Source organism: Aquarana catesbeiana, linkage group LG08, assembly GCF_042186555.1.
Source record: "Aquarana catesbeiana isolate 2022-GZ linkage group LG08, ASM4218655v1, whole genome shotgun sequence".
Taxonomy (NCBI): domain Eukaryota; kingdom Metazoa; phylum Chordata; class Amphibia; order Anura; family Ranidae; genus Aquarana; species Aquarana catesbeiana.
Genome location: NC_133331.1, coordinates 283,505,171 through 283,577,259, shown reverse-complemented (window position 1 = coordinate 283,577,259; position 72,089 = coordinate 283,505,171). Strand labels below are relative to the sequence as shown.

Genomic DNA, 72,089 nt, shown 5'->3' with positions numbered 1-72,089 from the left:
TCAGCCCCTGTTTAACAGGGGCGTGTAATTACAATTTTTGATGTAATACTTTGCAGCAGGGCTCGTTCCTGCATTCCAACTAGAGTGTCTGTGAGGGGTTGCAGTGTTGTGGCACCAGCACCAGTGCCTAAGGCCCATTTTTTCTGCCCCTGTTTAACAGGGGCATGTAATTACAATATTTGATGCAATACTTTGCAGCAGGGCTCGTTCCTGCGTTCCAACTAGAGTGTCTGTGAGGGGTTGCAGTGTTGTGGCACCAGCACCAGTGCCTAAGGCCCATTTTTTCTGCCCCTGTTTAACAGGGGCGTGTAATTACAATTTTTGATGCAATACTTTGCAGCAGGGCTCGTTCCTGCATTCCAACTAGAGTGTCTGTGAGGGGTTGCAGTGTTGTGGCACCAGCACCAGTGCCTAAGGCCCAATTTTTCAGCCCTTGTTTAACAGGGGCGTGTAATTACAATTTTTGATGCAATACTTTGCAGCAGGGCTCGTTCCTGCATTCCAACTAGAGTGTCTGTGAGGGGTTGCAGTGTTGTGGCACCAGCACCAGTGCCTAAGGCCTAATTTTTCAGCTCCTGTTCAACAGGGGCATGTAATTACAATTCTTGATCTAATATTTCACAGCAGGGCCCTGTGAGGGCTTACAGTGTTGTGGCCACAGCAACACCTAAGGCCCAAATTTCTGCTGAGTATATAGGGCAGGACCCTACTTTCAAACAACTAACTTACAAACGACTCCTACTTGCAAACGGAAGGAGACAACAGGAAGTGAGATGAAATCTACCCCTAGGAAGGGAAATTCTCTCCTGTAAGAGTTAATATGGGAAAAACATTTCTCCTTTCCACTGATGCTTTCCAATCCATTGGGACAAAAAGTGAGGTGAAATTTTCTGAAGAGGAGGAAAGACAGCAAAACAAATGTCACAGGGGTGATAACCCTTCCCTATGTTTTCCAAAAAGCTTAAAAAAGATTTTTTGGCTGGAGCTAAACACGTTAAAAATGTACCCGTTCAAAATTACAAAGATATTCTACTTAACAACAAACCTACAGTCCCTGTCTTGTTTGCACCGCCTGTATACTGCTGTTCAGAGTATATAGGGCCTGGTGGCCCCACACCTTTCCTTATTTTAATTTGGGTGTGGGGTTCCCCTTAATATCCATACAAGACCCAAAGGGCCTGGTAATGGGCTGGGGGGTACCCATGCCGTTTGTCTCACTGATTTTCATCCATATTGCCAGGACCCGACATTACATTAAACCCGCAAGCAGTTTTAAATGAGATTTTTTCCTTTAAAAATGACATTTGGTGCAGGGACTGTTCTAAACACGGGAAACACGCGTCACTTTACAGGCATACTATAGACACCCCTCAGGTACGATATTTAAAGGAATATTTCACTTTTTTTTTTTTTACTTTAAGCATCATTAAAATCTCTGCTCCCGAAAAAACTGACGTTTTTAAAAGTTTTTTTTGCATCGATACATGTCCCCTGGGGTAGGACCCGGGTCCCCAAACCCTTTTTAGGACAATACCATGCAAATTAGTTTTTAAAATGAGCACTTTTGATTTCGAACGTTCGAGTCCCATAGACGTCAGTGGGGTTCTAACGTTCGTGCGAACTTTTGGTCCGTTCGCAGGTTCTGGTGCGAACCGAACCGGGGGGTGTTCGGCTCATCCCTAATCTCCACTAGGGATGAGCTAAACATCTCCTGTTTAGGTCACAGCAGAACATGTGAACAGGCAAAAAATTTGGCAGAACACACGAACACCGTTAAAGTCCATGGGACACGAACATGAATAATCAAAAGTGCTAATTTTAAAGGCTTATATGCCAGTTATTGCCATAAAAAGTGTTTGGGGACCTGGGTCCTGCCCCAGGGGACATGTATCAATGCAATTTTTTTTTTTTCAAAATGCCTGTTTTTTTGGGAGCAGTGATTTTTTTAATGCTTAAAGTGAAACAATAAAAAATGAAATATTCCTTTAAATATTGTGCCTGGGGGGTGTCTATAGTATGCCTGTAAAGTGGCGCATTTTTCCCATGTTTAGAACAGTACCACATCAAAATGACATTTCTAAAGGAAAAATTGTCATCTAAAACTGATCGCGGCTGTAATGAATTGTCGGGTCTCGGCAATATAGATAAAACCCATTGAAAAAAAGAGCATGGGATCCCCCCAGTCCATTACCAGGCCCTTTTGGGTTTGGTATGAATATTAAGGGGAACCCCGAACCAAAATTTAAAAAAAAATTGCGTGGGGGTCCCCCTAAAATCCACACTAGGCCCTTCGGGTCTGATAGGGAAATTAAGGGGAACCCTGAATGAATGAATGAATGATTTGTAGAGCGCTGCAAATACGAACTGAATCGCCTCAAGGCGCTAAGTGCGTTCTCTGTTGTCAGCTTCTTAGAAAAGGAAGGTCTTTTGTTTTTTCCTGAAGGCCTGATGGTTTTCTTCCATGCAGATGTGGGTTGGAAGAGCGTTCCATAGTCGAGGTCCTTGGACTGCGAATCTTCGTTCTCCCTTTGCTTTGTAGCGGTATTTGGGAATGATGAGGAGGTTTTGGTTAGCTGATCGAAGACTGCGATTAGGTGTGTATTGTTTTATTTTCTCCCGGAGATATAGCGGAGCGTTTCCTTGTATGCATTTGTGGATGAGGCAGAGGGTCTTGAATGTGATCTGATTCTTTATGGTTAGCCAGTGTAGGCACTTTAGGGATGGGGAAATAGATTTCCAGGGTTTTTTTCCTGTTAACAGTCTTGCCGCCGTGATTTGGATGGGTTGCAAGCGTGCAAGTAGATATTGGGGTAGTCCTACGTAGAGCGAATTTGCGCAGTCGAGTCGGGAATTGATGATTGTTCCCACAACTGCCGCTTTGTCCTCTTCTGGGATGAAGGGGATGAGTCTACGTAGCAGGCGGCCGTTTTTTCAGGAGCAGTGATTTTAATAATGCTTAAAGTAAAACAATAAAAGTGTAATATCCCTTTAAATTTCGTAGCTGGGCGGTGTCTATAGTATGCCTGTAAAGGGGCGCATGTTTCCCGTGTTTAGAACAGTCTGACAGCAAAATGACATTTCGAAGGAAAAAAGCCATTTAAAACTACTCGCGGCTATTGCATTGCCGGTCCGACAATACACATAGAAGTTCATTGATAAAAATGGCATGGGAATTCCCCACAGGGGAACCCCGAACCAAAAAAAAAAACGGTGTGGGGTCCCCCCAAAAATCCATACCAGACCCTTATCCTAGCATGCAACCTGGCAGGCCGCAGGAAAAGAGGGGGGATGAGAGAGCGCCCCCCCTCCTGAACCATACCAGGCCGTATGCCCTCAACATGAGGAGGGTGCTTTGGGGTAGCCCCTCAAAGCACCTTGTCCCCATGTTGATGGGGACAAGGGCCTCATCCCCACAACCCTTGCCCGATGGTTGTGGGGGTCTGTAGGCAGGGGACTTATCAGAATCTGGAAGCCCCCTTTAACAAGGGAACCCCCAGATCCCACCAAGAGATGTGTCTTCGCTGTGACAGCTCTTATATAACTGAGGGCGGGGCCATAGGGAAGCCCCCATGGTGTCAGAGGGGGCAGGTTCAATTGGTTACATCACCAGGTGGCCCTGCCCTAAGTTATAGAAGAGCTGTCACAGTGAAGACTCACGGGAGCCTCCCATGGAGGAGGATCGGTTGCACTTTTTTCTTTTTCGGTCCATTGGCGGCATGATAGAAGAAGATGAATGGACATTGTGGGACTTTTTATTTAAATAAAGGACTTGTCCCAAGCCTACTCTTGTCTTTTTTACCATTTTGACACTTTTTTGTACTTGTACCCTGTTACCAATTCACATGGGGGGGCAGGATCTGGGGGTCCCCTTATTAAAGGGGGCTTCCATATTCTGATAAGCCCCCTGCCCACAGACCCCCACAACCACGGCCAAGGGTTGTGGGGATGAGGCCCTTGTCCCCATCAACATGGTGACAAGGTGCTTTGGGGGGCTACCCCAAAGCACCCTCCCCATGTTGAGGGCATGTGGCCAGGTACGGTTCAGGAGAGGGGCACTCTCTCGTCCCCCCTCTTTTCCTGCAACCTGCCAGGTTGCATGCTCAGATAAGGGTCTGGTGTGGATTTTGTGGTGACCCTTACACCATTTTTTTTTAAATGTTGGCACAGGGTTCCCCTTAAAATCCATACCAGACCTGAAGGGTCTGGTATGGATTTTGGGGGAGACCCCTATGCCATTTTTTTTTAATTTGGCGCAGGGTTCCCCTTAATTTCCATATCAGACCCAAAGGGCCTGGTATAGATTTTAGGGGCCCCCACCCAAATTAAAAAAAAAAATTTGGTTTGGGGTTCCCCTTAATATTCATACCAGACCCAAAGGGCCTGATAATGGACTGGGAGGATCCCATGCTCTTTTTTTCAATGATTTTTATTTATATTTTGCCGAGACCCGACAATTCATTAAAGCCGCAATCAGTTTTAAATGACAATTTTTCCTTTAGAAATGTTTTTTTGCTGTGGTACTGGCACACCCCAGGCACAATATTTAAAGGAATATTTCATTTTTATTGTTTCACTTTAAGCATTAAAAGAATCACTGCTCCCGAAAAAATGGCCATTTTCCATGGCCATGTCCCCTGAGGCAGGGCTCGGGTCCCCAAACACTTTTTATGACAATAACTTGCATATAAGCCTTTAAAATTAGCACTTTTGATTTTTCATGTTAGTGTCCCATAGACTTTATTGATGTTCCGGCAGCTTTCGAATTTGCAGCAAACACCGCATATTGTTCACTGTTCGGCGCACGGGCAAACACCCGATGTTCATGTCGAACTCACATTTGACTCGAACATCGGGCTCACCCCTAATTCCCATACATGTGGAATGTGTTGTGGCGATCAGGCATGCTATGTGGATTTTTTTTGGCAGGGGTGGGGTTCCTTGCCTCAGCTCCGGAACAGACAACCAGTTTGGAGTTCTATCTTCCTCGATGCTAACCAAGCACAGTGCTTTAGCCGACCTGTGTGTATAGACCCCTTTCTCCCCATAAGGTCTTTTCTCCCCTTAGGGGTAGAATATATTAAACAATACTACATATTCATTTGTATTTACAGTTTATCTCTGTACCCAACTCCTGATGAATGGCATATAGCCATGAAACGCGTTGAGTTTCCATGGGGTACTCAGTCAAGTTTGGCTCATTACCTATTCACTAGACCATATATACTTTTTATTAGGGATGAGCTTCGTGTTCGAGTCGAACCCATGTTCGACTCGAACATCGGCTGTTCGCCCGTTCGCCGAATTGCGAACGATATGGGCCATTCGTGCCAAATTCGTGTGGCGCGTCACGGCCCATAATTCACTGCGGCATGGCAGTGCATTGCTTGCTGATGATTGGCCAAGCATGCACTATGACCCGCATGCTTGGCCAATCACAGCGCCACCTGAACAGAGAGCCATAATTGGCCAAAGCCAAGGAGGCTTTGGCCAATTATGGCTCAGGGGATTTAGTACACGCCCCACACTATATAAGGCCGCCTGCACGGCGGCCCTGTGTAGTGTGTGTTCCGGCGTTCATTGAGAGAGAGAGAGAGACAGACAGTGTCATTTGATTTGAGTTAGATAGATTAGGCAGAACAGTCAGTCAGTTAGCTGCACTTACAGTGTATTGTGTATATATATGCATCCCAGGTGTTGCATATATATATATACACTGTATTCAGTTTAGCTAGATCTGTTCCTGTTATCTTCTAGACTATTTACATTTAGTGCAGTGCGTCCTGCTCACAGTGTTCAGCTAGATCCGTTCCTGTTATCTTCCTACTGACAGGCAGGCTTGTCTGGTTACAGTATATAAAGCTACCTGAAGAAAATTACTGGTGTTCTATTTGATCCTATTAGTACCACGGTTAGGCAGCTAGACTATTTACATTTAGTACAGTGCGTCCTGCTCACAGTGTTCAGCTAGATCCGTTCCTGTTATCTTCCTACTGACAGGCAGGCTTGTCTGGTTACAGTATATAAAGCTACCTGAAGAAAATTACTGGTGTTCTATTTGATCCTATTAGTACCACGGTCAGGCAGCTAGACTATTTACATTTAGTACAGTGCGTCCTGCTCACAGTGTTCAGCTAGATCCGTTCCTGTTATCTTCCTACTGACAGGCAGGCTTGTCTGGTTACAGTATATAAAGCTACCTGAAGAAAATTACTGGTGCTCTATTTGATCCTATTAGTACCACGGTCAGGCAGCTAGACTATTTACATTTAGTACAGTGCGTCCTGCTCACAGTGTTCAGCTAGATCCGTTCCTGTTATCTTCCTACTGACAGGCAGGCTTGTCTGGTTACAGTATATAAAGCTACCTGAAGAAAATTACTGGTGTTCTATTTGATCCTATTAGTACCACGGTCAGGCAGCTAGACTATTTACATTTAGTACAGTGTGTCCTGCTCACAGTGTTCAGCTAGATCCGTTCCTGTTATCTTCCTACTGACAGGCAGGCTTGTCTGGTTACAGTATATAAAGCTACCTAAAGAAAATTACTGGTGTTCTATTTGATCCTATTAGTACCACGGTCAGGCAGCTAGACTATTTACATTTAGTACAGTGCGTCCTGCTCACAGTGTTCAGCTAGATCCGTTCCTGTTATCTTCCTACTGACAGGCAGGTTTGTCTGGTTACAGTATATAAAGCTACCTGAAGAAAATTACTGGTGTTCTATTTGATCCTATTAGTACCACGGTCAGGCACCTAGACTATTTACATTTAGTACAGTGCGTCCTGCTCACAGTGTTCAGCTAGATCCGTTCCTGTTATCTTCCTACTGACAGGCAGGCTTGTCTGGTTACAGTATATAAAGCTACCTGAAGAAAATTACTGGTGTTCTATTTGATCCTATTAGTACCACGGTCAGGCAGCTAGACTATTTACATTTAGTACAGTGCGTCCTGCTCACAGTGTTCAGCTAGATCCGTTCCTGTTATCTTCCTACTGACAGGCAGGCTTGTCTGGTTACAGTATATAAAGCTACCTGAAGAAAATTACTGGTGTTCTATTTGATCCTATTAGTACCACGGTCAGGCAGCTAGACTATTTACATTTAGTACAGTGCGTCCTGCTCACAGTGTTCAGCTAGATCCGTTCCTGTTATCTTCCTACTGACAGGCAGGCTTGTCTGGTTACAGTATATAAAGCTACCTGAAGAAAATTACTGGTGTTCTATCCCAGCTTAGTGCAGCTACAGGCCATTAGTATGTCTGGAAGGCCAAGAAGGAGAGGCAGACAGTCACAAGCCAATAAGAGAGGGCAAGCAGGCTCTGTGTCTAGTGCTGGTCGTGGAGACGGTGCATCCTCATCAGCACGTGGCCATGGGACACGCTGGGCCTTTTTTTCGGCAGCTGGCCGTGTTGAGCCGCAACATGCGGAAGACTTGGTCGAGTGGATGACCAAGCCGTCCTCATCCTCCTCATCCTCTCTCACCCATGCCCAGGGTGCTTTGTCTGGCAAAGCAGCGGCCTCTTCCCTCAGCTCAATGTCATCAGTGACTCCTTCCCTAGCTCCACCATGTCCTCATGAGGATTCCCTCGAACTGTTTGACCACAGTGTTGGGTACATGCTCCAGGAGGATGCCCAGCTCTGATGATGATACTGAGCTCGATGAAGGCAGTAACATGAGCACGGACAGAGGGGGTGCCCAAGAAGGACAGCAATCTGGCAGTCATGCTCCCCCTGCTGCAGCATACTGCCAGGTTTGCTCCAGTGATGAGGAGGGAGGGGATGATGAGGTCACTGACTCAATGTGCGTGCCTGATAGGAGAGAGGAGGAGGAGGAGGAGGCGGCACATCACCAATGAGGCAGGATGCCCTCCAGGGGCCAGCCTAAGGGCAGCACATTGACTGCATCACACCCCAAAGCTCCACATGTGCAGGGCGCTGCAGTCTCTGCGCATTATTCAAAAAGTTCTTTGGTGTGGGCTTTTTTTGAGACGAGTGCATCAGATCGCACCGCTGCTATTTGCAACATATGTCTCAAGCGTATCTCACGTGGCCAAAACATCTCCCGCTTGGGTACCACATGCTTGACCAGACATATGTTGACCTGCCATGCAGTTCGTTGGCAAGCGTATCTAAAAGACCCACACCAAAGAACAAAGAGGATCTCTCCTTGCTCCTCATCAGCTGAGATTTCCAACCCCACTAGACCTCCAGTCCTCTCTGAGACCTGCAGTGAGAGGAATGAAGGTGTAGAATTAGGTGTGTCACAGCCAAGTACTTGTGGGCAATCTGCTTTTGGTACACCGACGTCAGATTGTACCAGGCAAATTTCCCTGCCCCAGCTGCTGCACCGCCGAAAGAAGTTTGCTCCCAGCCATCCACATGCCCAGCGGTTGAATGCTAGCTTGGCAAAATTGCTAGCACTTCAACTGCTGCCTTTTCAGTTGGTAGACTCTGCCCCCTTCCGTGAGTTTGTGGAATGTGCGGTTCCTCAGTGGCAGGTACCCAAACGCCACTTTTTCTCACGGAAGGCGATTCCGGCTCTCTACCGGCATGTGGAAGGCAATGTCCATGCCTCGCTGGACAGGGCGGTCAGCGGTAAGGTGCATATTACCGCTGACTCATGGTCCAGCAGGCATGGACAGGGACGTTACCTAAGTTTCACAGCACATTGGTTGACTCTGCTGGCAGCTGGGAAGGATGCAGGACAAGGTGCAGTAGTGTTGGAGGTTGTTCCGCCACCACGCCTCCAAAATGCTGATTGTGACACACCTCTCTCCTCCACCCCCTCCTCTTCTTCTTCCTCCATGGCCTCTTCCTCGGAACCAGCGGTGCTCCGTAGTCGTTCAAGGGGCTACGCAAGTACGCAGGCCAAAAGATGCCATGCGGTGCTTGAGCTGGTGTGCTTGGGGGACAGGAGCCACACTGGGGCAGAGGTTCTGTCAGCTCTGCAGGGGCAGGTTCAGAGGGGGGAGGGGTAGGACGGAGCTGTCATCTAACGTCCCATACATAGGGCGTTAGATGTTATAGCGTGTGGTGTGGTCAGTGATTAGACGCAAGCCACGTCCGTGGGTGGGTCTAAAGTGATCTCTATAAGGCCTCTTTCACACGGACGATCCGTTCAGGTCCGCCTGTCATTTTTTTAGGCGGACCTGAATGATCGCTCCATAGACCTCTATGAAGCGTCGGATGTCCGCTGACATCTGACCCGCTCCGATCCAAAAAAGTGTGACGAAGGAAAAACCTACTTTTTCATCTGTCTGCGGATCGGATCGGGTGAAGACGGACTCTATGGTCCATCGTCATCCGATACCCCATCGGGGAGGCCAGCGCTCTGACAGGTCTGTCGCTGCACAGTGTGCAGAGACGGACCTGTCATCTGCCTGCTCAGTGGGGATCGACGGAACAATCCCCCGCTGAGCAGAGAGGGCTCCGTACATGGATACGTCCATGTGAAAGAGCCCTTAGGCTGTTCAGGTATAAGGAGAAGGGTTTTGCAAAAAAACATGCAGGTGCATAGATGAATGAAATTAATTTAACTAAGATTAAAGGGGTTAGAACCCTTGTGTTTTTTCACCTTAATGCATCCTATGCATTAAAGTGAAAAAACTTCTGACAGTGAACGGCTCCCCAGCCCCCCTGTTTTACTCACATGAGCCCGTTCGTTCCCTTGGTGGAGATACGCTCTTCCTCTCTGCCCAGGCTTCTTGGCTCTTGATTGGATAGATTGATAGCAGCACAGCCATTGGCTCCCGCTACTGTCAATCCAATGATGTGGGCACCAGGGGGTGGGGCCAAGTCCAGCATTCTGTGTCTATGCACGCAAATTCTTGACTCGGGAGCGTGCCCGCAAGGTAACCCCCTGAGAGAGCGCTTCTCCCAGGGGGTTTACCGATGCGAGGAGGATCTGTGAGCACCGCCGGGGGACCCCAGAAGACAAGGTTTGGGGCCACGCTGTACAAAACAAACTGCACAGTGGAGGTTAGATATGTTTGTTATTTAAAAAGCAAATAAACGAAGATTTACAATCACTTTAACAACCCAAAGGAGAAAACCCAACATGGTACTTCTAAAAAAGCAAACAAGAGATAGTCTTGTGAAACATAAAGAAAGAAAACAGGAAGCTCTGACCTAAGTGTAATATTAAGATGTACAATTTATACACAAGATGTACAATTTATCACAGAAGCAAGGTGTATCATATGCTCATCTGGTGCTTGAGGGAGCCTATCCCGTCCATCTCACGGGCATTGCGCTGCTTGTGGGAACTGCAGGTGTAGATGTTGTTTGGTGTTGTTGGAATGGCGTTGTCCTCTGTTTATTTTGTCTGTTGTGACGGTTCATTTACTCTTTTTTGTGAAACATGAAGGATGGCTTCCCAGAGAAGTCAGTGGGTGTTATTGTGACATCATTATGAATGCGCTGTGCAGGACGATTGTTGTAACCAAGATGACGATTGAGACCAGAAGTATTGGCCATTGCCATTTTTGATGGAGAACATAAGTTCAAATTGAGTCAGAGTGTTGAGATTGACTGTATATGATGAGAGTACTGGAGATTCTGCTTGCTTCTAGTTACATGTAGTAGATTTTCCTAGCTGCGACCATGCAGTGAATGATGAAAGGAAGATGATGTTTTGGCCAACACTCATAGTTTAGTAGGAGGATTGCCATTGCTGAGTTGAAAAACACTGACTCAGAACGGGTAGATTGTAGGACACTTCCTCCAAGTGTGCAACAAAGATCCCTTCTTGTCACAGTTTCCCTAACAAAGTGGGGAATAAGAAGGAAACAATTTGTTTACAAACGATTTTTATTATTGTAAAAGGTCATAGGTTAGCACAAATGTGTAACCAAGACACAGGTACATCCGATATATCAAGTACTTAATATGAGGTGAATGGTACATATAAGAAGAACATAGAAATACAATACAGGGGGTCCCCGGGTTACAAACAAGATAGGGACTGTAGGTTTGTTCTTAAGTTGAATCTGTTTGTAAGTCGGAACAGGTACATTTTTTAAGTGTAGCTCCAGCCAAAAAATCTATTTTTAAGTTTTGTAGATAGCATAGAGAAGGGTTATCACCCCTGTAACATTTGTTTTGCTGTCTGTGCCCCTGTTCAGAAGATTTCACCTCACTTTCTGTCCCAATGACAATTGGATTTTGAAAATTTGGGGTTATTAGGGAACTAAGGATAGGTGATAAAGCATCAGTGGAGACACCTTTTTCCCATATTAACTCTTACAGGAGTGAATTTCCCTTCCTAGGGGTAGATTTCCTCTCACTTCCTGTTGTCTCCCTCCGTTTGTAAGTAGGACTAGTTTGTAAGTCGGATGTTTGTAAGTAGGGGACCCCCTGTATAAGAACAATTATAGTGTGATCTAGGTATGTATATTTCCTATCAGGTTATATAATTTAAAAAACACTGTTTTGTTTTATAATGATATGCATTATTAGGCTATACAAGGTGATATTTAAGGAAATTGTTTGTTCCAAGGGGAGCATTTTTTTTTTTTGAAAATGTGCATGGTGTCAAAGAGTGTATGGTGGATACGTTCTGAGAGTTTTATTTGATCCATTCTACTCAATACCTGGGACCAAGGGAGTGTTGATGAATGCCAATTAAAAACTATCATCCAGTGGATTGAGTTAAACAGTGTATGTATTAGTCTAATATGCTGTATGGGTACATTTTGGTATAGGTACAAACAATAAACACATCTTAGGGGTGAGGGGAATTTTTTGCCTATAATATGTTCAATCTTAGTAGCTGCGTGTAGCCGTATGGGTTTCAAAATGTTGCAGTTCCAGAATGTGTGTAAGATGGTACCTTGATCTGGGCATCCTCTAAAACACGTGGAAGATACTGATGGATAAAATGAGTTTATTTTGTACGGGGTTAGGTATCATCTGGTGTGTAACTTCATGGCTGTTTCACTCTTTAACATTGAGCAAGTACATTTCAATAGGTTTTGGATCATAGTGGTCCATTCTAGTAGTGTAAAAGATTGATCCAAGTCAATTTCCCATTGAAGCATTGGTTTTGACTTTTCTGAAAGAGAAAATTAATTTAAACAGCGGTAAATACGAGAGATCAATCCCCTATCTCTCGGTGAGGAGATGCAGATTTGTTCAAACTGGGAATAAGGGGGATGTAATGTTAGAAGTATTTTTGGTAGAATTTTTCAATTTGAGTATAATGGAGTCATTCTGAAACTGGTATATTGTATAGTTCACATAACTTTGAAAAAGGGCGAAATTTATTATTTAGGGATACGGATTTCAGGGTAGTGAGGTTATGTAGTTTACATATTGCTATTTCTAAAGGCCAGTGAGAAGCGGGGGTCTCTTATAAAGGATGCTAGGGTGGGTGGAAGAAATCAGGTCAAATCAAGTCAAATTTATCTTTATATCTGTGCCACAATTGATGAATGAACCCCCACCATATTTAAAGGAAAGATCTCTCTGGGTTGAATTGACTTGGACCATAAAATACCTTGAAGATGGAATGGTATAATTGACTTTTCTTCAAAATGTAACTAAGACACTTGATTTGAAGGAGCAAACCGTTGAGCTAACTGTGTAACTCTTGCAGCTAGATAATAACACCATAAGTTAGGAAGGCTTAAACCACCATTTGAATGAGATTTATGCATAAGAGAGTAACCAAATCTCGTTTTTTTTGTTGAGCCATATAAATTTGTTAATTTCTCTTTGAAGGGAGTCTAAAGTGCTTTTAGGGATCAGTATGGGTAAAGCTCTAAAATAAAATAGTAGTTTAGGTAAAATCACAATTTTGGTAGCTGTTATTCTCCTCAAAAATGAGATGTGATAATTAGACCATAGTTTTAGTAGTGTTTTGATATTTGTGAATAGGGATGAGCTTCGAGTTCGAGTCAAACTCATGTTCGACTCGAACATTGGCTGTTCGCAAGTTCGGCGAACAGCGAACAATTTGGGGTGTTCGCAGCAAATTCGAATGCCGCGGAACACCCTTTAAAAGTCTATGGGAGAAATCAAAAGTGCTAATTTTAAAGGCTTGTTTGCAAGTTATTGTCATAAAAAGTGTTTGGGGACCTGGGTCCTGTCCCAGGGGACACGGATCAATGCAAAAGAAAGTTTTAAAAATGGCTGTTTTTCAGGAGCAGTGATTTTAATAATGCTTAAAGTCAAACAATAAAAGTGTAATATCCCTTTACATTTCGTAGCTGGGGGGTGTCTATAGTATGCCTGTAAAGGGGCGCATGTTTCCCGTGTTTAGAACAGTCTGACAGCAAAATGACATTTCGAAGGAAAAAAGCCATTTAAAACTACTCGCGGCTATTGCATTGCTGGTCCGACAATACACATAGAAGTTCATTGATAAAAATGGCATGGGAATTCCCCACAGGAAATTAAAAAAAAAAAATGATGTGGGGCTCCCCCTAAATTCCATACCAGGCCCGTCAGGTCTGGTATGGATGTTAAGGGGAACCCCTGCCAAAATTTAAAAAAAAATGATGTGGGGGTCCCCCTAAATTCCATACCAGACCCTTCAGGTCTGGTATGGATTTTAAGGGGAACCCCGCACCAAAAAAAAAACAGCGTGGGGTCCCCCCAAAAATCCATACCAGACCCTTATCCGAGCATGCAACCTGGCAGGCCGCAGGAAAGGAGGGGGGGACAAGAGAGCGCCCCCCCTCCTGAACCGTACCAGGCCACATGCCCTCAACATTGGGAGGGTGCTTTGGGGTAGCCCCCCAAAACACCTTGTCCCCATGTTGATGAGGACAAGGGCCTCATCCCCACAACCCTGGCTGGTGGTTGTGGGGGTCTGTGGGCGGGGGGCTTATCGGAATCTGGAAGCCCCCTTTAACAAGGGGACCCCCAGATCCCCCCCGTGTGAAATGGTAAGGGGGTACAAAAGTACCCCTACCATTTCACTAAAAAACTGTCAAAAATGTTAAAAATGACAAGAGACAATTTTTGACAATTCCTTTATTTAAATGCTTCTTCTTTTTTCTTTCTTCTATCTTCCTTCATCTTCTTCTTCTTCTTCTGGTTCTTCTGGCTCTTCTGGTTCTTCCTCCAGTGTTCTCATCCAGCATCTCCTCCGCGGCGTCTTCTATCTTCTCCTCGGGCCTCTCCGCACCCATTGCATGGGGGGAGGCTCCCACTCTTCTCTTCATCTTCTTCTCTTCTTTATCTTCTTCTTCATCTTCTTCTCTTCTTCTCTTCTTCATTTTCTTCTCCGTGCCGCTCCGCATCCATGCTGGCATGGAGGGAGGCTCCCGCTGTGTGACGACGTCTCCTCATCTGACGGTTCTAAAATAATGGGGGGCGGGGCCACCCGGTGACCCACGCCCCCCTCTGACGCACGGGATATGACGGGACTTCCCTGTGGCATTCCCCGTGACGTCAAAGGGAAGTCCCGTCAAGTCACCGTGCGTCAGAGGGGGGCGGGGTCACCGGGTGGCCCCGCCCCCAGTTATTTAAGAACCATCAGACGAGGAGATGCCGTCACACAGCGGGAGCCTCCCTCCATGCCAGCATGGATGCGGAGCGGCCCGTAGAAGAAAATTAAGAAGAGAAGAAGAGAAGAAAAAAAAGAAGATGAAGAAGAAGATGAAGAAGAGAAGAAGATGAAGAGAAGAGCGGGAGCCTCCCCCCATGCCATGGGTGGGGATGGGGCCTGAGGAGAAGAAGATAGAAGACGCCGCGGAGGAGATGCTGGATGAGAACGCCGGAGGAAGAACCAGAAGAGCCAGAAGAACCAGAAGAAGAAGATGAAGAAAGATAGAAGAAAGAAGAAAGAAGAAGCATTTAAATAAAGGAATTGTCAAAAACTGTCTCTTGTCATTTTTAACACTTTTGACAGTTTTTTAGTGAAATGGTAGGGGTGTACCCCCTTACCATTTCACACGGGGGGGGCGGGATCTGGGGGTCCCCTTGTTAAAGGGGGCTTCCAGATTCCGTTAAGCCCCCCTCCCGCAGACCCCCACAACCACCGGCCAGGGTTGTGGGGATGAGGCCCTTGTCCTCATCAACATGGGGACAAGGTGTTTTGGGGGGCTACCCCAAAGCACCCTCCCAATGTTGAGGGCATGTGGCCTGGTACGGTTCAGGAGGGGGAGCGCTCTCTCCTCCCCCCCTCTTTTCCTGTGGCCTGCCAGGTTGCATGCTAGGATAAGGGTCTGGTATGGATTTTTGGGGGGACCCCACACCGTTTTTTTTTTTGGTTCGGGGTTCCCCTGTGGGGAATTCCCATGCCATTTTTATCAATGAACTTCTATGTGTATTGTCGGACCGGCAATGCAATAGCCGCGAGTAGTTTTAAATGGCTTTTTTCCTTCGAAATGTCATTTTGCTGTCAGACTGTTCTAAACACGGGAAACATGCGCCCCTTTACAGGCATACTATAGACACCGCCCAGCTACGAAATTTAAAGGGATATTACACTTTTATTGTTTTACTTTAAGCATTATTAAAATCACTGCTCCTGAAAAAACGGCCGTTTTTAAAACTTTTTTTTGCATTGATCCATGTCCCCTGGGGCAGGACCCAGGTCCCCAAACACTTTTTATGACAATAACTTGCATATAAGCCTTTAAAATTAGCACTTTTGATTATTCATGTTCGTGTCCCATAGACTTTAGCAGTGTTCGCGTGTTCGAACAAACTTTTTTCCTGTTCGCATGTTCTGGTGCGAACCGAACAGGGGGGTGTTCGGCTCATCCCTATTTGTGAATAGTGATGGGTAATTGGTTTGAAAAAGAGTTTTATAAAATGGGGTGATGAGGATGCCCAAATATTTAAAAGCTTGTGAGGTCCAGGTGAAAGAAAATCTCTCCTGCAAAGATGCTGCTAACAATGGTGGAATATTTATAGGCATTGCAGTACATTAGGATAAATTAACCCCTAGGCCGGCGAGATCTACGATAAGGTTTGAAAGGGATATTAAGGGGTCTGAAAGGAACAGCAAAACGTCATCAGCGTATAGGCTTAGTTAGAAGTCTTTAAGGCCTTTAATATTAACACTATTTCAAATGGCACATGCGAGGGGTTCTATGGCCAGGACAAAAAGGAGAGGGGAAAGGGGGCACCCCTGTCTAGTTCCTCTACCCAATGCAAAGAACTCTGAGTTTTCTCCTGGAAGTCTAATTCTAGTTTGAGGATTTGGATATAAAGCTCTAAAACCATGCATGAATTCATTGCAAAGACCCTATTTGGGGAGCAGTAGTTCCAGGTACGACCAACTCACAATATCAAAAGCCTTGTGGATATCAAGGCTGAGAATAACTACTGGGTTTGCATGTAAATGAGCATCCTGTATTATATTTGTGACAAGCCTTAAATTGTCTATAATCTGTCTGGCGGGAATAAAACCTATTTGGTCTGGGTGGATTAATTAGGTGATGACCGCCGCCATTCTGTTTCGCCAGCAAACAGCCAAAAATTTTGAGATCATTATTTATTACTGATATTGGGCGAAAGTTCTGTGGGGAGGTGTGATCTTTATGGGGCCTGGGTAATAAACACATATTGGCTAGAAGCATTTATTTTGGGAATGTATTGCCTTGTAAAATGGAATTGTATAATTTGGATAAATGAGGGGCCAGAATATGGGAAAATTCTTTATAATATAAGGTAGAATACCCGTCTGGACCAGGTGCTGTGGAGTTTTTTAGGGACTTGATAATCTTGGTTATTTCAATAGGGGTACATGGTGCACCTAGTTTTTTCAATTTGCTGGACAGACAGAGTGGGAAGCAAAATGTCACCAAGCCAATCCAGAGAAGACTGCCTTGGTGAAGATTGAGGGCCGACAGTAAATTCTTGTAGACGTCAGAGAAAATCTCCATAACTTCTTTAGGGTGAGAGACTACATTTCTGTTGGAATTGCGTAATTTATAGACATGTGGGAGGTTTGAAGATTGTTTTAGCTTTCTAGCAAACATGGTAGAGGCAGAGTTGCTATATAGTAGGAATTTTGCTTTGGACCATCTCAAGGCCTTTTCTGTGTCTGTAGACAACAATGTGTCAAGAGCTCTTCTTTTATCTTGGATTTGCTTATATAAATCTGGAGATGGGGACTGGAAATGTTTGTAATATATTTTGTTGAATTCTTTAGTTATGATATTAATATCAATTAATTTTGATTTATTTTTGGCTGAGGCGTAATTAATTAGGTGACCTCTCATAACTGCCTTATGTGCTGTCCATAAAGTGGTAGTAGGTATGTCAGGAGTTATATTATGAGTAATCTGCTAATTGTGTTGAAAGTTGTTGAGTAATAGTGGAGTCTGTTAATAGAGAGTCATTAATACGCCATTTATATGGAGTAGGGGCCATGCCTATGTGAGATGTAGTGAAAGAAACAATGTGATGGTCAGACCAAGGGCATATATGGATGTCAGCTTTAGATGAGTTAGCTAAAAGGATTGGATTTCCAAAATTATAGTCTAATCTTGCATAGCTTTCATGTGGATGAGAATAAAAAGTATAAGCCCTTATGCCAACATTATGAGCTCTCCAGGTATCTATTAATTGAAGGTTGTGTAGGGAACGGGAAAGAGATTTAGGGAATGCCTTTGACGATGGGACAATTCTACTTATATCAAGTACAGAATTTGCTGCCAAATTAAAGTCTCCTCGTACTATTAGTTGGGGGGAATGATATCTGTCAAGAATATTTAAAAAACATTGAAAAATGTAGCTTGTGTCTCATTTGGGGCATAAATTGAGGCAATAGTGATTTGGCGACCTTTGAGGATGCCTTTCAGGATCAGGAATCTACTCTCTGGGTCCTTGTATATGTTGGTATTTCCGTGACTAGTGATCACCTTTCTGAAGATGGCAGTACCAAAAGTCTTGGATATATAGTCTGTACAATAATGCTGGTTATAAGATTTGTCAAAATATTGCAGGTGGTTATTGGTGGCGAAGTGGGTTTTCTGCAGTAAAATAATATCTGCACCTAATCTTTTATAGTTACAGAATGCTTTTTTACGTTTACAAGGTGAATTAAAACCTTGAACATTGTGTGATAATACATTGTAGAACTCATAGGTAAAGATTGATCTGATATGATAGTAAGCGATATTTCCTATAGTAGGGATTACTAAAACTAGAATTATATAGCCAAAGTGTTTACTTATATTGTTCTTAAACTCGCAAAATATGGAGATTAGCGTATCTATCCAGTAGAACAACAGTAATGAAAACCTTAAAGAAAATATCAATATTGCATTGCATATGATTAAGCATATACTGTATAACACCTTAAGGAAAAAAAAATATTTTTGTTAGACCTTTTCAAAAATTTGTAAAAATAGACTAACTTAATAAAACTCTTAGAAATAATATATAAAAGCTGGGAGTCAGGGTGAGCTGAGCTGAGAGGAGTACTCTGTATTTTAGCTGCGAGTTTTTATAAATCTTAGCTAAGCTGGCATCTAAATCAGCTTTTGTGAGCTGAGAGGAGTACTTACTGTTATTTTGTGTGGAAGCAAACTCCTGTGGAGGGTCGTATTCTGATTCAGGAGACTGTACAGGCTGTGGAGAACCGGCGCATTTTTGAGACATTTTCTTCTGCTCCTTATTGCGCAGCAGATAAGTGATCAAAGAATGTTGGTGTGAATGGCGACGGTACGCCTTCTTGCCAGACGGCATGCACTAGTGTGTCCTGTAGAGATGGCGATGGAAATTGGGGTGATTTGTGATGGTTTCTTCCTGAGGTTTGCATTATATCTCCGCTGGTTTGATGGAACGCCTACATAGAGCTGTTGATCTGCATCTCGCTGCACATGAGCCCCCTTTTAATTAGGAACGTGGCCTTAGCTCATCTTGTCGGCAGCGGGTGTAAGAATAGACAGCCCCGGTGATTCGAAAGAAGGGAGATGGGCACACGAGAGCCTGGAGAGCCAAGAGGGGGCAGTGACACAGCTGCCAGGTGAAGCAATATGGCCACCACTTCCCATGCACAGGCCGGAGCCATGGACTATCCTTCAAGTGGCTGGAGGAGCGCTGTGCTAATGGCCCCAGATGGCTCCCTGGTAGCCTGGTGAACTCAAGGGTCTGTGGAGAGAGCTAGGCAGGGCTGCTGCCTACGGGGGCATTCAGAGAAAAGGAGGAGCCATGATTACCAGCGGAGAACCCGAGAAGGTGAGGACTGGGGATGCTCTGTGCAAAACCATTGCACAGAGCAGGTAAGTATAACATGTTTGTTATTTAAAACAAAATTACCTTTAATATAACTTTCCATTCCTCAGATTAGAGAAAAGTAAATTATTTTGGACCTTGTTGCTGGGTTATTTCTTCTCTTTTGAAATGACAACCACCAACCATTACTTGTGTGGTGTCGGGCTGGCAGCCCATTGAAGCAGCTCAGCAGACTGTTTCTTCATGAAGCTTGTTGCTCTATTCCCTGCAATGACAACCAAAGCCTGGGAGGTGAGGCCCCCACTTACAGTGCCTTAAAAAAGTATTCACGCCCCTTCAAATTTTCCACATTTTTCATGTTACAACCAAAAATGTAAATGTATTTTTTTGGCATTTTATGTGATAGACCAACACAAGGTGGCACATAATTGTGAAGTGGAAGGAAAATGATAAATGGTTTTCAAAGTTTTTTACAAATAAATATGTAAAACCACCTTTCACTGCAATTACAGCTGCAAATCTTTTTGTGGATGTCTCTACCAGCTTTGCACATCTAGAGAGTGACATTTTTGCCCATTCTTCTTTGCAAAATAGCCCTGATTACATGTGTAGATGTCTCCTATGAGGAGATGCCGCTGATTGGCTCCCCTCGCCGCACACTCTGTCAGTGTGAAGCAAGGAAAGCCGATCACCGGAATCTCTATGTTTACATGTGACCGGCTGTGATTGGACACCGCCGATCACATGGTTAAAGAGCCGCGGATGCGGCTCTTTACAGAGATCGGGGTTGCGCTCTCTGTCTAGCAAAATGGCGCGAGCGCGATCGCCACGCTGCACACCACCGCAGGCGTGCAAGAGCAGCCGTTCTGGGACGCCGTCATGTGACGGCATCCCAGAACAAGAGACGCACTGCCCCGCTGTCATTTGATGGTGGGCGGGCGGCAACTAGTTAAAGAAGAATGTCATTACAATAGTAAGGGACTGCTTAGCAACCAATAACTGTTGGGACAATAAATACTTTTTTGAGAAATATATAATGTTCAATATAGTGTATATAGTTCAGGAGTCTATAAGACACAGTGCAGAGGTCAGGGGTGTTCATTGTAAAGAGTGCAAGTGTGGAGTATGTATCATGCTGCAGTCAGTGCCGGTTTTAGGAATAAATAAACACTAGTGCAGCACTAAAAAAATATTGTTTTTTAAAAACTGAAAACATTATAAATCACTGGTTCAGGGGTATAATTCCCAATACCATAAATTTTAACGCGAGTCAAACCACATACATGTGAAATGTACTGGATGATCAAAGTATACAAGTGATAGAATACAGCAAAAAGGATTCAGAAAGTTCATAAGTGTAAAAAAGTGAATCAAACCAAAATATATGTGAAATGTCCTGAATAATCAAAATATACAGTACAAGTGATATGGTATAGCCAAAATAAGTCAAAGAGTTCATAAGTATAAAAATCAAGAAAATCCAGTGTGCAGTAATCTGTCATGAAACTTGGTAATTCCAGGAAAAGTATTTTTCCCATTAGTTTTGTTACCTGTCAACACAAATACCGCTTTAAGCAATTATTTGGAGAAATAAAAACAGTTTATTATGTGTCAGACTGAAATCACATGCGGTCTTAAGAAAGGCACGACTTCACATAGAAATAATAGGTGAGAAAAATAAATATCACCGGCATGATTTTATAGAAGATCTGTGCTAAGAAATATGGGGGCTGCTGTTGCTGACCTCCTTCTGAAAATACTGTCTGCTTATGTGCAGGACAGAGGATTGTCTGACTTCTGAAGGGAAAAAATATGAGTGCTCTACAGGAAGTACAGTGCCTGTGACCAAAGAAATGTATATCAGGACTATCTTTAAGTAGTTGGAATGTCTATTAAAGGTTTGAGAAGAGCTATAGCATTGTGAAGATCTGGATACTTCTCCTCATCATTTGATATTAGTTATTGAATTGTTAAATTAAAGCGCTAAGTAAATATATGTGAATTTAAAAAAAACTAAAAACACTGTGCCCCTTCCCCCAAGTGTTGTGCGCACCTGATTGTCTTTTGCGCACACACACAGCCACCCCCCACACTTATACACACACAGCTCTGCCTCACATCTCTATATGTGTAGCTCCCCCACACCTATACACCCCCAGCACCCACACCTATACACCCCCAGCACCCCCACACCTATACACCCCCAGCACCCCCACACCTGTACACACCCGCACCCCCATACCAGTTCATTCTCTGTACCCCACAAATATTCACACTCAGTCCCCACACCTGTACACAATCACCCACACACACACACACACACACACACACACCTGTACACAATCACCCCCCCCCCACACACACACACCTGTACACACTCAGCACCTCACAACTGTACACACACAGCTCTGCCCCATACCTGTATATGCACAGCCCCCCCTACACACAGACACGTACACACCCATACACACTCAGCCCCCCCACATCTATACACCCGCAGCCCTCCCACACCTGTACACACTCTGCACCCCCATACCAGTTCATTCTCTGTTCCCCACTGATAGGGTTGAAATAATGACTTAGAGTTCCAATTAAATTGTTTGTGCTTTTTCTCTTCTGTGTACGTATCAATTGTTCTACTTAAATTGTTTGTGCTTTTTCTCTTCTGTGTACGTATCAATCTGTATCTAGATGGAATTTGGAACTGCTGAATAATCATTACGTGTTCACTGATAAGAAACTCTTTGTACCTTAACCTCATTTGGTAATGCCGATAAGATTACTGCTTGTAGAGCTGCCTATAAAAGGCCTTTGAAAGAAGTAAAGGGCGCAGTCCTCTTTTGCTCCGGACTGTGACACAGACATATCTGACTCCGTGTCATCATTCTTATAGAAGCAATAATTTGACAAAGCAATATAAACTTAAAGCAACTTGTTTAAGAGTTGCCCCTAACATTTTGGCGCCCGAACAGGGACTCACCAAGTTGCTACAAGAGGTGGCTGAGCTACGCTGACGGAACGAAAGGACAGGCATTCCGGGAACCACAGATCGAAAACCTGCGCAGGTAAGAAAAAGCTTTATTTTTCTTATATTCTGTGCTCCCCTGATTTGTGCCTATCCGTTCTGTCAGTTATGGTTCTCCTGGTTTTAAAACACCAGCCTCTGTAGTGGTGAGTCTAGAATTACTGCATATTTTAGTTTATATTGCTGGAATTATTTGTTGTCTGTCTGTCTTGTTGAGCAAGTGAATGAGCTTTGTCAAGGATGGTATGAGTTAGAAGGGGATTGCCGAACTAAGCAACAGAATGCGCCCTTACCTCACACAAGTGAACTTGGGGGGTCTGACGCTTATGCTTAACCTCACATCTAACTCATAAACCATAGACGAGTTGAAAGTATAAGCCCTGTCTGCTCCATAAAGCAGGGATAAGAGTGTATGAGAGGGATCCCAGATACGGGGGGGAATAAGGTCTCCACAAAGTCCAGAGATCTCGTCGGATACCTGGCCACTTAAAGGAATGCTTGTATATGTTGTAGCCGCATTCTTGTATATGTTGTAGCCGCATTCTGGTTTGTTATTGGGCTAGCATATAAAGTAATTATTTGTTATTGGGCTAGCATATAAAGTAATTCGGTTTCAGAAATCTCATCTAGGAGAGGTTTTTAGTATTCTGGCACCCTAGGAGGAAGGCAACGAGGAACTAGTGTAACTTGGTTAAGTGTTTTATATTGTACACTAAGTATCCCACACGCTACCTAGGCAGGACTGTCAGAATGGGCCAGCAGAATACAAAACCCCGTCAGGGAATTGTGGCACATTATACGGTGCCACAGATAATTAAAAACATCTGTGGGAAAGATGAAGCGCGGGACTTAACGGATGTCCTTCGTAAATTTAAGGTGAAAGGAGCAGCGGGTTTAGACCCGGATGTATGGAGTGAAATAAAAAGGGACAGACTAGGAGAGGTGTTAGAGAAGCAATGGATGCGTCAGGTTCAATGCTTAATTAAGGTTTCAAATAGAGCAAAAGAAGAGGGGTGGAAATATAATCCAGACTGTGATGGTTGGGATATGAAAGATAGAAGAACAAAAAATGTTGAAACCTTAAATAATATTACTTCAACCATTCCACCCCCATACACTGATATAGAGAAAAATTCACATAAGTCAGGGTTATATCCTGTACTTGAGGGTAGAAGATGGGTTTGCCAGATTTGTGGATCACAAAATCCCAAGTGGGCACAAGAATGTGTGCATTGTGGAGCACAAAAACCTCACCCGGAACCAGTAGCCCCAGTACATATTAGTACACGAATCATAACAATACCCAATCCTGAACACGGGCATCCAGACCATCCAAATGCACAGACCACGGTTACTCGTAACATGGCCATACATACCTGGAAACCATGGTCGGCGGACACACTTATGGCTCTAATTCAGAACGCCCCAGATCCAGTAGCCAAGCCGGCTGCTTTTAGTAGATTTGTGACCCAGTTAATACATACACATAGAGCGGCTTGGCAGGACGGGGAAGATTTGTGTAGACATAAAATGACTTTGACTATGTTCAATCAGTTTATGACAGAGATAGGTCCGCATAGACTTCCAGAAGTAGCCGATGAACACGGCAATCTGACAGACGGACATGTTAGGCATATAGGCTCAAAGGCCCCTTTTCTTGCTTTGTTAAACACTTTTTGTCAAGCAAAACAGCAAGAGAGAGGCTCCACGTCACCCATGAAACAACTGCCAGGACAGATGGTATCAGACTTTTACTTATCAATGGAAAGTATGATGGCAGACGAGAGAATGGATTTAGAACTACCAATTACAATTCGAACTTTCAATAGACAGTTTATGGAAGGGCTAATTCCACAGATAAGTGAGAAAATGAAAGCTTGTACCCCAGAGTGGAGGGCCATTAGGAATAGAGGGACGTTGTTGCAAAAGGCACAAGGGATAGAAGCAGACTTAGCAGAAAACAAAAATCGAAAACACACGACAATCAATACGGTTGTGGATCCCCAAGAACCAAGCAGAGGTTCCTATCGCAAACCCCTTACTTGTTACTACTGTAACAAGACTGGCCACATCAGACGCAACTGCAGAAAGAGAATAAGAGATGAAGGAAAGGAAGGTGTTGATTACCCAGTTAGTCAGAGGAGGAACTGGCCCAGGGATAACAATAATGGTGAAGTCAGACGACAGGGGGATGGTCCACGGGCATGACTCGCCCCGGTTTTAGAAAGATCCAAAACTAAAATGCTTAAGACTACTATAACGGTTGGTAATAAGAAAATTTCTTGTTTAGTCGACACAGGAGCTTCACGCTCATTACTTTCCGATTCTGAACTACTCCCTGAGCAAGAATCACCTGACACTTTATTAATAACTGGGTATGATGGCATTTTAGCCGACGCCCCGCTGACAAAACCTCTAAAAGTTAAAATAGGGAACCACATGTTCCTTTCCCGTTTTCTGGTATCTAGAGGAGCCCCCACTAATTTGCTAGGAGCTGACATTTTACAGAAAATAGGAGCTAACATTACCTATCACCCAGATGGCACTGTCACCTTAGCTATAGGGGATAATCAAGAACACATGGAGATGTGTAACCTGATACAATATCTGGAGGAGGAATCGGAACTGTCCGGTCCATCTCCTCCGGATTTGGATCAGATCTTGTCATCCCTTCCGGAAGAACTATGGGAGAAACATCCAGCAGATGTTGGACTTTTGCCCATACCTCCAGTTACCCTACAGCTGATTCCAGGAGCAGTGCTTCCCCAACAAAAACAGTATCCACTCAGTGCACCCCAAGAGGCGGCTATAGAAATGCAAGTCCAATCCTTATTAAAAAGTGGAGCTCTAAAAGAGGTAAAATCACCGGCGAATACTCCTTTGTACCCGGTTAAAAAGAAAACAGTAGTCGGTAGTCCAGTTAAGTACAGAATGGTTCAAGACCTCAGAGCGGTCAATAAACTACTAGCCCCGATGACGCCTTTAGTACCCAATCCACATACGTTACTGTCACAAATACCTTCGACCAGCATGTATTTTACAGTTATAGATTTAGCGAACGCTTTCTTTTCTGTCCCACTTGCGGAAGAATGCCAACCTTGGTTTGCATTTTCCCTCAAAAATCGACAACTAACCTGGACACGCCTACCGCAGGGTATGGCGCATTCACCTACCTTATATTCACAAGCATTGCAAACGGTGTTGGGAGAATGGGTACCACCAGATTCTTGTGTATTGCTACAATATGTGGATGATTTATTATTATGCTGCCCGGACAAGGAAACTTGTTTGGCTACCACCCTTAATTTGTTGCGCTTCTTGGCAGAAAAGGGTTGCAAAGTTAATAAGAACAAATTGCAAGTGTGCCAGGAAAAAGTTATCTTTTTGGGACATTGTATATCACAGGGTACAAGGCATCTCACTGAGGAAAGGGTTCAAGTGATAAAGGGAATGTTACCCCCACGGAATTTCAAACAATTGCGTATGTTTTTAGGTATTGTGTCATATTGTAGACAATGGATACCACATGCTAGCGCTTTGATGCAGCCATTATACGATTGTTTGAAAATTGTACCGTATGTGCTTACAGAAGTAGCATATGAGTCGTTTGTCACTTTGAAAAAGCTATTAATTTCTGCCCCGGCTATTGGTATTCCAGATTACACTAAGAAATTTAATCTATATGTTGCCGAGATCACTGGACACGCCACAGGTGTTTTGACACAGGCACATGGAAAACAAAGACCCGTCGCTTACTTTTCAGCAGCACTAGATCCAGTTTTCAGAGGTTCACCGTCCTGTGTACGGGCGGTAGCTGCAGTGTCAATCATCATTGATAAATCATCAGAGATTGTCCTAGACAATCCAGTTGTAGTACACACCACACATGACATACATGCAATCTTGTCTCAAGTTCAGCCCAAAAACATTTCAATGGCCAGACAACTGAGGTTACAGTGTACTTTACTCTTACCTCCAAATGTCACTTTTCAGCGCTGTACAACTTTAAATTTGGCCACCTTTTTGCCTCTTCAGTCACCAGATTTGGCAAGGGGGAATAATAGTGCTAATAAAGAAGGAGATGAGGAAACTGACACCCTTCTGTTTAAAGAGATAGATCAGCACGATTGTTTTCAGCTCATGGAACAGGAGACAATGGGATTCCCACATGTTACAGATACACCGATTTTAAATGCTGAGCACACTTTGTACATAGATGGCAGTAGGTTTGCTGATGACAAGGGTAAATATCACACAGGGTATGCTGTAGTAACTGATACACAGGTGATTGAAGCACAGCTCTTACCAGCCCACATGTCAGCACAGGAAGCAGAATTAAAAGCTTTAGAACAAGCCCTAGAATACTTAAAAGGACGAGAAGGGAATATTTACACTGACTCTGCCTACGCTTATGGTGTAGCGCACGATTAGGGCCACATATGGAGGGCTAGAGGTTATCTGACAGCAGCAGGTACACCTGTAAAACATGGAGAAGGGATTAAGAGAGTCCTGAACAATCTTCAAAAGGTTAAACGAGTGGCCATTATGAAGATAGCGGCACACACGAGCGCAAAAACAATTGAGGCAAAAGGAAATGCATTTGCAGATTTGACTGCAAAACAGGCAGCTCTAGGGGAAGGAAGCTCTGAGACCTTAGCAGCAGTAGAGGTGAGTATCCCAGAACCAACATGGCAGCAGCTGAGTAAATTACAGGAGCAAGCAGGGGAGAGCGAGAAAGATAAGTGGGTCAGGATGGAAGCAGCACCAGACCTTGACAATGTATGGAGGGAAGGAGGCAAAATATGCCTACCTGCCTCTCTGTACCCAGCAATGGCAGTGGCAGTTCACCTACCCACACACGTCAGTTCTAATTCCATGTATAGGATTGTGAATCAAGGATGGCTCGCCCCTGGATTCAGTAGTACTGCGAGAAACTACTGTGCAGCCTGCCAAATCTGTCTCCTGAATAACCCAGGACAGAGAGTAAAAACCCCACGAAAACACCAGGTCCGGGCCCAATACCCCTTCCAGAGACTGCAAATTGACTACATACAAATGCCTAAGAGCGGCCCCTTTGAATTTGTCCTCGTGTGTATCGATTTATTTTCAGGTTGGCCTGAAAGCTATCCAGTAAATTCAGCTACAGCTAAAGCCACAGCTAAGAAACTGATCACTGAGTTAATACCTAGGTTTGGTCTTCCTGAAACCATAGAATCAGATAGGGGGACACACTTTACAGGAGAAATCATGCAGAATGTGATGACCATGTTAGGGGTTCAACAAAGTTTCCACACCCCTTACCACCCACAGAGTTCAGGATCAGTGGAAAGAATAAATGGGACAATAAAGTTGAAAATACAAAAAGCCATGCAGGAGTTAAACAAGCCATGGCCAGAATGCCTGCCTTTGGCTTTGTTCTCCATAAGATACACTCCAACAGGGAAAACAGGATTGTCTCCATATGAAATACTTTTTGGGAATGCACCTAGATTAGGTCTATACTTTCCACAGAGTATGCAATTGCAATGTGATAGTTTGACTGCATATGTAATACAATTACAACAACATCTAACTAAGATCCACAAAAGTGTGTATTCTTCTCTTCCAGACCCTAACTCAATAACAGGTACCCATATGCTGCTACCAAGGGATTATGTATATGTAAAGAAACACACCAGAAAGACATTGGAACCCAGGTTCGAAGGTCCTTATCAAGTACTCTTAACCACAGCCACTTCAGTAAAGCTGAAGGGAAAGCCAACCTGGATACACGCATCACACTGCAAGAAACAACCTGAGAAAACGTCATCATGAAATCTCTACTTTTCTATAGTCTGTTTAAACTTGCCTTTGTACAAGTGTATGCCTGGACTCCTGGTATTAGAGTATTTGAGGTAGAGGAAACCGCAAATTTCCAATGGGTAATAGATGACGAAAAAGTAGCAAATGATTCAGGATATGAGATGGATAAGTATTATGATGTAGGTAATTACACTGTTAAAGGACACAGGCGACCATTTCATATAGATGTAGGTATTGCATGGATACAGGAAGACCCACTCTCAGAAGTAACTATAACCTTCCAGTGGAATGACAATATGAGTTTTCCTTTCAATAACAGTAAAAATCATAGGTGCCATAAAATATCCCTTTCACAGACGTGGAAACAAGCCCGGGAACGGGTGGTAGGACAAATGTACCAAATATTAGTCACAATAGCAGGGGGAGAAAATATATCAGAAGGGATGTTTAATCTGACAGATATTACCGTTAATCAATCCAGTACTTTCCTCTGTGCCTGTTGGTGGAGGGAAAAGAGTGATGATGGGTGGTATTGGAATGCACAGTCCTATGGATTTCACATACAAATGGAGGAAGAAGTAATGCCAATAATTGAATCTTCCATATTAACACCCGTACCAAACACTTGCATAAATGTATCAACATCACAACAGAAAACAAAAATAAAATTCAATATCACCTTTCCCCCGATACCGGAGTGCAGGTATAAACGAGAATGGTACGACACACTATTGGGACTAATGGGTACAGGGATGGGAATTTTAAACTCGGTCGAAATAGAAGAAATGAACAACAGATGGAAGCATGCAGGGGGACACATAGCTGACAGCTTGACTATCACAAGCAAATGGTTACCCACCACTTTTGAAACCCAACTGCAAGAAATACCCCTATTACAATTTTTGGGAGGGTTAATAAATCACACGATAGGAGCAGAGCTCCAGCTGTGGAATCAAAGTCAACGGTTTGTAAATTTCACACAGTGCTCTTTTAACCTCTTATCCTATCATATACAAATAAATAGGGCCAGGACTGAACTTCAGTTGGGAAATTATCATACCTGGATGAAATATTTTAAGGGTCTAACTGACGATGGTGTATGGTTCCAAGTAAAAGGGGATAAGATAGAATGTGAGAATAAATGGTGTGTAGGAAGGTTTGAAGCATACCGGGTAGCAGATGTAATGGAAATGTGTAAAATAGTGGTCATGCCACTAGTAAAGACGAGTTTTGGTATCCAGAAATATATGGGAAATATGTAGATAAAGGAAACAGAACCCATGATTTAAATCTATGTGAAGGAACTAATAAGGGAATGGTATGCGGCAGAAGTTCTCCAGTATATGAACCTTGCTTGTTAAAATACCAAACTAGCATATGCAAAATGCAAAGAACACCGGTAAATGTGAACAATAGATTCATAGAAATAGGACCCCAGCATATTTGTATCATTACTAATGATAACCGCACCATGTCAGGGTTAAATAAATCTGTGCCGTTTGCGGGATGCATAAAAAAGATTAAAACATTACAATGGGGTAACGACACCTATCTTTTTGAACCAGACGCTGATAAGGTATTCTCTTCAGTCTATGAGGTACATAATCTCACTGACACTACACCCTTTATAATTTCTTTAGACCCACTAAAACAGGTTTTGGAACAATCAGAGTTGTTAAGACAACACATAGAAACACTAGAACATACCCTACAGAATAACCTTGTATCTGCAATAATTGACAAAGGTAGACTAGTGCATCTTTCCTCACAGATACAACAGGATACTGCACCACATTGGTGGGATATATTTAGTGGAATGTCTTCTACAGCAACCAATACCTTTCACTGGTTGTTAAGTCCAATGGTAATTATTATTTTAATATCACTTACAATCACAAATATATGTGTATACAGGAAAATAAATAGGAAAATTAGGAGAATAGACAGGGCATAATGATAAATGTATATTGACATCACCCTACTCCCATAAACTCCTCTTCTTGAATTTAAGATGTGAGCAACACCTGGAGGGATGGGATTTTCCCCTCTGACAACCCGCGGTCAGGGATAGTACTCTAGGAAAAGCTGACTAGAACTTGTTCATGAGGACACAGGGGGAGGGAGAGGATGATGTCAAAGGGGGAAATTGATAGGGTTGAAATAATGACTTAGAGTTCCAATTAAATTGTTTGTGCTTTTTCTCTTCTGTGTACGTATCAATTGTTCTACTTAAATTGTTTGTGCTTTTTCTCTTCTGTCTACGTATCAATCTGTATCTAGATGGGATTTGGAACTGCTGAATAATCATTACGTGTTCACTGATAAGAAACTCTTTGTACCTTAACCTCATTTGGTAATGCCAATAAGATTACTGCTTGTAGAGCTGCCTATAAAAGGCCTTTGAAAGAAGTAAAGGGCGCTGTCAGGGCACCATTGGCACCGAACCGGGGCGTCGGCGTACGCCTATGCGCCGGCGCGCGCCGTTGCGCGCTATTCAACAAAGGCCTGCTGTTCCCGGGCATCGGCGCGGCGCTAGGGCGCGCGCGGGTTCGCGGCGCTTGGGCGCGCGCGCATGTGCACGTGGGCGCGGACGGGCGTGCGCGCGTTCGCGATAGCGCCGGTTTGGCGCCAAAGTGCATTTAAAAGCCCCTCTGTGCTGTGACACATTGCTGCTTCGTCTCAGCTTCGTGATTCTAGTGTTTGTGATCTGTTTGCTTGCTACCTATCTGACCCGGCTTGTTTGACCATCCGTCCTGCTCCAATCCGACCCGGCTTGTCTGACTACTCTTGTGATACCTACCTGATACCGTTGCCGAACTCTGCCTGCCTTCTGACTCTGCCCCTGCCTGCTGTACCTGCCTGCCTTTCTTCCCAGCTGACCCGGATCGCCTGACCCTGCTTGTTCCTGTTGTCCTTGCTGTTGCACCTTCAGCTTCAGCTCCAGTGACCTCTGCACATCCAAGTGTTCCAGTCTGCTGCTTCCAGTCGCATCTGATTTGCAGTCCAGCCATCCAGCTCAACAGGCACTCCTACCCCACTGTGCTCAGGAGACCACTGTCCCCACTCCAGTGGCTCCTGAACCAGCGTTGTATGAGAGGTCTTCTCCTACAAGCCAGGCTCTCCTACCAGGTACCTAACAGTACGAAGCAGCCATGTCTGAGCCTGCAGGAGATACCTCTCCATTGAAGGAGATATGCACACACCTGGCAGCCCTCACCCAAGCAGTGCAGGCTCTTCAGGACAATTACAATAGACTGGAAGGTCAAGTCCAGAACCTCGCAGGGGTTAATCCTTCAACCTCCTCTTCACCGGCCGCCCCAACACAGACTGCTCCAGGGCCTTCAGTGGTAATGCTCCCTCCTGAACCAAGAGTCCCCACTCCTGAAAGATTCTCCGGAGACCGATCTAAGTTCCGAGGATTTCGCAATGCCTGCCAGCTCTTTTTTGCCTTACAGCCCAGAACCTTTTCATTGGAAGCCACAAAGGTTGGATTTGTCATTTCCCTCCTCCAAGGGGAACCACAGACCTGGGCACACCGCTTACTTGAAGGGGACTCAGCCTCAACCCAATCCTTATCAGCCTTCTTTGAAGCTATGGCACAGTTGTATGAGGATCCTCAACTGACTGCCACAGCTGAGTCTGCTCTGCTCGCGCTCCAACAAGGCCGCAAACCTGCGGAGGACTATGTTGCTGAATTTAGACGTTGGAGCGCGGATACCCAGTGGAACGACGCGGCTCTGCGTCATCAATTCCGCATTGGACTGTCTGAAAATCTCAAAGATGAACTGGCCCGGGTCGGTATTCCAAACACCCTGGAGGCCTTGACCACCCTAACTATCCAGATTGATCGTCGCCTCCGAGAGCGCCGATCCGAACGAGCAGTTCAACCTAACCGCCCGACCTGGATGACACCACGTGCACCGATTCCTGCATCTCGCTACTTACCTGTGCCAAGTCCACCGCCAGTCAATACCACTTTGGATACTTCCGAACCAATGCAGCTAGGTCTGATGCGACCTGCCCTGACCCCCGAAGAACGTGCCCGTCGCCGACAATTGAATCTGTGTCTCTACTGTGGAGGAACCGGGCATTATGTCCATAACTGCCCAATCAGGATGAGTAAGTGTTCATCTCCTATACCTACCAATCTCTCTGCTTTATCCACAAATTCTACCCATCTTGCCATTCCTCTCTCATTACAGCTTCAAGAAAAGACACTCCAAGTCAACGCAATTATTGACTCCGGGGCATGCAGCTGCTTCATAGACTTGAGTTTTGCCAACCTGCACAACATCCCCTTACGGACTAAAGCCCATGGACTCTCTGTCTTCCTTGCTGATGGCTCCCGTATTAAATCTGGACAAGTGACACAAGAAACCCTGCCATTACCCACTACAACTTCTCCTCAACATAAGGAACTGCTGACTCTTGACGCCATCTCCTCTCCCATGTTCCCCATTATCCTGGGCATTCCCTGGCTTCGGGCCCACAATCCACACATCCAGTGGACAACTGGAGAAATAAAATTCCTGTCACCCTACTGTCAGGAACACTGTCTGGCGAAAGACTCGGATCCCCAAACTACTCTACTTTGTGTGGACTCCGATCAGACCAATCGTCAAGCTATTCCCAAACATTATCATGACTACTTGGATGTCTTCAGCAAAAAAGGGGCAGATTCTCTCCCACCTCATCGCCCCTACGATTGCCCCATCGAGTTGCTGCCAGGATCCGAAATCCCCTTTGGACGCATCTTCCCCCTATCCGAAAAGGAGCAAGAAGTGTTGAAAGCATACATAGATGAAAACTTAGCCAAAGGATTTATTCGTCACTCTACTTCTCCAGCAGGGGCAGGAATCTTCTTTGTTACCAAGAAGGACAAGTCTCTCCGCCCGTGTATTGACTATCGGGAATTGAATAAAATCACGATTAAGAATCGGTATCCCCTACCCTTGATACCCGAACTATTCCAGAAATTAAGGACTGCTGTTATTTTTTCTAAACTTGATCTAAGAGGGGCCTACAATCTGATTCGCATTCGGGCTGGGCATGAGTGGAAAACAGCTTTTCGGACCCGATTCGGGCATTATGAATATTTAGTCATGCCTTTTGGACTCTGTAATGCCCCTGCAACTTTTCAACACCTAATTAATGATGTGCTTAGAGACTTCTTAGACCTGTTTGTGATTGCTTATCTAGACGATATTTTGATCTTTTCAGAATCCCTGGATCTCCATCGAAAACATGTGTGCCAAGTGTTGGGTCGTCTCCGTTTACACAGACTTTATGCAAAAGCGGAGAAATGCGAGTTTGAGCAAGAAAGCATTCAGTTCTTGGGCTTGATAATCTCCTCAACTGGCATCAGGATGGATCCACTGAAGGTTTCTGCTGTTCTGGACTGGCCGGTACCCCTAGACAAGAAGGGGGTGCAACGATTCATCGGATTTGCAAATTTCTACAGAAAATTTATCAGGGGTTTTTCTGCGATAATCGCACCAATCACACAACTAACCAAACAGAATACCCGTTTTTCCTGGAATCACTTAGCCCAAGAGGCTTTTGAGAACCTCAAGAGACTATTCACCTCAGCACCTATCCTCAGTCATCCTGAACCATCTTTGCCTTTTATTTTGGAAGTGGACGCTTCTGAAATAGCGGTCGGAGCGATACTCTCACAACGAAGGGGCAGTAAAGACGATATGCATCCCGTAGGATTCTTCTCCCGAAAACTCTCCCCGGCAGAAAGAAACTATGATGTCGGTGATCGAGAGCTTCTCGCCATCAAGACTGCATTAGAGGAGTGGAGGTACCTGTTGGAGGGGGCTGTGCATCCAGTACTAATTTACACTGATCATAAGAACCTAGAATATTTGCGATCCGCTAAAAGGTTAAAACCCCGTCAAGCCCGCTGGGCGCTGTTTTTCTCACGCTTTGCCTTCCACATCACGTATCGACCGGGTTCAAGAAATGTTAAACCAGACGCATTATCTCGAATGCATGACAACCCAAAGGATCTATCTGCCCCAGACACCATTTTACCTGCAAACAATTTTTTGCTCATTCAAACTGATCTTCTTTCTCAGATTAAGGAAGCATCTTCTGAAGTAACCAGACCCTCAGGCCCTACCCTAAGTAGCAAGGACGGACTGTTATGGAAAGGTAGTCAAATTTTTGTTCCTGAGGAGGTTCGGGTCAAGGTCCTGGCACTCCTTCACGATCACCCACTGGCAGGTCACTTTGGGGTTCGTAAAACCTTGGAATTGGTACAGCGTACTTTCTGGTGGCCCAAATTGAAGGACTTTTGTGAGAGATACGTCAAATCTTGCCCTATCTGTACCCAGAATAAGATATCCAGGAGTAGAGCTTGGGGTCTGTTAAAACCCTTGCCTGTACCCGATAGGCCCTGGAAGATGATATCCATGGACTTTATTGTGGAACTCCCATGTTCAGAAGGGTGTTCTGCTATTTTTGTGATAGTAGACCGTTTTACCAAGATGGCCCACTTTCTCCCATTAAAAGGAACTCCGTCAGCTATGGAAACAGCTCATATCTTCATTAAAGAAATCATTAGACTCCACGGAATTCCTGTAAACATAACCTCTGACAGGGGGGTACAATTTACCTCACGTTTTTGGAGAGCCCTGTGTGAATCTTTAAAAATCAAACTGGCTCTGTCTTCAGCCTATCACCCTCAGACCAACGGTCAGACGGAAAGGACCAATCAGACTCTTGAGCAGTACATCAGATGTTTTACCTCTTTCTCACAGGACGATTGGGTGTCCTTGCTGCCACTAGCAGAATTTGCCTACAACAACGCCAAGCACTCAGCCACCGGTCAATCCCCTTTTTTTGCCAATTATGGTTTCCACCTAACCTTTTTACCTGATTTCCTTCCAGAGTCTTCAGTCCCGGCAGTGCAGAGTACAGTGGACTTCATCAACCACAACAACCAGATGTTGCGGGAAGCTGTATCCAAGGCTCAGGCGGACAGCAAGAGGATCTTTGACCGAAAGAGAAGAGGGGAGTTGAAGCTTCAGCTTGGTGACCAGGTATGGCTATCTACAAGTAACATTAAACTTGCATGTCCCTCTAAGAAGTTGGCACCTAGATTTATGGGACCATTTCCGGTCAAAAGAAAGATCAATGAAGTTTCATATGAACTGTCTTTACCTGACTCTCTCAAAATACACCCCGTGTTTCATGTGTCATTGCTCAAACCTGCTGTACCTGATCCCTTCCCCGGCAGAGGAACTAGACCTCCTGAGCCCATTGTGGTCGATGGTAACGAGGAGTTCGAGGTCGAGGCTATCCTGGATTGCAGGAAAAGACAAGGTCAGATCCAGTTCTTAATTAAGTGGAGGGGCTACGGCCCAGAAAGTAATTCTTGGGAACCAGATTGTAATGTACATGCCAGACGTTTAGTGCAAGCCTATTTTTCTAGTCATCCGGAGAAGAGAAGGCTTTTGGGCACCCGGAGGTTGCCCCTTGGGGGGGGGCAATGTCAGGGCACCATTGGCACCGAACCGGGGCGTCGGCGTACGCCTATGCGCCGGCGCGCGCCGTTGCGCGCTATTCAACAAAGGCCTGCTGTTCCCGGGCATCGGCGCGGCGCTAGGGCGCGCGCGGGTTCGCGGCGCTTGGGCGCGCGCGCATGTGCACGTGGGCGCGGACGGGCGTGCGCGCGTTCGCGATAGCGCCGGTTTGGCGCCAAAGTGCATTTAAAAGCCCCTCTGTGCTGTGACACATTGCTGCTTCGTCTCAGCTTCGTGATTCTAGTGTTTGTGATCTGTTTGCTTGCTACCTATCTGACCCGGCTTGTTTGACCATCCGTCCTGCTCCAATCCGACCCGGCTTGTCTGACTACTCTTGTGATACCTACCTGATACCGTTGCCGAACTCTGCCTGCCTTCTGACTCTGCCCCTGCCTGCTGTACCTGCCTGCCTTTCTTCCCAGCTGACCCGGATCGCCTGACCCTGCTTGTTCCTGTTGTCCTTGCTGTTGCACCTTCAGCTTCAGCTCCAGTGACCTCTGCACATCCAAGTGTTCCAGTCTGCTGCTTCCAGTCGCATCTGATTTGCAGTCCAGCCATCCAGCTCAACAGGCACTCCTACCCCACTGTGCTCAGGAGACCACTGTCCCCACTCCAGTGGCTCCTGAACCAGCGTTGTATGAGAGGTCTTCTCCTACAAGCCAGGCTCTCCTACCAGGTACCTAACAGGCGCAGTCCTCTTTTGCTCCGGACTGTGACACAGACATATCTGACTCCGTGTCATCATTCTTATAGAAGCAATAATTTGACAAAGCAATATAAACTTAAAGCAACTTGTTTAAGAGTTGCCCCTAACACCACAAATATTCATACTCAGCCCCCAACACCTGACAACTGTGCACACACAGCTCTGCCCCATACCTATGCACAGCCCCCCCCCACACACACACACACCTGTATACACTCAGCCCCCCCACACCTTTACACACTAACATGTGCAGCTCCCTTTTACAGGGGTGGAAAGGCAAGTAGGTCATTTTAATGCAGAAGAGACAAAGAGAAAGTTCCCCCTTAAGTAACAGTTTCAGAAAGCACACTAGACCAGTGTTATGGCTTTGCATACAGCTCAGCAGACACATGGTCTTTCCTATAGCAGCCTCTCTCTGACCTCTTGGTACACTCCGGACAGCTCAGCACCCCACAGCTTAGGCCTCATGTACACTGCTGCTGGTAAACGGACGTTTAGGAGTAATTGGGCATTTTTTCAACTGCTCCTGACCTCTCCTCTATGTTATCTTATCAGTACATGTACACGGGGTCATCTACAGTCCTTTCTAGGCAGTTGAGTTTAGAGGGGTTTTTTTGGAACGCAAAAAAAATAGGCCCAGAAGCTGAGTTTAGAGGTATTTCAAGCATCAAATGCTTCTAAACGTGGCTAAGCATGGTAACTCCCGTTTAGCAGCGTTTTGTTTACAGGCATTTTTCATTTTTGGCTATTTAAAAAAAAAAAGAAAAAAAATTATAAAAAAAAAAAAAAAAAAGATTCTTAACGTAAACGCATCAAAACGCCGCTAAGTGCTGCTAAATGCGACATGTAAATGCGGCAAAACGGACGTTTTAAAAATGGGTTACTATCTGTCAAGTTAAATCGTTCAGGAGAGGATGTAAAAACGTCCCGTGTACATGAAGCCAGTTCATTATTCCCAGCAACATTCTCCATGACTTACTGCAGATTCAGCCCCAGGGCACTCCTTTCAGGCTCCTGATAACTCTTCAGCAGCAGCCGGTTCTTGTATGAAAGCCTTTGCAAGCAGCAGCCAATGAGATCTCTCTCTCCAACGTCCCTCTCCCTGCCTGTCCATTACGTACAGAGAGGAAAGTTCTCTGCAGCCAGGAGCAACAATCTGTCAGTCAACTTAAAGGGATTGGAAAGTCTCAAGGTTTTTCACCTTAATGCATTATATGCATTAGGGCCCATTCACACTGCTAAGACTTGAAAGTCGCACGATTTTGCTGCGATTTCAGGGAATGTCTGTGTAAAATTGAGGTCTATGGACCTCAACTCGCATCAAAGTCAAAACCAAAGTAGTACAGGGACTACTTTGAAGTCGGTGCGACTTGAAGTTGCACAGATATGAAAGGTACTAATTGGAAATCATGGGGTAGGACTTGCCATTCGAATTTGCAGTCCCAAGTCGCAGGACAAGTCGCACAAGTGTAAAAGGGGCCTTAAGGTGAAAAACCTTCTGTTCAGCTTCCCCAAGAGCCCCCCATCCCCCGTTTTCTTACCTGAGCCCATCCATTCCAGCGATGTCCATGAGCCCAGCAGCTCCAGCTGCTGTCTCTTTCCTCATTGGATAGATTGATAGCTGTCAATCAAATCCAATGACAAGGGAGTGGGGGCGGGGCCGAATCCTGCTGTCTGTGTCAATGGATGCAGCAGCAGGACTCAGGTGCCCCCATAGAAAGTGGCTCTCAGTAGGGGCACCCCATAAAGGGGAGGATCAGGGCTGCTCTGTGCAAAACCCTTGCACAGAGCAGGTAAGTATAACATGTTTTTTGTTTTTTTTTGTTTTTATTCAAATCTTTACAACAGGGGTAGGAAACATCGGCCCTCCAGCTGTGGTGAAACTACAAATCCCATCATGCCTCTGCCTCTAGGAGTCATGCCTGTGATTGTAAGGGTCTTGCAATGTCTCATGGGACTTGTCGTTTCAAAACAGCTGGAGAAAGGAAAAATACCCCCAAAATGGGACTTTGACAGACCACCAACTCTATGATAAAAAATATCTTTTAATGATATAGAATAAAAAGACGTGTATCGTCTACACATTACATAAATACATGAAATACATCAAATGAAAAACAGGACAAAAAATGCACAAATACAGATCATCATATGTACTCTTCAAGGGGTAGTGTACCCTGAAACCTGACGCGTTTCCAGTATTCTGATACCTTCATCAGGAGCAGAGAGTTGGGTATATTTAAATATGTTTTAGTTCCAATGGAACAATTCCATGTTCAAGGAGCACCAAAGGCAATTAAATCCAACAAAATGTTAGATGATGATCTGCAGCATCAGTAAGTATTAATCGGAGGTGCATAGGATGGACTGTCATTGAAGCCTAGCATATTGGCTAAGTAATGGGCAGATAATATCCAAGCATCCCTGGATGGATGTATCCTGTAGATGTCCGGGTCCGGTGTATGGCGTGCTACCTATGTATCAGTGCCTCTTTTCTTTTTTTTTCTAAACAGCTGGAGGGCCGCAGTTGCCTACCCCTGCTTTACAATCACTTTAAAGGATCACAACTGTACACAGATCTAAAAGTACCAATTATGATGATTTGTTCTGTTTTAAACTTAGGGCCAGTTCACACCAGATGCAGTTCCGTGCGCTTTTTTCTGCACTAAAAATGCATGCACAGTGTTTTCCATGTATTCCAATGGCTCTTGTTCACACCATGCAGTCAGTTCCCGGTCGGTTTCTGATGCAGGAACTGACTGGACACTGACCAGAAACTGACTGCATGGTGTGAACTAGAGCCATTGGAATACATGGAAAACACTGTGCATGCATTTTGTGCGGGAAAAAAAACTCACAGAACTGCATCTGGTGCTCTGCAGGAAACATATCTAAAACACACTGCAGTCTTTAATGTTCAGTTTACAGCTTTTTAATGTCAACAGTTTGGAGAGAAATACAAGATTTGGGACCTTGTTGCTGGTTTATAGCTTCTCTGTTGAAATGAAAACCCCCAACCATTTCTTGGGGGGGTTCAGTCTGACAGTCCCTTTAAGCAGCTCAGCAGATTGTTTCTTCCTGAAGCTTGTTGCTCTTCAACTTGCAATGATGGAAAGCACAGGGAGAGAGGAGAGAAGAAAGGATTTGTTGCTACTGCAGCCTGGACTGTGCCTGTCCCTAGCAGTTGGGCTAGTAAGGATTGTTTTTGGCCAACAAGGCTGATTGATTTAAGCCTCACTCACAGGACCCAACAGATGGGAGATACAATCATACAAGGCTTCTGGAGACCGAGGAAGAAAGGGCTTGAGACAGCTGTATGTGTGTGCTGCTGTAAGCCTGTGGAGACAGGGATCTGGACTGACAAACAGAATTTTTCACAGCACATTTACCAGCTAGCCAGCAAAAAAAAAAACTAAACTATTGTACTGTCTAACAATTTGCATTAAAACAGGTTTTAGTTACAAAATTCCAGAAGCCCAGCACAGCACAATAGCAGCTGAGCGTGTCCAATAAGTTATTATTAATTCTATTATAATTATTTAGGAAAGATGTTGAACGAGGCTGACAGAAGTCTGAATGATGTCCTGAGCACCACCATTGCTGGGGGCACAATTGGGGGCACAATTTTTTACCCAGAGACAACCTACTGAAAGCAGGATCTGTCCCTGGACACTGGGGATGTCTGCTCTCTCTATTTTAGGCAAAACTGACCAAACACTTAAACAGAAGTAAATAACTGCCCTGAATGGCTCCATGCTATATAAAACAATACAAAGATTTGGGCTGGAATTCCACATAAACTTATTATATATTAAAACTCAATAGCAGATCAGGAGATATTTGGGATGCTTAGTGGGTGATAATATTTGTCCCACATGAAGTAGGTAAATATTTTAATAAATACTTTAGATATCAGGTATGTGTTCCTAAGAAAAATGTGACGTTTAAGACAAACTTTATTTAAAATTTCTGTGTACTCAACTTGTTTTTCTTTGATTATATAAGCCAACCCCGTTCTTCGTAGTATAGACATTCACTGAAGTGTTCCAGCTGTCTACATTCTCAGCACCAACTGAACTATCCGGTAAGTAGATGCTGGATAATTATTTTATTATTAACTACATCAATATCGGGCACTTCCGCTTCTTCCTGCCCAGGACAATTTTCAGCTTTCAGCGCTATCACACTTTGAATGACAATTGCGCGGTCATACAACACTGTGCCCAAACTACATTTTTATCATTTCCTTCCAACAAATACAGCTTTCTTTTGGTGGTATTTGATCACCACTGGGGTTTTCTTTTTTTTTGCTAAACAAACTTAAAAAGACCAACATTTTTGAAAAAAAAAAAAAAAACTGATGGGCAATGATAAGCAGCACTAATACATAGCTCCCAACTGTCCCTGATTTGGAGCAATGTCCCTCTTTCCCTCATTCCTCCTCATTTGTCCCTTATTTTGATCTGATCTACATAGATGTATATAAAATGAACTTTGTATCTATCACAAAGTGTTTCCTGGTGCTACACCTGTCACCCGATTTCTAAATTGCTGCATTTGTAAAATCCAGAAGCCAATATAAAGGAAATTTAATGGTAAAAAAGCCCTTGTGGGTTTAACCAATCTTGTTTTTCTTGTATAATTCTCCTTTAAGGGGGCGTAGTAGGGGGTGTGTCCTATGCCTGCATACTTTTGCTGATAGGTGTCCCTCATTCCCATCCCAAAAAGTTGGGAGGTATGCCAACAGGTGGCACTGATGGGCACTGAGAGATGGCACTGGATAAGCAGCACTGACAGGCATTGCTGATGGGGCACTGATTGGCACTTTTATGGGCACTGATTGACACATTTATGGGCACTGACAGGTTACATAGTTAGAGGAAACAAAGTGATTTTGTGCACAACAATAATAAAGTGATAGTGGAGTGGTACTACAGTGTAAACAAATATTATACAAGTGATTAGATTAGATTTTAATTAGAATTAGATTTTGCAGCACTACATCTAGTTGTTTTTATTTTTTAGTAGCGCAGAGGTCCTCACATTTTTCATCTTTAGGTTACATAGTTAGTAAGGTTGAATAAAGACACCAGTCCATCCCATTCAACCTGAGAGAGTGTGGGTGCGTGTCTACAATTATCCCTATTTTTTATTTAAGGTACCCATATAGTGCTGTCAATTTACACAGGGCGCTCCACACGTACATTGCACACTCACATTGGTCCCTACCCTCAAAGAGCCCACAATCCAAGATCCCCAACTCACATTCATATAATAGGGCCAATTGTGGACAGAAGCCAATTAACCTACCAGCATGTCTGTGGAGTGTGGGAGGAAACCGGAGTACCCGGAGGGAACCCACGCAGGCACAGGGAGAACATGCAAAGTGACCCTTTTTACTGCTAGGTAAGAGTGCTACCCACTACACCACTGTGCCGTCTGTGAAGGTGTTCTTTATGGGTAACAGGCTGGCAGCTGATGGGCAGTGATTGGCAGCTGATGGGTACCTCTGATGGGGGCTGCACTGATAATCAATGTGCTGATTATCAGCGTAGACCCTCCTCTGACAGGGAGAGCCGCCGATAAAAGCTCTCAAAAAATGTTCAAAAAAATATACTAGGAAGAAAGAGAGTATTGAGTATGAGGGGGAACCCAAGATTAAGGCTGATATAATAAAATAGTTTAAAATCAGGATCAAGGTAATATGGTCACAAATGAAATAAAAATGAAAATTAAATTAATACAAAAATAAAAATAAAATTAGAATAATAAAAATCAAAATCAAAATAAAAATCAAAATAAAATAAAAATAAAATAAAAAATGAATGAAAATAAAAATAAAAAATATTAAAAAAAGAAAAAAATAAATAAATAAAGTGAAAATAAACATAAAAATAAAATAAAATAAAAATGAAAATAAAAATAAAATACAATAAAAAATAAAAAAAAAATAATCAAATAAAAAATAAAATGAAAGTGACATGAATTTGCGAAATAGTTGTTATGATCCCAGAGGATCCAAAATAGGTATGCAAGGACTTATCTGGCTAAATACTGCTCAATTACCTTATCATCTAGGGAGGAGAATATACCTCTAAAAATGTGTTAAAAAACAATTTAGATCTAAATCAATGTTCATTCCTATGGGTTGGAGAGTGTCTAATTGGAAAATCCATTTCGTTTTGGGAGATCTTATTTTTCTTATTTTCCCCTCTCCAGTGGCCTTTGATTTTGTCTATGCCATAGAAAATCATACATGTTGGATCCATATTATGATGGTCCCTGAAATGTCTGGGCCTTAGGTGTTGGTGGTACCAGAACACTGTAACCCCTTACAGTTACACTTGTTGGGCGCAGGAACGGGCCCTGCTGTGAAATAATATATCAAGAATTGTAAAACCGTTCTTGGTATTATTTATATGTTCCCAGATCCTTACATGTAGTTCTCTTGTGGTTCTACCCACATATTGTTTATGGCAGGGGCACTCTAATACGTAGGTTACATGTGTACTGTTACATGTAATAAACTCTCTTATATTGTATTTAGTTCCATTTGCCATAGAGGTGAATTCCGTTTTTTTCTTGCTGTTTTTTTTGCTAGTCCTACATGGAAGACATTTTCCACATTTGAAGAAGCCCTTAAGCTGGCTTGATATTTTTATTTGCTTTGGTGGATCCAGGGCATTATGTACCAATCTGTTTCTAAGGTTTCCACGTTTGAAGAAGCTCATATACTCACCTGGTTTTCTTTGCTTATCAGCACATATCTGAAGACATGTAGTAAATATGTTATTGCACCTTTATGCACATTCATGTATTAGTGCACATTCACGATTTAACAATTTTTTAATTTAATTGAATTTACTTTGTATACACCAGTAGTCCTTTGGGTTATTAAGGAGAGGTGCACAATAGAACAGCGCTAACATCTACTTTGCTTCTTTTTTCAAACTTTTATTAACTCCAATTCCTAAATATCTTATCTTTATTAGGAAATAATACAGTAGAAAGCTAACATTCATAAGATATATTACGTATAATGATTATTTATTTACACATAATCCCAAAAGCCTCATGCACCTTCTCTCCAAACCTGGGAACAAATTAAATCACAGAGACCATTATCTGGGGACTCTTCTCATTCATACAAGAAAAACCTTCTAGAAACCATTAGTATAGTTAGTAAATAAATAAAAAAAATATTTTCAATCTAACATCCTTTGCAATTTTTTTACAATAACCAACATCCTTTGGCAATGATTGAGTGAGGACTAGCGTGGATAGTACAGGTGATGCAACAAGCATCCCCATTCAAGGTAGACATCCTTGGAAACCATAAACAATGGAGATTTGAACTTTGGTTCTTGTGAATCAGCTCCAATGACATCTACGAACCTGCTGTGCTCTTCCTTTTTCTACTTTCCATGAGAAACCAGAACAAGTAAGGTCTGGAAAGCATCAAGCAAAGCCATGTAATTAAAAAACACTTAACCTGCCCATAATGTCAGGTGTACTGGATCTTTGGTGTTGGGTTAGAGCAAACAAACATTGAAGTTTTTATTGTATTGGAATAGGGATGAGCGGAACACCCCCCCCCCCCCATGTTCAGGGTTCAGTTTGCAGCAGAACATGCAAACAGGCAAAACATTTGTTCGAACACGCAAACACCGTTTAAGTCTATGGGACACGAACATGACAAATCAATTATGGCTCTCCCAGCAGAGCACGCTGTGATTGGCCAAAGCATGCAGGTCAGGTGCATGCTTTGGCCAATCATCATACAGCAATGCACTGCGATCTCGTAGTGCATTATGGGGCGTTCTGTGGCGCTCTAATTTTCCACGACCGCCCCATAGTTCAGTTCATTTTAGAACAAACCAACACCCGATGTTCGAGTCGAACCGTGGGCTCATGCCTGTATTAGAACATCCATTTTATGTGTGCCTAACATTAGGATGCCTCATGTTATTTTCAAGTTATCTTTTCAATTGTGTCTTCTTTCCATGAATCCAAATTATCCACAGAGCTCAAAGATGTTCACCTTGAAGAAATCCCTCTTACTCCTTTTCTTTCTTGGGACCATCACCTTATCTCTTTGTGAGCAAGAGTAAGTATATATAATAGTTATTTTTTAAATAGACTTTTAAGGCCTACTCTGGACAAACAGCTAAGCATATAGGTAAAATACATATATGAGGATTGTGGACTGTGGCCATCTCATCAATTACTTTTATTTTAAAAACACATTTATATTACTGGGACAGCAAGTGAGGGTCAATCTTTTTGACTGGGACAACAAGAAAAAGAAGAGTTTCTAATCCTAGAAATACAGAAAGGAGCACCAGACCAAAACTGGATTAATAAAGTCTAAGACAATTTTGATTGCTGGTGAATAGGTCACAAAAAAAAAAGAAAAAACAGACAGCATGTTTCAGGTACAACAACACTCCCCCTTCATCAGGGTTCAACATAGAATAAATCTTTGATGGACTTGGAGAAACATTGACCTCACAGATCTATATTAGAACCGGTATTGATCTCTGCACATAGAGCAACAATGTGACAGCAGTTGCTGGGTAGCAGAGTTTCTAATTCTTCCCTGTTTAAAACAAACCAAAAGAAAAATTTGACTGTTTGTCCCCTTCTAAAGAGACCCTGAAACCTACTTAAATGATTACAGGTGAGGTTAGATGTGATGATGTGAGCATGGGAGGAGTTTGGTTAAGTGTACAGGTGTGAGGGTGGGGGTGATGGGTGCAGGAACAGTGTTCAGAGTGGATGTGCAGGCACAATAATCAAGTGGGGGGCAGTGTTGAAAAGAGGGGGGACTCATGGCACCTTCCCATACACAGAGAGTAGCATATGGCTGGAGTACTCACCTGCCGGTCTTTGCTTAGTCCTAAAACCCAGCTCAGTACCTTTCCATCTTCTGCAGCCAATGGTTCCACAAAACATGTGCATGACAGTTATGGACTATCACCACAATGTCATTGCAATATTTCACATTTAATCAAAATGTCTTGCAAAACATTACATACGTTAGTGTGATGCAGTGCCATTCAATTAAATGTCACCATAACACACCTTGTCACTTGCACAACATTGTGTCTACTGTCTAAAAATGGTACATGGAAGTTTGTCCATTACTGCTTGTTGTACTGCTAAGCAGATCCATTGGAAGGTGCATGGGGGTGCCTTTTACAATTAATGGCACCACATTAAGGAGAAGAGCCATGGCAGCAGTTCTCATTCAGACCCCTGTAGCCAACATTGCAACTGTTCCTCAAACAAACTCCTGCAGGTAACAGTGGCTACGGCTACACCAACATCTCAGCACCGCCCATCTCTTTCTGGCAGCAACTGACAGACCAGGCGTATAAAGGATGACAGCGGAGAGTCCCAAGTCAACCTGACCTACAGTACAGGAAACAAAGGCACAGTCTTACGTGTTCCCTTATTAAAGGGCAATTTTTTTTCTTGTTCCATGTGTAGATTGATATTTTCACACAACCAGTGTTACAAAATTACACTATTTGAGAGTACAAAGGTCATTTACATTATTGATGTGATATTATCCATAGAATCCATAAATTTGGGTATGATGGGTCTCATACAATAATACAGATGGAGACAAATAATCCTAACACTGTACAAGGGCAGAGTGGAGGCACCAATATGAGAGATTTACTTTGAATGTCTTGGGAGATGCCCAACATCTTTAAAGGGCCAAGGTGTGGTAAAGGCAAGAGTATGGCAGAGAATGTGTAACAATGAAGGGTAAGGGAGGAACGGAGAAGGACAAAGAGGGGGAGGGCAATCAGGGGTGGGAGGAAGGTGGGAAGGAGAACAGGATAAATATATGCCAATGGTGCACCACCATTCAGGGGATCAAAAGGTCCAGCTAAAATCCCACCAGAAGATAACATGAGGCCCAGGGATATGACAAATATTTGTTCATTGTATCAGTCAGTCTGGCTTCTATTTTTTTTCATGCAGCACAAAGTTGATTCTTGACTTGGTTTTGGCCAAAGAAAAAGTGGATTATTTTCTAAGCTTTAGCAATTGTTTGGTTGCTGTAAAAACATGAAAAAGTAATTTGAACTAGAGGGAAAAAATGCCCCCTTGGGACTTTAACGCAGTTTAAAACATTTATTGATATAGAAAAGAGAAATACTTTATTGTCCAAAAATTCTAAAATTGTCATGTGAATATTAAAATCCTACATAATAGCTCTGACTAAGCCACATGATTCCCATATTGGAATAATATATCCATCCAAAAATATATGATATGAATCATAAAAAATTCATATAACAGCCCCTGTTATATTTATTTATTGTGTATGCATTTTTTATGATTGATAGTATATATTTTTGGATAGGTGTATTTTTCCAATATGGGGGATCATGTTTATTAGACATGTGCATTCGTTTTCGTCCGAGTGCATTTTCGTCAGAATTTCGGGTATTTTCGTTATCGTTTTAATAAACAATAACGAACGTGCAGAATCCGAAAACCGAAAGATCCGACATAAACAAATGATTTATTTTTGTTTTCATTGCAACAACAGTTCGATACAGATAGGAGATTCGACATGACGCTGACAATAACAATCTGTGTCCATCGAACCTGTGGTCGAATGTGCCTAACCTTAACTCTATTAGTCCAAGATTATTCTACATAGAGAGAAAAGATTTGACATAGAGAGAAAAGATTTGACATTATAGAGACAATAGAAAAAAAGGTTGACTGTACCTAACCTAACTCTATTAGTCCAAGATTATTCGACATAGAGAGAAAAGATTTGACATAAAGATCTGACGAAGCAGTCGCCGCGAGTGGACATTTATGGTCAAATGCTCCGCCCATAGGCTATAGAAGAATTCTAATGTTGGTTGGCTAGTAATAATAATTAATATATATAATTATTACTAGTGTCATACAACATTAGAATTCTACTATAGCTTGTAGGCGGAACATTCGACTGGAAATGTATGATTGCGGCGTTGTACAGTTTAGCTGCTCTGTCGAATCTTCTTAGAACATTTGACAGACACCATAAGCCTTCAATGACAGATTCGACCTTAATTATTTCGGATTTTCGGACAAATGCATTTTTTAATGAAACAAAATAAATAAAAACAAATTTCGGGAGTAACTAAATACATTTATTTTTCGGATGAAAACAAAATTCCGAAACAAAATATTTCAGTGTGCACATGTCTAATGTTTATGGCTTAGTCAGAGCTATTTTGTAGGATTTTAATATTCACATGATGATTTTGAAAATTAAAATCTTCTAAGAAAATTCTACCATTGTATGGCCTTCTTAAAAGGATACATTTAGAGGGGATTTCAAGATATCCTTAACCTTACTCAGTTAGGAACGTTTTTCCACATGTGGTGGACTTGCCCAATAGCATGGCACTTCGGGGAACGAACTATTTCAGATGATCTCAGAACTGATGGTCTCTGTGGTCCCTTTCTTAGCTCAATATGCACTCCTGAACCTCAAACCTCCAGGCTTTTCCAAGATTAAATTCAAATTACTTGATAAAGGCAATAGGAGTATTGACAGCTCATCTCCAAATAGCATAATGTAGAAGGAAAAAATGCCCCCTCTGGACTTTAACACAGTTCAAAATATACTACACTATACTACAACATTTATTGATGTAGAAAAAATATATACTTTATTGTACAAAAAAATCTAAAATCATCATGTGAATATTAGAATCCTATATAATAGCTCTTAGAATAATATATCCATTTAAAAATATATAACATTAATCATAAAAAGTGCATACATAATAGAGGCTGTTCTATGTATTGTTTTATGATTGATATTATACATTTTTGGATGGATATAATAATCCAATATGGGGATGTTTATGGCTTAGTCAGAGCTATTACTGTATATACGATTTTATTATTAACATGATGATTTTTAAATTTTTTTGTACAATAAAGTATATATCGTTTCTATATCAATAAATGTGTTAAATATTTTGAACTGTGTTAAAGTCCCGAGGGGGCATTTTTTCCTTCTACTTTATGCTATTTGGAGATGAGCCGTCAATACTCTTATTGCCTTTATCAAGTAATTTGAATTTGATCTTGGAAAGGCCTGGAGGTTTGAAGTTTAGGAGAGCTAAGAAGGGGACCACAGAGATCATTAGTTCTGAGATCATCTGAAATATTTCTTCCCAGAAGTGCCATACTATTGAGCAAGACCACCATATGTGGAGAAAAGTTCCTAATTGAGTAAGGATAAGGTTATCTTGAAATCCCCTCTACATGTATCCTATTAAGCCGGCCATACACTGGTAGAATTTTGTCAGAAGATTTTTAATTTTTAGAAGTTTCGTTTGATTTGCTAATGGCTAGTGGGTTCAAACTGATGAATGTTTTTGGCCATAATGGTGAGAAAATTTACTGAAACAGGATGGAAAATTTTGGTTGAGTGAGTGAAATTCTAACCATGAATGTGATTTTTGTTTGGAAAAAATTGCTAACATTGTAAAGAGCAAGTGCTAAAGCACAAAAAAACACATTTTAATATACCTGAGATTCCGTCCAAGTAGTAGGTCTGGAGGTCTAAAAAAAAAAAAAAAAGTTGACTCAACAATGGCAAGATTGAATGTCCTGATGAATGATTTCACTTTCAATCTGTTATTAATTTTCAAATAGAAAAATACAACTGGAACAATAATCCAAATGGAATACAGTACATACAAAATACAGAATATAAGTCCTCCAACATCAATTACAAGCTTATATAAAAACATTCTATAAAGATCAAGAATGACCGAGGTCCCCGCTGGGTGAACAGAGATGCTATTAATTATCTCCCGTCACCTTCATAGTCAGTGTAACAGAACCTGTTGGTGGTGTTCGGAACTCCAATCAGTCCGAGACCCATCAAGCATCCCAGCAATACCACATAAACCTAAGGAAAACAAAACATTGTATGTGATGTGATGTGGTTGGTTAAGACTGTCTTGCTTTATCTGGATAATTTAAGATCTACAGGCATACCCCACTTTTAAGTACACAATGGTGTTTTTTTTCTAAAGCTGGAAAGTACAAAATAAGGCTCACTTCTGCATAGAAACCAATGAGCTTCTAACCCCAGATTGTTCAATTAAGCTTTGGTTATAAAACCTGGAAGCTCATCATAGGCGTGCGCACGGGGTGTGCCGAGTGTGCCTGGGCACACCCTAATCACTCATGCAGTGTTTGTGTAGTCCCATGCCGGCTGTCTCCTGAGATCTGCCTGGGCTGCTGTGAAATGCTGCATCCAGATCCAAGCAATGTGTAGCCCGCGCTGAGACAGTATCACATTGAGCACTGCAGATATTGGGGCTTGTACGATCCGCTCAGTGTGCGACACTGTCATGTATTGTAACTGCATGCAGGGAGAGAGAGGAGCTGTCAGAATTCAGCAGGGATGTCCGGGTTGGGCGGGACTGAGCAGCTATCGAACACCAGCCAATAGGATGGGGTTTGGGTGGGCCACTAAGTGCTTGTGGCTCCCCCCTTTCTTAAGCAGCCCAATAATTGGCTGGTGTTCAATAGCTGCTCAGACCCGCCCACCCCCGACATCACCGCTGGATTCTGACAGCTCCTCTCTCTCCCTGCCTGCAGTTACAATACATGACAGTGTCAAACACTGAGCGGATCTTATAAACCCCAATATCTGCTCAATGTAATCTCCTCTGTCAGTGCTTCCAATCAGTGCCACCTGTCAGTGCCAATCAGTGCCAGTGCCGCTCGTCAGTGCCAGTCAGTGACAATCAGCGTCACCTGTCAGTGCCAATCAGTGCATCCAATCAGTGCCACCTGTCAGTGCTACCTGTCAGTACCAGTCAGTGACAATAAGTGCCACCTGTCAGTGCCAATCAATGCCGCCTTTTAGTGCCAACCAATGCCACCCATCCGTCCCATCAGTGCTGCCCTTCAGTCAGTGCAACCTGTCAGTGCCAATCAGTGTCACATGTCAGTGCCAGTCAGTGACAATCAGTGCCACCTGTCAGTGCCAAACAGTGCCTCCTATAAGTGCCAATCAGTGCCAATCAGTGCTTCCAATCAGTGCCACCTGTCAGTACCCATCAGTGCTGCCAATCAGTGCTTCCAATCAGTGCCACCTGTCAGTGCCCATCAGTGCCCATCAGCACTGCCTATCAGTGCCAATCAGTGCTGCCAATCAGTGCTCATAAGTGCTGCCTATCAATGCCCATCAGTGCCACCTATCAGTGCTCATCGGTGTTGACTATAAGTGCTGCCTTTCAGTGCCCATCAATGCTTCCAATTAATGCCCATCAGTGCTGCCAATCAGTGCCACCAAATGCTGCCAATCAGTGCAGCCTATCAGTGCCATTAGTGCTGCCAATCAGTACCACCTATCAATGCCAATCAGGGCCCATCAGTGCTGCCTATCAGTGCCACCCAACAGTGCTGCCAATCAGTGCTTTCTATTAGTGCCAATCAGTGCCACCTATCAGTGTCAATCATTGCTGCCTATCAGTGCCACCAAACAGTGCCTATTAGTGCCCATCAGTGTGACCAATCAGTGTCACCTATCAGTGGCCATCATTGCCGCCTATCAGTGCTGCCAATCAGTGCCGCCTATCAGTGCCAATTAGTGCTGCCTGTCAGTGTCCATCAGTGCAGTGCAGGGATGGGGAGATTAACTCAGCAGCCAGGCTAATTGTCCATGGAGGGCTGGCCTGGTTGGGCACAACTGAAATCTGTTGATGTTTATTAATGGCACATGCCAATCTTTAGTATAATAGGTAATCACCTCACTATTATATACAATTAACTACTGGAGGGAAAATAAAAAAGTGTCAGTAAAATGCTTGCCGCTAAGCACGGTTATGTGTTCCCACACCAAAAAAAAAAGGTGCAGCGCTAACTTACTAATCAATAACTTAACAGTAATGGAGGAACCCTCTAATGTATGGAAATCTCAATAAACTTCAATATTACCACAATACCGGTCTCTGATACACAACTTCACATATGATACACATCAAACTGAATTTAAGACATACTGTATAAAATGAAACTTAGCAGGGATTGTGGAAACCCCTCCTATAGATATTTGCTATACAGATTCACTTCAAGTGCAACAACTTTTTAGTTGGGAGGTTCCCTCCATTATAGCACTTTGGAATTTTTATTTTTTAGATTGTTACACTTAATTTTCTATGTTTTAGTTACTATTATATAATGTGCATTTTTGCACTTGAAGGTAATTTTCCACCGCCGTTGCTCATCCATGTCTTTATGGATCTTGCTTTGTGCACTGGTGCGCAGTCATGTTGGAACAGGAAGGGGTCATCCCCAAACTGTTCCCACAACGTTGGGAGCATGAAATTGTCCCAAATGTCTTGGCATGCTGATGCCTTAAGAGTTCCCTTCACTGGAACTAAGGGGCCAAGCCCAAGCCCTGAAAAACAACCCCACACCATAATTCCCCCCTCCATCAAATTATTTGGACTACTGCAAAAACCAAGGTCCATAAAGATATTGATGTGCGAGTTTGGGGTGGAGGAACCTGACTGGCCTGCACAGAGTCCTGACCTCAACTCCATAGAACACCTTTAGAATGACTGTGAGCCAGGCCTTCTCATCCAACATCAGTGCCTGACCTCACAAATGCTCTTCTGGAAGAATGGTCAAACATGCTCATAGACACACTCCTAAACCTTGAGGACAGCCTTCCCAGAGGAGTTGAAGTTGTTCTAGTTGCAAAGGGTGGGCAAAATGCAATATTAAACCCTACGGACTAAGACTGGAATGCCATTAAAGTTCATGTGTGTGTAAGGGCGGGCATCCCAATACTTTTGACAATATAGTGTGTGTGTATGTGTATATATATATATATATATATATATATATATATATATATATATATATATATATATATATATACACACAAACGTGTGTTTGAGCTTTGGGTGCACACCCTAATGCAGTAGGCTGGGCACGCCTATGAAGCTTATTGGTTTCTAAGCAGAAGTGAGCCTGATTTTGCACTTTCCAGCTTTAGTAAATAAACCCCATTGTGTACTTACAAGTGGGGTATGCCTGTATACACTGAGGTAGAGGGGGGGCCATGTCTAAACCAATGAAAAAGCAAATAACTGTTGGGACTGGTGAATGATTTTTCTGAATTTCCACATGAATGAAATTATAGTGGTGCATGGCCAGATTTAGCTATGTCCACTTACTGATGGGAAAGTGCTGTGCCATAGCGAACAACACATCTAAATGATTCCACTGGCTATTCAATAAGGGATTCAAGTTTTGTGTAGTATTCCTTTAGCATGTTAATGTGGTCATAGAATAATAAAATGTGGACTCGCGCTTAGCAAATAAATAAATGTGTGACTGAGGAGTGCCACACAGTGCAGTGTATACATAAATATAATTATGCCAAACTGTACCATGTACAATGTGAAAAATTGTAACGGGAACACATAAATCTCTCTAGTAAACAGTGCAATACTATAATACAAACAGTGCAATCAAAACTTCAGATAAAATCCATGGGTAATAAATAAAACAGAAAATAAATCATAAAGGTCCATATGGGAGAAACCCAAAAGGTGATGTACAGTCCTAGGTGATTCAAAATAAGGTAGAATCATGAATGTGTGGGTCCACCACCAAAAGAAAGGGGAGCCTGGCCGCTTACCGGAACCCCATGACCCCCCGTTACAGAGGGTCTAAATGGGCATTGAGATCCTGCTAGTCTGGAACTCCCACGAATGAGGATGGAACTTGGAAGGGCGTCAAGGACTGTGATGAAAATGGACGAATCCCCAAGGAGACTCAGCTCTCAGCATTATGTAGTCATCATAGGAAAAGAAAAAGGGAGGGCTCCCATAGTGTAAAATCAAAGGTGGTTTATTAAAGTAAAAAAACATAAACACTCACATGTAGGTATAAAATCGTCATCAATAAAAGAACAACCTGTGGCACCGGCCGGATGGCCACAGGTAGCCCGTCCTGCTGGGTATACAGCGACAGTGGGAGGTGGCGCGATGAAGCCGCTCAGCCCTACGCTGCGTTTCGCAATAAGTTTGCGTCTTCCAGGGGCACGAGCTGCTCATAAGGGAGGTGATGCGATGAGCAGCTCGTGCCCCTGGAAGACGCAAACTTATTGCGAAACGCAGCGTAGGGCTGAGCGGCTTCATCGCGCCACCTCCCACTGTCGCTGTATACCCAGCAGGACGGGCTACCTGTGGCCATCCAGCCGGTGCCACAGGTTGTTCTTTTATTGATGACGATTTTATACCTACATGTGAGTGTTTATGTTTTTTTACTTTAATAAACCACCTTTGATTTTACACTATGGGAGCCCTCCCTTTTTCTTTTCCTATGATGACTACATAATGCTGAGAGCTGAGTCTCCTTGGGGATTCGTCCATTTTCATCACAGTCCTTGACGCCCTTCCAAGTTCCATCCTCATTCGTGGGAGTTCCAGACTAGCAGGATCTCAATGCCCATTTAGACCCTCTGTAACGGGGGGTCATGGGGTTCCGGTAAGCGGCCAGGCTCCCCTTTCTTTTGGTGGTGGACCCACACATTCATGATTCTACCTTATTTTGAATCACCTAGGACTGTACATCACCTTTTGGGTTTCTCCCATATGGACATTTATGATTTATTTTCTGTTTTATTTATTACCCATGGATTTTATCTGAAGTTTTGATTGCACTGTTTGTATTATTGCACTGTTTACTAGAGAGATTTATGTGTTCCCGTTACAATTTTTCACATTGTACATGGTACAGTTTGGCATAATTATATTTATGTATACACTGCACTGTGTGGCACTCCTCAGTCACACATTTATTTATTTGCTAAGCGCGAGTCCACATTTTTTTCTTTCGCATTTTTTGTTGTGTTTGTGTCACAATTTAGGACATCGCAGCTTTATGTCATTTATTCTGTAGAAATTTGAAGCGCAATTATTTATTGTTTTTTTTTTTGTCATAGAATAATAGTCAATGTGGCCTAAAAATACACATTTTTGGTCCCAGTGAAATACAGTTTTTGTGTAATAATCAATGTTGTTTTATGTAACAATAACTATGTCTTCTCACAGGAGAGGTGCTGATGAAGACAATGGAGGAGAAATGACAGAGGAAGAAGTAAAAAGAGGTCTCTTCTTGGATACGCTTAAGGGTGCAGCCAAGGATGTAGCCGGGAAATTGCTGGAAGGTCTAAAATGTAAAATTACTGGATGTAAACCCTGAATTGGAAGTCCCCTGATGTGGAATATCATTTAGCTATGAAAATGCTAAATGTCTAATAAAAAATAAATATATATCACATGCACTGTGTTTTCTTTTCTTTTTATTTATTTTTATTTTTTTTATATGATGAACCTATTTTAATTGGGGAAAATATAGTTCTTTTTGCCCTTTCAAGGCTATGTAATCACTTATCAACTTTCAGTTGGATCCATCAGCCCCACTGATCCAGATAGATGCGTCACTTTATCTAATCAATAAAAAATCATACAGAATATATCAGCCAATGCTTACTCTCAGGTCAGGTTTACACCAGTACAGTGCAGTCTAGCATGTTGGTTCCATGTATTTTTTTTACATTTTCCCATGCATTGCTTGTAGGGCAGCCCTTTCATTTCAATGAATTTCCATACCTGTGAGAAACACTTCATATCCTTTTTATTCACAACTGGGAAATGCTTACAGGTACTTGATTCGGTACCATGCACACAATGGTTTCTATGCATTTCCTTCACAGGTTGGACAATGTTTTTCCTAAGTTGGCAGGTTGGGTATTATGCCCGCACAAGTTGGGGACAGGGCAGGGAGGGGAATTGTATTTTCTATTGGTTAGAGACATGTAGGTACACTGTACAGATCGGAGACAAATGGTACAGTAAACTAAATAGAATATTACTGAGTGTTCTTCCTCTACACTTTTCATGCATAGATATAAGCTGTGGTATTGACGCAGAGAACCCTGGAGCCTCATAATTTTTCTTGCATGATCTATGGCCTCTTTGAAACCCTTCACTTGAATGTTCGAGGCATGAACAATAAAATTAAGAGATCAGTTATATTCTCCTTCCTTAACCACTTGCCTACAGGGCACTTCCACCCCCTTCCCGCCCAAGACATTTTTCAGCTTCCAGCAATGTTGCACTTTGAATGACAATTGCGCGGTCATGCTACACTGTACCCAAACACATTTTTTATCATTTTCTTCACAAAAATAGAGCTTTCTTTTGGTGGTATTTAATCACTGCTGTTTTTTTTTTTTTTTTTTTACAAAAAAAAGACCAAAAATTTTGAAAAAAAAATGTTTTTTTACTTTTTTTCTGTCAGTAAATTTTATAACTAAGTTATTTTATCAGTTCACTGATGTGTACTGATTAGGCAGCACTGATGGGCACTGATAGGCTGAACTGGTGGGCATTGATGAGGTGGCACTTATGGGCACTTATTAGGTGGCACTGATGAGGAGGCACTAATATCCCACACTTATGGGCACTGATAGGTGGCACTGATATGCGGCACTGATGAGCACTGATAGGCGGCACTGATGGGCACTGTTAGGTGGCACTTATGGGCACTAATAGTCGGCACTGGTGGGCACTGATAGGCGGCATGGGTGGGCACTGATAGGTGGCATGGACAGGAGGTACTGATGGGCAAGGATGGGCATTGATGAGAGGCACTGATGAGGCAGCATGGATAGGCAGTACTGATGGGCACTGATGGGCATTGGTGGGTGGCACTGATGGGCTGGGCGACACTGATAGGCATTACTGATGGGCATTGATTGACAGCAGTGATGGGTATTGATGGGCAGCACTGATAGGCAGCACTGACTGGTATCGCTAATGGGCACTGATTGCTGCAACTGATGGGCACTGATAGCTGGCATTGGTGGGCAATGGTGGGCACTGATTTGTGACAATATTTTACAATATTGTAATCAGGGCACTGATCATCAGTGACCTGATTACATTCCTAGCTGTACCCTGTGAGGAGATGCCACTGATCGGCACTACCCATCCCTGACCATTCCAAGTATTCACCCTTTATCACCACTCTCTGAACTCGCCCTTGTAGGCGGTTTTCAATCCATGTACTCACCCTATGGTCCATGCCAATGGACCTTATTTTGTACAGTAAACATTTATGGGGAACTGTCAAATGCTTTTGCAAAATGCAGATACACCACGCCTACGGGCCTTTCTTTATCTAGATGGAAATTCACCTCATAGAAGGTTAATAGATTGGTTTGGCAAGAATGGTTCTTCATGAATCCATGCTAATGATACAGTTTTTATTACTAAAATCTTGTATATAGTCCCTTATCATCCCTTCCAAGAGTTTACATACTATTAATGTTAGGCTAACTGGTCTGTAATTCCCATAGATGTATTTTGGGCCCTTTTTAAATATTGGTGCTATATTTTCTTTTCTCCAATCTGCTGGTATCATTCCAGTCAGTAGACTGTCAGTAAAAATTAGGAACAATGGTCTGGCAATTACTTGACTCCCTAAGTACCCTCGGGTGCAAGCCATCTGGTCCCTGTGATTTATTAATGTTAAGTTTCCCAAGTCTAATTCTAATTCTGTCCTCTGTTAGCCATGAGGGTGCTTCCTGTGATGTGTCATGAGTAGGGATGAGCCGAACACCCCCCGGTTCAGTTTGCACCAGAACTTGCGAACAGACCAAAACTTTGCACGAACATTAGAACCCCATTGAAGTCTATGGGACTCGAACGTTCAAAATCAAAAGTGCTCATTTTAAAGGATAATTTGCATGGTATTGTCCTAAAAAGGGATTGGGGACCCGGGTCCTGCCCCAGGGCACATGTATCAATGCAAAAAAAAGTTTTAAAAATGGACGTTTTTTCGGGAGCAGTGATTTTAAAATAAATAAATGAATGAAATGAATAAAAATGTAATATTCCTTTAAATTTCGTCTATAGTATGCCTGTAAAGGGGCGCATGTTTCCCGTGGTTAGAACAGTCTGACAGGAAAATTACATTTCAAAGGAAAAAAGTCATTTAAAACTATTCGCTGCTATTAATGAATTTAAAAACTGCATGGAATTTCCCCACAGGGGAACCCCAAATCAAAAAAAAAAAAAAACTGGCGTGGGGGTCCCTCTAAATTCCATACCAGGCCCTTCAGGTCTGGTATGGATATTAAGGGGAACCCCACGCCAAAGTTTTTAAAAAAATGACGTAGGGGTACCCCTCAAAATTCATACCAGATCCTTCAGGTCTGGTATGGATTTTAAGGGGAACCCCGCACCAAAATTAACCACTTCAATACGGGGCACTTAGACAACCTCCTGCCCAGACCAATTTTCAGCTTTTAGCGCTGTCGCAGTTTGAATGACAATTGCGCGGTCATGCTACACTGTACCTAAACTACATTTTTATCATTTTGCTCCTACAAATAGAGCTTTCTTTTGGTGGTATTTGATCACCTCTGCGGTTTTTATTTTTTGCTAAACAAATAAAAAAAGACCGAAAATTTTGTAAGACCGAAAATAAGTACGTTTTCTCTCTCACTGATGGGCACTGATAAGGTGGCACTGACAGGCACTGATACGGTGGCACCGATGAGGTGGCACCAATGAGTGGGCACTGACGGGCACTGATGATGGACACTGATATGCGGCACTGATGGGCACTGATAGGCGACACTGATGGGCACTGATGGGCACTGATAGGCAGCACTGATGGGCACTGATGGGCACTGATACGTGGCACTGATACGCAGCACTGATATGCGGCACTGATAGGCATCCCTGGTGGCACTGGCAGTGGTAGGCATTGGAGTGGGCACTGATTGGCAGCTGCCTGGGCACAGATTGGTATTTCCCTGGTGGTCTAGGGGGCATACCTGGTGGTCCATGTGGAGGCCATCCTGGTGGTCCTGGGCGGTTTCCCTGGTGGTCCTGGGTAGGATCCGAGGGGGGGCTGTGCTGATAAACAATCAGCACAGACCCCCCCTGTCAGGAGAGCAGCCGATCGGCTCTCCTCTACTCACGTCTGCCAGAGGCGAGTGAGTAAAAGCCGATCACCGGCTCTTCCTATTTACATCGTGATCAGCCGTGATTGGACACGGCTGATCACGTGGTAAAGAGTCTCTGTCAGAGACTCTTTACCTAGATCGGTGTTGTGGGGTGTCAGACTGACACCCAGCAACAACGATCGCCGCGATGCGCGCCCCCGGGGGCGCGCAGCGGCTCGATATCCTGATCACGTCATATGACGTCCGGTCAGGAATATCAAACCACTTTGCTGCCATCATTTTGTAATAGGGCGGGTGGCAAGTGGTTAAAAAAAGAAATTGACGTGGGGTCCCCCCAAAAATCCATACCAGACCCTTATCCGAGCACGCAACCTGGCAGGCCGCAGCAAAAGAGGGGGGACGAGAGAGCGCCCCCCCTCCTGAACCGTACCAGGCCACATGCCCTCAACATTGGGAGGGTGCTTTGGGGTAGCCCCCAAAACACCTTGTCCCCATGTTGATGAGGACAAGGGCCTCATCCTCACAACCCTTGGCCGGTGGTTGTGGGGGTCTGCGGGCGGGGGCTTATCAGAATCTGGAAGCCCCCTTTAACAAGGGGACCCCCATATCCCGCCCCCCCTGTGGTACCCTACCATTTCACAAAAAAACTGTCAAAAATGTTAAAAATGACAAGAGACAGTTTTTGACAATTCCTTTATTTAAAGTCTTCTTTTTTCCATCTTCTATCTTCTTTCTTCTATCTTTCTTCAGTTTCTTCCTCCATCTTCTTCTTCCTCCGATCCTCTGCTTCTTTCTCCGGTGTTCTCGTCCGGCATCTCCTACTGCGGCATCTTCTTCTCTTCATCTTCTTCTCTTCGTCTTCTTTTCTTCATCTTCTTCTCTTCATCTTCCTTTCAGGCCGCTCCGCATCCATGATTGGATGGGAGGCTCCCGCTGTGTGACGCTTCTCTCTTCATCTTTTTCTCTTCATCTTTTTCTCTTCATCTTCTTCTCTTCATCTTCTTGTCTTCATCTTCTTGTCTTCATTTTCTTTTCTGGCCGCTCCGCATTTATGATGGCATGGTGGGAGGCTCCTGCTGTGTGATGCTTCTCCTCTTCTGACAGTTTTTAAATAATGGGGGCGGAGCCTCCCGGTGACCACGCCCCCCTCTGATGCACGGGAACTTGACGGGGACTTCCCCATCATGGGGAATGCCACAGGGAAGTCCCCGTCAAGTCCCCGTGCGTCAGAGGGGGCAGGGTCACCGGGTGGCCCCGCCCTCCGCTATTTAAGAACATTCAGAAGACGAGAAGCGTCACACAGCGGGAGCCTCCCTCCATTCCATCATGGTTGTGGAGCGGCCCGAAAAGAAGATGAAGACAAGAAGATGAAGACAAGAATTTGAAAAGAAGAAGGTAAAGAGAAAAAGATGAAGAGAGAAGCGTCACACAGCGGGAGCCTCCCATCCAATCATGGATGCAGAGCGGCCCGATAAGAAGATGAAGAGAAGAAGATGAAGAGAAGTAGAACACTGGAGAAAGAAGCAGAGGATCGGAGGAAGAAGAAGATGGAGGAAAAAACGAAGGAAGATAGAAGATGGAAAAAAGAAGACTTTAAATAAAGGAATTGTCAAAAACTGTCTCTTGTCATTTTTAACATTTTTGACAGTTTTTTTGTGAAATGGTAGGGGTACCCTTGCCATTTCACACAGGGGGGGGCAGGATTTGGGGGTCCCCTTGTTAAAGGGGGTATCCACATTCCGATAAGCCCCCTGCCCGAAGACCCCCACAACCACTGGCCAAGGGTTGTGGGGATGAGGCCCTTGTCCTCATCAACATGGGGACAAGGTGTTTTGGGGGGCTACCCCAAAGCATTCTCCCAATGTTGAGGGCATGTGGCCTGGTACGGATCAGGAGGGGGGCACTCTCTTGTCCCCTCTCTTTTCCTGCAGCCTGCCAGGCTGCGTGCTTGGATAAGGGTCTGGTATGGATTTTTGGGGGGCCCCACACCATTTTTTTTTTAATTTTGGCGCGGGGTTCCCCTTAAAATCCATACCAGACCTGAAGGTTCTGGTATAGAATTTGAGGGGGACCCCCAAGCCATTTTATTTAAATCTATTTTTTTTTTAAATTTGGTTTGTGGTTCCCCTTAATATTCATACCAGACCCAAAGGGCCTGGTAATGGACTGTTGGGGAATCCCATGCCGTTTTGAAAGGAATATTTCACTTTTATTGTTTCACTTTAAGCATTATGAAAATTACTGCTTCCGATACATGTTCCCTGGGGCAGAACACCCCTAATTGTCCACTATTCATCGAACAGGCGAACACCTAATGTTCGAGTCGAACTTATGTTCGACTCAAACATCGGGCTCATCCCTACTCCAGACCCTGATAAATCTGCAAACCATCCCCTCCACTCAGATACAACACTCTGGAGCCCTGCATTAGTGCAAACCCTGTGTCATGTTTCCCTATAATAACACAGTGGCAGGACTAAGCACTGTCACAATACATACATGCATGCAGTAAATATTTTTTTAAATTTTCACAATGCTAATATTTAGCACTATTAAAGTAGTTACAAAGCCACTTGTTATGTCTCTACAATCCCCTCTGTTAGATAAGATGTGCTCCACTGAATGTTCTTTATTAAAAAAAAGCTGAATTATACCTTATATCAGAGCATTTCCCATTGCGCATGTGACTCCTCGGCTCTCTCCTCTCCACGTCTGACAGATACAGTGGGAGGGGCCAAGAACTCCCACTTACGTTGGCTAAAAAGAGGGGAGGAGAGGAGGAGAGAGCCTAGGAGTCACGTGAGTGCCGGTGTTCTGCCGAGAAAGTTCCGCTCGGCGGATTAGTTCCCCCCTCTACTGCGCATGCGCAGTAGAAGCCGGCGGAAATAGCCGAAGCGGAACAGCTGAAAATCAGCTGTACACGGCGCCTGTAAGAGGGCCCCTTGCGGGCTCGCTTCGCTCGCCACGCTTCGGGCACGGCCTCGCTGCGCTCGGCACTTTTAGATTCCCCCTCTAGGTCCACTTGGATAGTGGGGAAGGAACCTGGACCCAGAGCGCAGGCGCCGTGTACAGCTGATTGAAGCGTTTGAGCTTCGGCTATCTCCGGCGGCCGACAGTAGTACGTACTGCGCAGGCGCTGCGCCTGCGCAGTACAGGGGGGAACCTATCCGCCGAAGGAACTTATTCGGCAAGACACCGGGAGAAACTCTGAAGTAAGGTAGATATGGGTCTTTTTTTAATAAAGGACTGTCACAGAACGTCCCACACTCCGCTTGAGTGCTTCCGTCATATACCACTTCCTCCCAGTCTGTATACAGATATCAGATATCCCAACCTCTCTGAGCACAAAACAAGGTGACACTTGCTTGTTGCTACCAAGAACTCACTTTATTCAGAACCAAAATTACAAGACTTTATATGCCGTTGGAACCTCTTCTAACAATACAACTGTAACTTAATTAACATGACCTAATTATCTAATCCTTTATACAGCCTAGGTGACTGAGACATGACCTTTCGCCCAGACTTGTGGTCACCGAGCTTCACACAGTTATATCAACACAATAGCTGGAGCTAATTGCAATTAACAATACAAACAAAACCTAATTAACATGAGCTCCAATAGGAGTCGTCCCGTCTCCTACATTGTATAGAGGACAATGTGATCAGCTCATTCAATTAACATACATCCTGGGAGATATTGTGGACAAATATTACTGTCCCATTTTAAGTAGTCCAAGATATATTTTCTCACTCACCCTGTGCCAGGATGGCACAGGGTGCCTTAGACATAAGATGTATTCTGAGTTCCACGGGCCCCCCGTCACATCTCTCCCCTTTCGGCAGAAGACTAACACAGGAGGAGACCCCAGACGGGTTGACTCCGAAGTTAGTAAACAGCTCCAGTCCTCTACTGCCTGTACCCACACAGTACCCCAAATAAATTGTTCCAAACAAAGCATTACTCACCCAGCCATCCTCTGCCTCTCTCAGAGAACATATCTGCCGCTGGGGAGAGGCCTGGACTGGCCCTTCTCCCTGGAATCCTTTCTGCCACTGGAGAGAAGACAGGGTGTCTGGGCTCACTCTGTCATGCTGTTGGGGATCTGGGCCCACTGCCCAGCATCCCTGGGGTATACAGGTGGAGACTGAAGTCCCATCCACCTTCACAGGAAATCCATCCTCTGTTAGTTGAGGGCAGAGTCCAGCAGTCCTCGGCCCTGTTGCCAGCCCTTCTGCTGGAAACCCCACACCATCTGTTCCGGCTAACTGTTGGAGAGGGAGGCTGACTGCCCCGCCTCCCTGGAACTCTGTAGTTGTTGCCGGTGCTGGGCAGAGGTTGGTAGCACTCTGCCCTGTTGCCAGCACTTTGGCTGGGGACTCCACATCCTCCGCTCCGGCTAACCGTTGGGGCAGGAGGCTGGCTTCCCCCACTCCCAAACTGTGTAGCTGCCATTGGGGAGGTGAGCCGGCTGCTTCCTTTTCCATTCCCTCATCTGGCTGCTGGGACGACATGTCAATGGTACTGTCTCCCAGGTACACTGATCTTTGCTGGGGAGGAAAGCCCGCTTCCTCCACCCTGGCCAACTGTTGGGGAGGGACAACACGCACCTCCTCTCCCTTCTCCCCCTGTATCTGCTGCTGGGAAGTGATTGCCATCTTCTCACCCTGAGCCTCCACAATTGCTGCAGGTGTGGGGCAGAGGTCTTGGACCTTCTGTCCGGTTGCCAGCACTTCTGCTGGGGGTTTGCCAGGTGGTTCCTCCTCTACAGAAATGTCTATGAAATCCCCAGTCTCTGGAATTGGTAAAAGTGTGGGACAGAGGTCTTGGACCCTCTGTTCAGTTACCAGATCTTCAGCTGGAGAAGTTTGTTTTAACTCCATAGATGCTGCTGGCAGAAAATCACATGTCCCTGTCAGTGTTGTGGGAGAAAGGCCGACTACCTCTTCTCTCAAGAAGGCCGAAGGCACTGTTGGTGCTGGGCAGAACACAATGAACTTTGGCCCTGATAGCAGCTCTTCTGCTGGAGGCTCATCAGGTTGTTCTTCCTCAGCAGAAAAGTCTATCAAATCCCATGTCTCTGCAACTGATGTCTGGGGATAGAGGTTCACCATCTCCTGTCCATGGAACCCAGAAGATGCTATCATTTCTGGGCAGAGGTTAGCAGAGCTCTGCCCTGTTGTCAGCACTTCAGGTTTGGGGACGGCAATCTCCGGATTTTCCACTGCCGATTCTCTGGCATGCTGCTGAACTTGTTCTAGCAGTTTCCTGTATGCCCTTTCCAGATGCTGTTCCTTCCTTAGCAAATGGTCCAGATCAGGTTTGAGCTCTGAGACCCCTGCAAGACCGAGCATAGACTCTCTATAGTCTCTCAGGTCCTCAAGGTCAGGTTCCCCTTCATCACCAAACATAAAAAGATCTGTAAGGCTCTCCCACAGCAATCCAGGGCCGCCAAAGTCATATCCCTCCGGAGAGCATTCTGTTGTCTCCCCTAAATATCCCTCCTCTGCGTGCCATTGCAGAGCCCGATAACGATTGTCCAGCTCTATCTCCTGCTGGACCAACCTGTCCAACTCAGTCACCCATTGCTCCTGGGGCTGCTCTCCCAGGAATGCCATCCGCAATGCCCATTGGTCACTGGCCCGTTGCTCTTGGGTTGGAAAGCACTTGCCCTGTTTTATACCAGCGAGACGGAGGGCTCCAATCCAGAGCTCCACCCGAATTTGCTGCCTAAGCTCCAGGTATTCATCCTCAGACACAGTCCTGGTGTATGTTGAAAGGATGATCCGCAGCAGCCCCGGGAACTCTGATGCCAGGTCCATATCTCCGCTGGGGTGACTGAAGTCTGCTATGCTGATCTTGGATCCAGTTGGAGGTTTGGATGTCCCAGACTTCAGGAAGCTTTCCCGCTGCTTGCCACCAATGCCACGGAACGTCCCACACTCCGCTTGAGTGCTTCCGTCATATACCACTTCCTCCCAGTCTGTATACAGATATCAGATATCCCAACCTCTCTGAGCACAAAACAAGGCGACACTTGCTTGTTGCTACCAAGAACTCACTTTATTCAGAACCAAAATTACAAGACTTTATATGCCGTTGGAACCTCCTCTAACAATACAACTGTAACTTAATTAACATGACCTAATTATCTAATCCTTTATACAGCCTAGGTGACTGAGACATGACCTTTCGCCCAGACTTGTGGTCACCGAGCTTCACACAGTTATATCAACACAATAGCTGGAGCTAATTACAATTAACAATACAAACAAAACCTAATTAACATGAGCTCCAATAGGAGTCGTCTTGTCTCCTACATTGTATAGAGGACAATGTGATCAGCTCATTCAATTAACATACATCCTGGGAGATATTGTGGACAAATATTACTGTCCCATTTTAAGTAGTCCAAGATATATTTTCTCACTCACCCTGTGCCAGGATGGCACAGGGTGCCTTAGACATAAGATGTATTCTGAGTTCCACGGGCCCCCCCGTCACAAGGACATACAGTGGGGCACATGTTATTATCTAACAGAGGATTGTAGAGACATAACACTATTATTTTAAGAGCAGGAGGGGAGGATCATGGAGTGGATGGAGCTGACAGGCAGGAGGGGGGGGGTCGGGGGAGAGAGGAGACACAGCAGATGATGGAGGCACATAAACTAACCATGGTGTCAGCAGCCATGATAAGATGTGGTCAGTTTACAAGGGGGAGGGCAGAAACTGGCAGGATCAGCCAGGTTTTTTTTAGGTGATACAGGGGGCCAAATGACAAGCACTGTGCTGTATAACATGTTTTAAAGGAACAGGATCAATTTTTTTTTTTTTTTTAGGGTTACAAACATTTTAAATCTTAGGCATCTATTTATAAATATTTTCACCCAAGATTCAAAAAACATTTGAAAATGTGTAAATCTTGGGTAAAAATGTTTACGTATTCGTGCTCCCATTAGACTCAGACTGGCTAAAGACACGCACACCAGCAACCCGATCAAGGTACTTTCAGAGTTCCATAAACGATTGGCGAAACTATATGAAGCAAAGGCTACATTTCCTTTGCATCAGGCAGAGAAGCTTTTTCAGGATATGCCAATCCCGACACTGTCAGACACCAGTCATGAGTCTATGGAAAACACGATCACAGTTGAGGAGGTTCTCTCAGCCATCAAGACTCTAATGCCCCGTACACACGGTCGGATTTTCCAATGGAAAATGTCCGATCGGAGCGTGTTGTCGGAAATTCCGACCGTGTGTGGGCTCCATCGGACATTTTCCATCGGATTTTCCAACACACAAAGTTTGACAGCAGGATATAAAATTTTCAGACAACAAAATCCGTTGTCGGAAATTCCGATCGTGTGTACACAAATCCAACGGACAAAGTGCCACGCATGCTCAGAATAAATAAAGAGATGAAAGCTATTGGCTACTGCCCCGTTTATAGTCCCGACGTACGTGTTTTACGTCACCGCGTTCAGAATGATCGGATTTTCCGACAACTTTGTGTGACCGTGTGTATGCAAGACAAGTTTGAGCCAGCATCCTTCGGAAAAAATCCTAGGATTTTGTTGTCGGAATGTCCGAACAAAGTCCGACCGTGTGTACGGGGCATTAAACCTCCCAAACGTCCGGGGCTGGACTGCCTCCCCAGTTTATATTATAAAAAATTTGCAACCGAATTAGCCCTTCTTCTCACTAATTCTTTTAATGCATTGCTCGGGCAGCACTCCTTTGGTCAAGACACATTGACAGCGCTCATATCTATGATCCCGAAGCCAAATACTGACAATACACTATGGTCTAACTACAGGCCAATATCCCTTTTAAATGTGGATATTAAGATCCTAGCCAAAATTTTAGCTTTGCGTCTCAATCCGATTATTGGAGGATTGATTCATAAAGATCAAGTAGGTTTTATACCTAAACGGCAAGCCAGTGGTAACATTCAACGTATTGTCCTTTTACAACATTTGGCCCGTTCTCACAAAATACCGATGCATCTCCTTTCTCTTGACATAAGGAAGGCTTTTGACACTGTTTCCTGGCCTTACCTGTTATACATCCTCCAACGATGGGGTTTCGGCCCGCATTTTCTAGGCTGGATCAGTGCCTTACATATCCGCCCACAAGCATATGTACAATACTCTGGGTTTCATTCAGAACCCTTCCCCATTTCACGAGGAACGAGACAAGGCTGTCCCCTATCCCCCTACTTTTTGCTCTCGTGATTGAACCCCTTGCAGCCCTGATCAGAGCAAACCCTGATATCCGAGGCTTAGAGGTAGCTTCAACCACTCATAAACTGTGTCTCTTTGCTGACGATGCATTGTTATTTGTTACATCACCTCACACTACCCTACCTAACCTCCTGAATACATTAGATAAGTTTGCTTTGGTTTCCGGGTTGGAAGTTAACCAAACTAAATTCAAAGCCCTCAATGTGTCTCTGCCACAGACTGAGCTCGAGCAGCTCCAAAAAATTTTTCCATTTCACTGGTCCCCATCATCAATACCCTATTTGGGAATTAAACTGACTAGTGATCTGTCTAGCCTGTTTCACTCTAATTATCTCTCAATGTTATCCCAAATATCCTTGCTACTTAACTCTTGCCAACCCTTATGTGTTTCCTGGCTCGGACGTGTTGCGGCAGTGAAAATGTCTTTACTGCCAAAACTGCTGTACCTGTATAGAGTCCTTCCGGTTGCGATCCCCCCTATTACCATCGGGTCATACAAAATCGAGTCTTTAAATATATCTGGAGTTGCTAGACCGGTTTTACTCCTTAACAAACTTAGTGGAGGTCTGGGCATACCTAACTTTCTACAATACTACCATGCGGCCCAACTGGCTCAGACCATATTGTATCACTCTAAAACCGAAACACCTCTCTGGGTTAGCCTTGAAGCTATAGATCTTCATTCAGTCGCTGTAACTAACTTGCTGTGGCTGCCCCCCGCGGCGCATGGCCCTATCATAAACCCTATAACACTACACACCCTTAAACTCTGGGACAAGTTGAGGAGCCCCTTCAAATTGATCTCCCCACACTCCACACTCCACACTCCTATCCTTTCTGGGTCACCCTCTTTTCTACCCTGCATACACCGAACCAACCTCATTCCAAGCCTGGATCCGGGTGGGTCTGACTTGCATTTGTGACTTAGTTAGCGGAGATACCGTAAAATTATACTCAACCATTCAAGCGCAAGCACAATTGCCGCACAAAGAGTGCTTTCGATACCTCCAAATTGCGCACTTTGTCCAAACTACCATCAAATCTTGTTCTGGACTAGATAATCGAACTGAATTTGAGAGCATGTGCGACTCAGACCCACATGCTCCAGGTATTATCTCTCGCCTTTTTACCCATCTCACATCCCCCCCCTCTACACTCCCCACCTATGCTCAACGATGGTCCAAATATTTAGCAATTGATTTAGAAACGGAAGACTGGACGACTATTTGAACCAACACTAAAAACTTGTCTCAAAATGTTGTAGCCTCAGAAGCCAACTATAAAGTGCTAATGCGATGGTATCGGGTCCCAACCAGAATCACTAAATTTCTGCCTGAATATCCCCCAAATTGTTTTACTGATAGAGGCACGCACATATGGTGGACATGTCCGCTTGTGCAATGTTTCTGGGCTCCACTCTCCACCAAGTTACTCTAGACCCGAACCCTACTATAGCCCTACTTAATTTTATTCCACAAGACTACACCAGATCGCAATTATGTCTCCTCCTTCAACTATTCACCGCAGCCAAGCAAACAATTGCCAAGGCCTGGAAGACACCCACACTCAGTATAGCTGAACGGAAAAACAGGATCACCCAGGCAATGATACACAGCAAGATTGAAGCGACAATCTTGGATAAGGTCCCCCAGCACTTTAAAATCTGGCAACCTTGGATAGAGCACTTTTTGCCCCCTGATATAGACAAGCACCTCTTAGAACCCTGAGACCATTGTAAATATTAGCGACGGTTTTGCTGTTGCACCTGGGCCCGTGTGGTCCGACCGACCAGTACCCTCCCCTTTCTGACTGTTCCTCTTTTCTTCCTTTCTCCTCATCTCTACCCTGCTCTCCTTCCCCTTCCTCTATCCCCCCTTTTCTACTTTAGATAACCATTGGTATTGTACTCTGTCTTTGGAGATGGTCATGGTTGTTTTTGTGTCCGACTCCATAGGAATTGTCTCCAGAAGCCCCCTACTGTTAAGTTAGGGACATTACTCCTTCTTAATGTTAGCATTATCGGCTTGTACTGGATTTTGTGCTCTCCGACAGAGTACCCATTCATTGAAACCTTACATGTATTTAACCACCGTTATATTGTTTTGTTGAGATCTACTCTGTTTTATGTACTCGCCTTATCTTGCATTGAAATGCTTGTAACAGATACTTGTTAATTACCAATAAAAATATTTGAAAAGGAAAAATGTTTACGTATTGACCTCTTAAAAGAGATTTTTTTTTTGAGAATCATACTTACTTCTGTGGATGCAGCATTGGTCTGATGCTGCATTTGTCTCCTGGCGCCTCTACACTGAGAACCGAGCGATCGAACACCACTGATCGCTCGTTTTTCAGAGATCCCAGAGCAGAGAGCTTCAGACTGTCAGTCACAGCTCTCTGCCCTGCCCCCTCCTTGCTCAGGCTCTAGCCGAGAGGCTGAGACGGGTGTCATTCCAGGCACCTGGCAGATCCAGACTTTATTGTCGTGATGAAGCTGTGCCTGGACTGAAATAGGGGATGTCAGCAGAGAGTGGACTTCAGCCAGCTCTCTGCTAAAAACGTGTCACAGGAGTGCAAAACACATTGGACTCCCGTGATCCCTAGGAGGAGTACAGCCAAACGAGCTTTGGCTATACTTCTCCTTTAATGTGCTTTGCTTTTTTCTTTAATTATGAGCTTTAATTTTTAAGTTGTTGCATGTGTATTTGGGTTTATACCCCTAAAATGATCAGTTAATGCAGACAAAGACTAGTGAGATACTAAGGACAGAGTGTATAGCTGCAAAATAAGAATTAAAAGTAAATTCCCTGCACTGCTGCCCTTTTCTTTCCAGATAATTACTTTCCATAGGACTGCTCACTAATAGTGCGCTGGCTGCAGTGGCAATACTGGCAGCTATTCTATTACCTTTCATTGATTAAGATTGATTAAGATGTACTGTATGTCAGTGGCAAGTCATCCATTAGGAATGCACGGGCGCCGTGCATCCCTAATGGATCTACATTAGGGATCTACATACAGGGCACCGGACTATGGATTACAATGGCGGGGGTGTGTCTTTCTGAAGCATGTGATTAGAGCCAGAGGCTGTAATAGGCTTCAAAAAAAAGGTGGGCTCGGGGCGCAGAACACTGAGCCCCAATTACCTCCAGTTGTGTGAGAATAGCGAATGAATATTTGCATTTCTCACACTGATTCTTCTCCCAGCCAATCAGAAAATGGGTCGTGAGACCGGTTTTCCAATTGGCTGAAGGGAGAAGCGATGCTATTGGCCAAGGGGAGGAGAAGAAAGGAGGAGATGTGCCTCCTTACCTCTGTCCTGCTCATCCCCTCCTCGAGCCAGGGGCTGCTGGATGACTGAGACGGATGGTGAGTCATCCCTGGAGTGGCGGCTGGTGTGTCCATCGGTCCTCTCTTGCTTCTTCCCCAGCCGCCACTCCAGGGATGGCTCACCATCTGGCTCAGCCATCCAGCACTCCCTGGCTCGAGGAGGGGATGAGCAGGACAGAAGTAAGGAGGCTGTCCATCTTCTGCAGCTGCGGCAGTGGCAGGGGGTGTATATGGTGTTCCCGGTGTTCGTCTTCCACCGGGGGAGGCGGGTGGAATTTGTTCCCAGGTGTTCATCTCCCACCAGGGGGTGGGTGGGTGGATGATGTTCCCTGTTTTAGTCTCCCACCGGGGGGTGGCTTTGGTTTGCCGCCCCCAATTATCGTGCACTAGCCGCCAATGCTGTATGTGAAGATCGGTGCTGCCAGATACCACTGAGTTTTCAAGTGGAGCTTACATAAAAAAAATTGCTGTGGGCCATTACGACCTGTAGTCCCTCACTGATGGCCTGCCTCAACAACCTGCTCAAACTGCATCCAATCAGGCAGTCTCTTTACCTACGTAGCTTGTAGATTTTAAGACATTACATACTGTAATCAAATTGTAATAGGTATGGTCAACCTTAGAAACATGGTGGCCTCACAAGGCTGAAATGTAAAGATGTAAATGGTAGTTCTGTACCTTTGCTCAATCCCTTATATTTGCAAAACCAACTTGTACCACAATCCAACACCCCTATCCTCCTTATAAAAGAAAACCAGTAAAATAAAAACCAACAACTTGATAACTGTAGTAGACGGCTTTTCCCATCAGTATTGTCATATGGACCTATTTTTTTCAAGTGTTTTAAGGTTAACGAAGGTGAATTTGTAGGAATTTATATTTATCAAAATTTTTTTTAGGCTTTGATTATGAGTCAACACACATGGCTTTAAGCAAATAATTGGACAAATAAAAGCATCATATTATGTGTCAGACTGAAATCACATGTGGCTTTAAGAAAGCCATGACTTCAGATACAAATAATAGGTGAGAATACTAAACAAAACCAGTGTAACTTTTAACCCCTTAGTGAAAGAGAGTCAAACAAATCTTAAAGCCTGAAAGCTATTTTGCTACTTTGACATGTGTTAGTAAAACTGTATATCATTGCAACTACTTTGTGTATCCTGGTGTATTATCTCTTGTTTTTTTAGGACAAATTGAGCTTTCTTTTAGTGGTAATGGACATCAACAGATTTTATTATCATTTCTTGCTGATACCATAACTTACCACCAAATAACAGCCCCAAATAAATTCTCAAGCTCTTTATGATTGTAGCTATACCACATATGTGCTTGTTTATGTCCAGAATTGATGGTGCACATTTTTTTTTTTATTCTATCGAAAACACACTGACATTGATATGAATTTAAACATTTATAATACCAAAAAAGTATTACTTGATTGTGAAAGCACCTCTCTCTTTTTTTGTTATTATCATTTATGGAAGGTGACATTTTTCATACTTAAAAGGGGCAGCTTCACATATTGTTTGTATGGGGTTTAAGGGAAGACACCTTTGAGTATATGATTCATTTTAAAAAATGCTTAAAGAAATTACAAAATATACTGACCTGTCCTTTGACCCTGACTTTGACTTTTAACCCTTACCTTGACCCTAACATTAACCCTAGCACTGGCCTAGATCAAACTCCTGTTCTAGCTATTTTTTTTTCTTTATTTTTTTTATTATTTATTTTTACACACTTTTGTTTATGTACATTATTCTCTCCTGCAGGAGAAAAAGATACAATGTATCTTTGTCATCATTCAGAAAAGAAAGGAAAAAAAAAGAGATGCACATGAACTGATCATTGTAATAGCCAATTAGAGGCTAGGCTATCACAGTGATCAGGTGACCAGGTACCAGGTGTTAAGGGTTTTGAACATTACATTAGTACGAACATTAGTACGAGAGCCAATGAGAGCCCAGTCTCTATGCTGGGAGCGTGCCATGCTCCCAACAGAAAGACAGCTACACAGATATGCAGCCCCATGGATAAAGACCTAAAGACCTAATTGAGGGAGGCTGCATATCGGCGAACTGTCAGATGGAAGGAGTTAACCACTTGCCCACTGGGCACTTAAACACCCTTCCTAAGCAGACCAACTTTCAACTTTCAGTGCAGTTACACTTTGAATGACAATTACTCAGTCACGCAACATTGTACCCATATGAAATGGTTTTCCTTTTTTCACAAAAATAAAACTTTCTTT

General features: G+C 43.9%; 1 protein-coding gene across 1 annotated transcript; it reads left to right on the top strand.

The window, feature by feature from the left end:
• Window positions 1-40,156: 40,156 nt before the first annotated feature.
• Window positions 40,157-54,559, top strand: LOC141104652 (pelophylaxin-1-like). The gene is made up of 3 exons (XM_073594317.1): window positions 40,157-40,288; window positions 44,229-44,311; window positions 54,327-54,559. The coding sequence occupies exons 2-3, from the start codon at window positions 44,238-44,240 to the stop codon at window positions 54,475-54,477; spliced, it is 225 nt and encodes a 74-aa protein (XP_073450418.1). The 5' UTR covers window positions 40,157-40,288; window positions 44,229-44,237; the 3' UTR covers window positions 54,478-54,559.
• The last annotated feature ends 17,530 nt before the right edge of the window (window positions 54,560-72,089 follow it).

What these genes read in the sequence shown, in the direction of transcription:
- LOC141104652 (XM_073594317.1), top strand. Translation starts at nt 44,238, where the DNA reads ATGTTCACCTTGAAGAAATCCCTCTTACTCCTTTTCTTTCTTGGGACC. An exon ending in TTATCTCTTTGTGAGCAAGA is followed by an intron (nt 44,312 to 54,326) that starts GTAAGTATATAT and finishes GTCTTCTCACAG; the next exon opens with GAGAGGTGCTGATGAAGACA.